A 72089-nucleotide genomic window follows, 5' to 3' on the forward strand; every position below is an offset into this window, starting at 1 on the left:
TAAAGATAAGGTACTCCGCTATACAGCCGGTATATCTAATATTAAAAAGGCTGAGGCTAGGTAAACCTTTAATACTAATAACTCTAAGTAAATCCTACTTTGCACCTTTGCATTAATTAGGCTGTCTATTAACCTATAGCGCGCAAATTATACTATTATGGTTAAGCTAAGCCATAAGCTCTTAGAGGTAAAGCAACTATTTACTTAAATAGATTAATAAGGATAGACTAAGCCTGTCTGCTATAGTACTATTATAGCTAATTGGAAGTTAAGTATTAAGTAGAGGATATTAAAGTTAACTAAATTTACGTTGTTACTATATAAGTTGGTATACAAGGAGAAGGCCGATTTAAGCTTAAAAGTAGGCTAAGGTAAAAAGGAAGACACCAAGACTATCTAATGCTAGTAATAATTATAAGAGTATAATATAACTATAGATAGTTCTAAACACTATATATAGCCGCTATATAGCGAAACCTATTATAATTATATAGTGGCGTATATGTAGGCCAAGGGACATATCTTTTAGTAACTTATAAGTAGTAGCGTAGCGTATATAGTAAACTTAGTTAACTAAAATATTTCTAGTATTATTATTTCTAAGAGAGCATTAAGCTGTAGCTTACAGCACTTTTATTATTAAGGCGGCGTTTAGCCGCAAATTACAGCATTATTATTAGCGGTATAGTATATAGCCGCAAAATGCAACTAAATGCGGCTAAATGCTGAAATTACTTAATTAGCATAAACCTAATTTAAGATACTAGTAAATTTTTTTATAATACCGCCCCACCCCCTATGCTTACTAATATTAATAAAATATATATAAAATATAAAATATTAAAATTTTATTAATAATATTAAATTTATAAAAATTATACATTTTTATATGCTTAGTAATATTAATAAAGCGTATATAAAATATTAAATTTATAAAAATTATACATTTATATATGCTTAGTAATATTAATAAAGTGTATATAAAATATGAAAATTATAAAAATTATACTTTTATATATACTTAGTAATCTTATAGTTAGCACTTAGTAGCTAAATACTAACACTTAATTATAAATGCGGCATTTAGCAGCTAAATGCTAACACTTAATTCTAAATGCGGCATTTGGCAGCTAAATGCTAACACTTAATTCTAAATGCCGCATTTAGCAGCTAAATGCTAGGAAATGCTAGAAATGCTAAAAAATGCTAAAATGGCAGAAAAGTAAAATTAAATGCTGGTAAATTTTTTCCTAACGTATATCCCTATTATATATAGTAGTAGCATTATTTTAGGCGTAGTTTATAGTTATAGAGCCTTACGTTATATATAAGGCCATTTATAATTATTTCTTTTTAGATAAGGAGTTTTTGTATTTTTAGTATATATATGCTAACAATAAGGGAGCTATATATTTAACTAGTGTCTCCCTAATAAGTCTCTAGCAACCCTTATATCCTCTTATTATTTTTATTATTTACTTAGTTTACATTTTCCTATTAAAGCTATTAGATTTAGGTAATTTTAAGGCCTAGTATAAGGCGTTCTATATATTTTACTATCTTCTATATAGTTACTATATTATCCGCCTAGTATTCCTTTTCTACCTTAAAGCTATTACGGAACCCCACCGCAGGGGCCTCCATAGGAGAGCCCCGTGCTCTCGCGTACACCTTACGTACAGCTTATGTCAGCTACGCGTAGGTATATTACCTCCTTACGCCCTCGACCCTTACGATCGATCGCGCAACGTCTTGTAGACTCCTCGAATACATACGCTCTGTAGCCACTGCCTACGTTTCGTGACATTACGTTGCGCCTTTTTACCACCAACGCTTAGCCTACGACCAATTCTATATCTTTATAATACTGTAGGCGCTGCCAGAAGCAGCGTGTCTACGAATTACCTTACTTTATACTTTTAAGGAACCCGTAATAGTAAGACGATATTCCTTACTAGCTACTATATTAAACCTAAAGAACAATCTAATGCCTATACTTAACCTACAACGCCAATCAATCCTAGGAGAATTCGATTTATTAGCTCTAGCCTTAACCCCTAAGGAGATGGACACTAATAATATCTTATCTTTTATTAACTATATAACTACAGATAAGTAAACGAAAGGGCTACTACCTATTAAAATTAAAATACGAGACGCTAAGACGTTTGTAAAAATAGTAGTATAAGACCCTAATAAATACTACCGCCTTCTATAGAACTACTACCTAAAGCTTATACGAGCTAAGATGCGTACTACCTAAGATTATAATATTATTTAAGACCTACAAGCTTATAAGGCGCTCGCCGATAACACATATTAAGAAACTAAAGACGACCTCTGCGTGTCTAAATGCGACGTTTAACAGTTAAAAAAGAATAAGATTGTACTAATTGCTATAGTTATAAAAAAAAGGCATAATTAAATACCTATAATCTTAGCTTAATGAGCACATTTGTAATAACGCTAGATACCTCTCTACTATATATAACGCTACCCAAGTCTCTACGCCCCCGGTAACTTTACCTACTTAACGCTTAATAGAGGGTTAGCGCTAAGCAGCTTTACTTAATAGGAACCCCTACTAAAGCAGCAATAACGAAAGCTAAAATAATTGGACCTAAACTGCTACCGTAGGGTCTAATGCACGCTACTTTAATCCCCTAGTCTTCTAAGGAGACCGTAAGAAATACAGCCACTAGAAGATACAAATCCGTAAGAAACTAACTTAGAGTGCCTACTTTTTTCCTATAGAAGATACTAAGATTAGCTATATTATTGGGCGAATAAAGGGTATACTATTTAATAGACTCTTTGCCTAATAGGAGACTAATAGCCCCTAGAAGTGGCAGTCTTACTAAAAAGTCCTTAATAATCTTAACCTAATATACCGCGACTATAACCTACTGGCCACCAACTAAGCTAAACTACGTACCCTAAAGATAAGCCCTACTAAATTATTTAATAAGTTCTATATTAAATTCTAGGAATATACTAAAGCCCTTACCTAAGACAATACTAAAGACTAGGAGGATCTCCTTAAAAAAGTTACTTATCGCCTTAGTTACGTAGCCGCTAGCTATAACTACAACGATATTTATAAGATAGTAGCAGCCCTATAAAAGATTAAATAACAGCTAAATTAGATTGCTACTGCTAACCCTTACTTAAAGACCTCTTTATAGAAGCCCTCTGGGCCTACTAAACCTATATATACTAAACCACCGACGCCTACTACCTTAAGTACCACTAGAGCTAATATTAATCTCTCTATACCAACCTTTCCGTAAAAACTCCTAGATAGAGAGCGCGAGCTACTTTAGAAACTAGGACGCTGCTATAAATGCCGTTAAGAAGGCTGTTATTGTAATAACCTAAACTGCCTAATAGCTAGGTTTAGTACCCGCCGCCTAATACCTAACCTAATACCCTAAACACTAAATATATTACTATACGCCACTACTATATAAGACAAAGATATAGTAATAGCAGTAGAATCGGATATGGAAACGGAAAACGCTAAGTCCTAGCCCTAAGTCGCGGGTTAGGACGCCCTAACGATAGAGGGATCTATATATTGGCCTACTTAATAAATAACTTAGTAAAGATAAACGGACAGAAATTGTTACGGACGCTTTAAGTACGATGTTACGACTACTTGGAGAAGAGTCAAAAGAAGCTAGTTAGTTAATATAAGCACGGTCCAGAATAGAGCCGGTAGAGCCATATGACGAGGAATAGTAGCTAAGGTTACATGACGTTGTACGCAGTGTACGCAGTGTACGAAGGGAACGTACGTATAACACGTATAATACGTATCTCACGTATAAAGGGGATTTCTTAGAAGTACGGTTATGTATTTAAAGGACTATAGTCCCTACCCAGATAGTTCTCTCCTTAGTAGTAATTCTTAGAATATAATTAGAGTTAATCTATTAGGCAACCACTCCACTAGTTATTATTATATTATTAACTTTAATTTGCATTACCTATACACCTAGCCTATTAACGAGCCTATTATAATACTTACTATAAGGTTCCGTTACACAATCACTACCTAGTTACGGTATTAAATATAAAAAGTTAAACAATATGCCACTAAAAGCAGCCACCACGACGCCATTAACGGCGGTAACTACTTTAAAATTAGGAGGTAACACCAGTATAGCAGATACTAACTTATAGCAACCTATAACGGTCGGATAACTACAAGAGATAGTTAACTAGTTAATAATAAATAATGCGGCGCTAGAAGAAAGGGTTAATAGGATAGGAGCAGCAAAGATTAAGTTACTATTAATTAAAAGGTACTTAGGGAAAAGATTAAAACTTAAAGGATTCCTTATATAAATATACTTTAAGGTTACGTAAGAAGAAGCAAAGCTGCCTATACCTATAGATCGAATAGTATATGCAGGACTATTCCTATTAGGAAGGGCACTTAAGTAGTTTAAGCCTTACCTTACGGAAATATAAGTAAACGGAATAACGACCACCAATTAGGAGGTATGGTTTATATTCTTAAGCTAGGAAGGGTTTACGAAGTAACTTATACAAATATTTGGAGACCTAGAGGCAGTAACTACAGCGGAAAGAAAACTCTAAGATATTACGTAATAAACCTTAGCAATTAAGTATACAACATAGTTCTAGACGCTAGTTACGTAAGTTAAGTGGAATAATAAGGCGCTTATAGCATAGTATAAGTAAGGACTTAAGGCTAAAGTCTAAGATATAATTATCCTAATAGAAGATACGGACACCTTATAGGAACTAATAGATTAAGTAATTAAGATCGATAATTAGATTTACTAAAGGGAGTAGGTTAAAAGAGGCTAGAATAGAGTTTTATAGTTATATAAGGCGCAAAGCACATAATAACTAAAGCTAAGTTAAAAACTATGGTATGGCGCAAAGCTAATAGACCTAAGTAGTACCAAAGAATCTAAAGGATAGAATAAGAAATTATAGAAACCTAGAAAATAAGAATTAAGTAATTAAAGGTCTAAGGAGCAGAGGCCGAATTAGGGATCTTAATAGTAGAAGACGTTTAGGCGGACTCTATAGCAAGAAAAATGGTTTAAAGAAGGAGCTTATATAAATTACAGAAAATAGGGTTATTACATTAAAGACTGTAGAAGTAGTTAGAGTTACTATATAGTAAAAGGGATAAGACTAGTAGACGATAATATGCTGTAAGGAATAAAAGAATATTTAATTAAAAGTTTTACGTTTTATTATAATAATGTATACTAAATTTATAAGAACGCTAAGTATGGCGCAAGCTATTAGCTATAAGAGCCATATTTAGCAGAATATAAAGGGACTAACGAACCAGTTTATAGACCAGATATTAAGGACGATAACTTTAATATAGGCGAAATATTTTATAATAATAAGGTAATAAAGGCGGTTTACTAGGAATATATAGACCTTAAAGATATTATATAAGAGGTAGAGGATGATTCCACTATAGAATAGGGAATATTAGTAGGGATTAAGACCCCACTAAATACAATGTCTATTGCTTCGTAAGACGCAAGAGAAATAGGACAGTAAATTACTTTGGCACTTAATAAAGGCAAAAGGCTAAAAGCTTAAGATTTTTAAGGCGAGATATAAGATAACTAAGATTTTTAAGACAAGGTAAGGTAAGCTTAAGGACCTATAACGGACGATAACCAATAAAGCAGAGTAATAGCTTAGTTTAGTAATATATAAATAAGCTTAGAACGAAGTTTCCTAAAGGTATAAGATTCTTAAAACGAGATAAGTGAGATTTAAGACTCTCAAGATAAGATAAGAACACTAAGTAAGCCTAATTAGACTAAGGCTAGAGTAAAGCTTAAGATAAAAGCAAGCTTAGAATTAAGAATCTTATAGGACTAAGATTTCTAAATATAAATAAGGACTATTAAAGAATATAATACTAAGATTAAAAAGTAAAAAGACTTTAAGGATCTATCTATAAGACGCAAACTAAAGGAAACTATAGAAGAATTTAGGTAAAGAATTATCGTATAGTAAGAACAGAAACTAGATAAGAGATTTAGTATATTAGGACGTATAAGGGATAGAGCGCTAGTATAAAGAATTACTAATAGGCCTAGGGTAGGCACACTAAGAGCTAAGTGGCTTACCGAACTGGAAAACGAAGAGGATCTAGGGATTCCTACTAGGTTTAAAGAATAATATATAAAGGGCTATTATAATATAGTAATAAGAAGATACTTCCTTACGGACAAGCCGTATATACTCTAATAGCTATACTAAAAGTGGTATAGGCAACGACATAATAATAAGTGGGAAGATTTCTATATGTGGTTGGATAAATGAGTTATCTAAGACCACCCGATTATAGAGAAGGCTATAACTTATATTAAAGGAGCCTTAATTATAACGTTAAAGGATTTAAAGAAATAATTAGAGGACTAGAGAAGCGAAAGGCGTATCTTAGTACCTGTAAATAAAGTTATAACATTTAGATTAACACGGTAAAGGTTTAAACTTAAAGATAAAGACGAATTAAGAGTTAACCTAAAGCACCTAGCACACTATATGCTATTATAAATTGTATATATAAACGATATATATAAAATATATAAGAATCTAAAGAAAAAGAATTAGAAATACCCTATAAGAATATATTAGGCGCTAGATAAGCAATAGTATAGAAATACTACGTATATACACGGCTGGTATCTAACAGAAGTTTAGGAGTTAGGAGACTTAACACTTTAGCTAGAAAGATTCCTTATAGAAGAATACTTAGATAGATAATAGTAGTGGGAATACCTAAAGAATACGTATCTATAGTATATTAAAGATAAAAAGCGAACTAGGTATTAGCTAAAGAGTAAGCCAAGTGTAATAGAATTAAGCAGCTAATAGTTGGGAAAAGTGGAGGCCTATAGGACTAAAGGGAGCTAGTGGTAGAGCCTTAAACCCTTAAAGGAATTTAAGGATAATACCTAAATTTATAAATAAAGTGGTAAGATTAGCAGTTTAAAGCGCTAATAGATAGTAGAGCAACGCGAAACTATATCTTACTAGCAGTAGTTAAGAGAATAGGACTACCTTATAGATAGAAGGAGAAACCTTATCTATTAGTTATAATTTTAGGAGATCTAATAGCCTACGGAGGAGGAATTATTAATCTTAAAATAGGACCTATTTAGATAACCATTAAAGGGAGATAAATTAAGATATCTTTTAATATCCTACTATTAGGACGAGATAAGGTAATATTAGGAATGCCTTAATTATAGGAATACAATCTAAAGATCGATTGGATTATAGGTTAGGTCAATATTAGAGATACTTAACGCTGTAAAATGCAATAGCAAACTAAGTTAGTATAGTACTAAGTTGGAGTAATATATAAAGAGACTAAGCGAGGCTTAAGTTATATATTAAAGAGATACTATAAGTATAGTAAGAAACTATAGAGCCCAGAAAGTAAAAGGCTATTAGAATATACAGTATAGAACTATAAGATAGAGTTAGAACTAGAAACAAGTCTAAGATTTTTTCTAACCTATAAGCTTACTAAAGAAGAATCTAGAGCACTTAAAGAGTTTGTCTAAGAAAACTTATAAAAGGGATATATTAGACCATTACAGTTATTAGCGGGTTATCCAGTACTATTTATACTAAAGAAGAATGGTAAACTAAGGCTATATATTGACTATAGGCAGTTAAATAGCATTACTAGAAAGGATAAGTATCCTTTACCCTTAATTAGCGAAATTTAAGACAGAATAGGCAATATGTAAATCTTTATAAAGATAGATTTAAGATAGGCGTACTATTAGATTAGGATTAAGGAAGGCGATAAATAGAAGGCAGCCTTTAGATTAAAGGAAGGACTATATAAACCATTAGTTATACAATTTGGGCTTATAAACGCACTAGTAACGTTTTAAAATCGTATTAACAACGTATTAAGAGAGCACTTAGATAAATGTATTATAGTATACCTTAACAATATTATTATCTACTTAATAACTAAGGAAGAATATGGGGAACACATTAAATGGGTTTTAAAGAGACTATAAGAAGAATAGATACTAGTAGTAATTAAAAAATGCGAGTTCTTTATAAGGAAGACTAATTTCGTTAGATTTATTATTAAACTAGGCCAATTTAGTATAGATCTAAAGAAAATTAAGGCTATAGTGAATTAGCAAGAACTAGAGAACGTTATATAGTTAAGATTATTTCTAGGGTTCTGTAATTACTATAGGAGGTTTATAGCGCAGTGGTTAAAAGATATTAAATTATTTATACGATTAATAAAGAAAGAAGAACTATAGATATGGGGAAAGGAATAGTAAGAATTATTTAAAAAAAGTTAAAGAGTTGTTTACCTAAGAACTAGTTCTTAAGATCTATTAACTAGGACTAGAGACAGTTGTAGAAACGGATATATTAGACTTTATACTAGGGGCATGCTTTATATAGAAATATTAAAATAGATAGCACCTAGTAATATACTATAGTCGGAAGATAACACTACTAGAGTTAAACTATAACATCTATAATAAGGAGTTATTAGGTATAGTTACAGTATTAAAGGAATAGAAAGCATTCTTATAAGGTATAGAGAAACTATTTATAGTTAAAACGGATTATAAGAACCTAATAGGATTCCTAATAATAAAGGAACTTAACTAAAGATAGGTTAGATAGGCAGAGATGCTTATAAAATACTATTTTAAAATCCAGTATACTAAAGGCACGGACAACACATAAGCAGACGCTTTAAGTTAAAAGGCTAAACTATAGAATAATGAAAAGCTATTAGGGGCTTTACTACAAAAAGATATAGATGGATTAATTAGGTACAATTATCTAAAAATTATAGTAACTTAAAAAGATAACAAACTAGGAAAAGTCTATAAGATATTAGAAAGCTTTTAGGTATAAAGGATATTTAAAGTATAGCTAGAGGAACAGTTAGAACATCTAGGAGAAGAAATATTGTATAAGTACTAAGAAGCAAAGTATATTCTAAGAAGTATAGCAGAATACTTTATGGAAGATTTCTATAAGGGAATGACTTAAGGATATAATAAAGCAATAGGCTTAGTGTTAAGACTCTAGGAGGAGTATATTATTAACGGGATCTAGGGCTTAGTATAAAAAGTTATAAAAGAGTATTTAGATTGCTAAAGGAATAAACTAATAAGGTATAAGCTATATGGAGGGCTATAACCTATTAAAATACCAGAAAGACTATGGGAGGTTATATTATAGGACTTTATTATTAAGTTACTAAAGTTAAGAGATCCTATTACCAGATAAGATTATAACGCGATTTTAGTAATAGTAGATAAGCTTATAAAGTAGGGATACTTTATAGTATATATAAAAGAAATATTAGCAGAAGATGTCGCTAGAATCTATATTAAAGAAATATTTATAAGATATAGAGCACTAAGTAAGATTATATTAGATAGAGATTTAAGATTTATAATAGCATTCTAGGAGGTATTCTTAGCGGAGTAAGGAGTTTAAGCAGTAACTTCTACCACATATTATCCGCAGACAGACGGTTAAATAGAAAGGTTAAATTAAACACTAGAGCAGTATCTAAGGTATTATATTAATTATGCATAAAACAATTAGGTATCGCTATTACTAGTTATATAGTTTATATATAATACAACACTATAAGAAGGAATAGGTATATTACTATTTAAGGCAAATTACGGGTACGAGCTAAGAACATTGTTGTCACTATAATAAGTAAAGAAAATAAATAGCACAGCTAAAGAAAGAATAAAGATACTAATAAATCTTTATATAGACCTTATGGAATTAGTAAAGAAGGTATAAAAGAGAATAAAAAAGTACTATAATACTAAGAGATCTAAGGGACTAGATCTTAAGGAGGGAGATAAAGTATAGCTACTATATAAAATTTTTAAGAGTTAACGACTAAGTAAGAAGTTAGACTACGTTAAACTAGGACCCTTTAAAATTATATAGAGGATTTCACCGGTTATATTTAAGTTAGACCTACCAGCTAAGATAAAGATTTACCCTATATAGTATATTATAATACTAGAGCTAGTATACAGGAATATTAAGCTACTAATTTACGAAGCAAATATGTATAGAGGGCAAGAAGAGAACAAATAGCAAGTTTTAAAGATCGTTAGTTATAAGGATATTAACAACAAAATATAGTATAAGGTTAAGTAAATAGGCTATAATAAGACTACCTAAAAACTACTAGAAAATTTAAAGAATACTATAAGAAAGGTATAGGAGTATTAGAAGAGATTAGGTTAGGTAGTATTAATAAAAAAGGATCGCTAAAGAATAAGTTACCTAAGGGGGACCCAAGAAGAGTAGTTGCTAAACTACTTAGATCTGTTTCCTTCTCTGTTAGAAAAAAATCTATTTTTTTATTACTAAGTTCCTACAAACCTTATTTTATAAGCTTCTACTCCTTAAAACAGACCTTTTTATAACCCTTTTTAAGATGAAGTAATTAAGCGGACGCCGTAATATAGGCTTTAAAAGCCTTCTACTCTACGTTATAAGAACGTTCTAGCTTAGTAAGAGCCTAAGATAGTTTACTATCTAGCCGTGTAGTAGTAGATTAAATATAAGACCCTAAGACAAATTAATTAAGGAACTAGACGACTATTAAGAGTAATAGGTTATATATATTTAGCATTAGAGATAGAGTAAACGTTATAGAATAAACAAATATTTACTTTAGTGCACTTTAAATAAGAGGACGGTTATTATAAAGATAGGTTTACTAACGTAATATAAACTAACCCCTTTTTTAAACAGCAAGAATATGGAGATAGTATAATCTTACTAAGAAATAATATTGCAGCAACAGTATAAGCACGACGTTGCGCCTGCGAGGAAGAAGGAGCTTTAGGTATAATAAGTAACAATATTAACCAAATTAATTAGACGGATATTATACCTCTAGTAAATAACTTAAAGATGTTTAGGATCTTTAAGGATAAAGATAAAAAGGAGGGAGATAATGTTATGGACGCTTTAAGTATAATATTATAACTACTTAGAGAAGAGTTAAAAGAAGCTAGTTAGTTAATATAAGTATAGTCTAGAATAGAGCTAGTAAAGCTATATAATAAGGAATAGTAGCTAAGGTTATATAACGTTATACGCAGTATACGTAGTATACGAAGGGAATATATATATAATACGTATAATACGTATCTTATATATAAAGGGGATTTCTTAGGAGTACGGTTGTATATTTAAAGGACCACAGTCCCTACCCAGATAGTTCTCTCCTTTATAGTGATTCTTAGAATACAATTAAAGTTAATCTATTAGGCAACCACTCCACTAGTTATTATTATATTATTAACTTTAATTTGTATTACTTATACACCTAGCCCATTAATAAGCCTATTATAGTACTTACTATAAGGTTCCGTTACAGAAATAGATAGTTTTACCTATAATAGGAACTACTGCTATAAAATAATATAAAAGCCGTTTTATAATTAACTGCAGAACTACTAACTAATTTATAGATACCTAACTTATATATACTTATAACCTACCTACCTTACCCCTTACTAAAGCCTGCGCCCTATAACTTGCTAACAGTAGTTATACTATATAGAAGATTACCTATATAGTATAACTCTACTTAAATATAAACGGGCACTAGGAAGAGCTTTAGGCCTATATTATACTACTTACTAACTACCCTATTATCCTTAGAATAAGCTAGCTTAAATAATATAACCCCACTATTAACTAGAAAAAGAGAGAAGCAACCTTTAACTTTAAATACTGTAGAGAGACTTACCTAGGATATAGCCTAGCCGCCTCTATTTACTTACCAGGATATTAACCTAAGAAACCCCTTATTATCCCACCTATAACTAACTGCCACTATATAAATGCCGCGGCCTTTTACCGTATAGCACGTAGGAAAGGCTAGACCGTTACTACAGCTTCCTAATTATAACTATATAAGCTTAATAAAGAATAAAACTACGTCCTCTATAGTAATAGGATAGATATAGTTAACCTTTTAGAAGACGACGCCCCTGCGGAACTCTATGGACTTTTACCTTTAAACTTTAAGAAGTTTATAAAACTTAAAAAAGGACTTACTAATAAAGAACTCCGTAAGCTCCTCCCTAAGAGGTACTATAACTTTATTAACATATACTTATAAAAGGGCGTAGATATACTCTCCCTATATTAACCTAATAATTATACCATTAATATTAAATAAGGAAAAACGCCACCTTATAAGAGACCCTACCTAATATTAAAAGATAAACTTCTAGTTATAAGAAAGTATATTAACAAGCACCTTAATAAAGGGTTTATTCGTCCTAGTATATTACTAGCAGTCGCCCCTATCCTTCTTACTAAGAAGCTAGGAGGAGGTATCTAATTCTACGTTAATTATAGAGGATTTAACGCTATTACGATTAAAAACTAATACCTAGTACTGCTTATACGGGAGACCTTTAAGCGGCTTAGCTAAGCTAAAATCTATACTAAGCTCAATATTATTACCGCCTTTAACTATCTCTAAATACGGGAAGGTAACGAATAGAAAACCGTATTTATATCGCGCTTCGGCCAATTTGAATATACCGTTATGCCCTTTAGTGTATATAACGGCCTAGGCACCTTTTAAAGCTATATTAATAATGCCTTACGGGACTACCTTAATGACTTCTGCTCTGCGTACCTAGACGATATACTTATTTATAGTAATAACCCTTCTAAGTATACCAAACACGTTTAAAAGGTCCTATAGCGCCTTAGGGACGTAGGACTTTATATTAATTTAAAGAAATGTAAATTCTTAGTCATAGAAGTAAAATACCTTAGACTAATTATTACTACTAAGGGTATCTATATAGACCCCGAGAAGGTACGCATAATTACTAAATAGTAAGCCCTTAACTGCATTAAGGACGTATAAGCCTTCCTTAGTTTCGCCAACTTTTATTAGAAATTTATATATAACTTCTTAGGCGTAATAGCACTACTTATAGCAATAATATAAACAAAGGGCCTTTTTATAAAAGGAAGAAAAATATACCTACGCTTTACCTAGACGCTTAAATACGAAAAGGCGTTTTAAGACCTTAAAAATGCCTTTACTAAAGCACCTATCCTAGCTCACTTTATACTAGGACGATAACTCTATCTTAAAACCAACTTCTTAGACTACGTTAACGTAGGCATCCTCTCCTAAATAGGTGACGATGGTTTCCTTTACCTAGTCGTATTTTACTCGTCTAAGCTTATACTATAAAAGTATAACTATAAAATCTATAATAAAGCACTCCTTATAATTTAGTGAGGTTTTTAATAAGCGAAAATCCAGCCAATAAAATATTGGCATTTGCCAATATTTGCAGTGTTAATATTAGAATATTGGCAATTTTTAGATAAAATTATTATAATAGAAATATACTTATTTTAAAAATAAATATTATATAAATTATTGGCATAGATTAGCAGTTTTATAATATAATTATGTAACTTAAGCTACGTAATCTAGTTATATAATAGCGCGCCTTTATATAATTTTTTAACATTAACCCTTTACTTTAACTTTAACTTTACCTTACTAATAATAGCAATAATAATATACGTATATCCTCTAGATAGATCGTATAAAGCTAATATTAACTTAGGGCTCTTATCCTCTATAATGCTGCCGCCGCCGCTACTACCCTTACTAGCGCCAACGCTAACCCCGTCCTCATTATAGGATAGTAGTAGTTAGCTCCCTAGTATTACAGTCCGCAGAGCTATATATTGCTAGCCCTTCCAGAGCAGGATATGGAGTTCATATAAGGCGCAATCTCTCCTTATTAAATAGCCTCGCACCGGCCTTTATATATTAACGCCATCCTTATATAATCTTAGGGTTGGGTAGTAGGTAACCCATATACTGCGTGCCTTAGCGCTCGCCTAGGCTACCGCCCGTTTCTATTATATTATTAGGTACCTAGGCACTTTAGCGGAGTATATAGGAATTATAAATAGCGTAACTATATATCCCGCTGCTCCGTATGAGATAAAAATAGAGGTAATAACGGTAGACCTCTACGCTTGCTATAAGCAGGGCTTAGTAGCAATAGTGGGGACGGCACAGCAGCGGCACCGTTATTAATTAATAACGAGCCTAGGGCTACAGCCTAAAACGTAATTATTCTTGCATAAGGTACGTATAAACTTTTATTTAGCATATATTAGCACATATCTAGCTGTTAGAATTATTAGCAGCACTTATACAAAATCTGTGGCTTAACGTGCCGTATAAGCTAAGTAGTTATCTTATACGATAAAACCAAAACAGATTAGCATATATATAGATAATTAAGATAGATACTATTAAATTAAAAGCTTTATACAAAAAATAAGTTAAACTACCTTAAGTAAGAGCTTAGTTTGCTGCTATTATTTTAAACATTCTACTCTTTTAAGACTCTCAACACCCATTTACATCCTCTCCCATAAGATTATATAACGCCCTCCTAAAAAGGATCGTTCTGGTTTATCACTTATTGCTAGAATTAATAGAATAGTAATAGCCAGTAGCGATAGTCGTGGCTATTATACACGCTGTTGCTCTTAGCACCACTATTTAAGGGCAGAAAGCTTTCTAATTTAACTTAAAGGATTAGCAATATAGTCGTTATACTCATCTTGGCTTTAAGGTTAAGAAAACTTATTAAAATCCTTAATAATCTAATTATACAAATCTAATTCTTATTTAGTAGAGGCTTACCTATATAGTAAAACTAATGGCTAGGTAGAAAGAGTCTTAGGCCTAAGAGCTTACGATCGGTAATCCTTCTAGAGTCTTTTAACTTTTTTAAATGCAGCTTTCTGCTATTTCTTTTTCTAATTTGCTTGGATATATTTTGTATAATATTTAGGATAAAGGATAATTGCCGCAGCGTATAATAGGGATTTATTAAACTTTAGATAGTATTTATTAAACACCTTCCATCCAATTTAAATCCTTTAGCTAAAGTAGCTATTATCCTTATAGTGTTCCTATCGTACAACGTTAGAAAAACTCTTAAAAGTAAAGAGAATTCTTATAAGACTCTACTTAAAATGCCTCACAAGAATATCTATTAAAAAGAGAATATTTAAGATCGTTGCATTATATCCCTAAGTTTTTAACGTTACCCTTTTAAAGATCTAGAGGAAGTTGTGTATTATATAAAGCGAAGTCTAATCCTATAAAGTTAAGAAATCTTCGCCTAAGGTCTTAGCATGCTTCTTTATATAAAGATTAATTACTAACTTATGCTTTAAGGCAACCTAAAGTATCTAATACTAGCTATTCCATCTCGTACAATTATCTAATGGAATTCTTCTTTAAGCAAGAGTAAAGAAGTCTTTTGTACGGCTAGGTAAGCTTTAAGTATATATAATAATATTATAGAGTTTGCCTAGTGCACTAAGAGCTTAAAATTGGCTACTTTTAGAGTTTAGGTTAACTCTAAGTCCTCTCTCCTCTTTAATATTATATAATATTAGCTCATTTTCTTAAATTAAGTCTTTAAAGAGGAAGGCCTTAACAGTAAGGTGGATAATATGGCTATTATACCAGATTCGTTGGTATATGGGTTTCCACTCCATATTATATTCTTCTTAAAGATACTTCTAAATCGTACGATATAGGACATTATTTATAGATATATTATTAGCGATAATAGCACCAAGTCTCTATACGATACTATAGTCCTAAAGTATTAGAAGCAGCATTTAGAACTAATCCTCTCCGCTATATAATAGAGTCGTATAAAGCGTAAGAAGGCCTCTTTTTAATCTTTTATTTTGATCTATAAAGTGTGCGCAAACCCTAAGCAAAAGATGTCGATTTGGGGACGTCTAGATATCCAGTAAGAGATAAACCTTAAATATTACTAATTAAAGCTTCTTTTGTACGATGTCCTTCTGCACTATAAATATATTCTAGATTATACTATTAACCGTAAAGTAAGCCGTTGTAATATAACCCTTAACCTCTAGATTAAGGACCCTATAAAATACGTAAAACTCTAGCCATTTAACTATTCTAAATAGGAGTCTTTGTATAGTAATTAAGGAAATAAGCGCTATAGTAATAGCTTCCCAATTTAGGGTGTTTTAAAGGGCAAGCGTATTAATATTATTTAACTGCTTTGTATCGCGGAGCTATATATAGAGATATTAAAGTTAATTGCGGGTTTTCGTATAAATAGGGCCCTCTTACTTTTCTAAGTGGATATTATACTTAGTTCTTAGGTAATTTTAAAAGTTTGTGGTAGATTTTAAGTAATATACTATTGTTATATAATATTTGCAGTATATAAGCCTTATTCTCTTATAGTATATATCCTTATCTTTATCCGGAGCCTAAGTATATGTCTATAGGTTGGAAGTCTTCTTTTACTAGCGGTTTAACAACTCCTCTATATTAAAGGAGTCTAATATAGGTGTAAAAAGTAATAAGTCTGCTTCAGAAGCCATAATATTTAATAATCTATCCGTACAATGTTAGGGTTAAAAAAATTTTAAGGGGTGCTAAGAAGATCTGTAAATATTGCAAATATGGCTAATACTCGCCAATACTCGCCAATATTGATTAGTAACAATATTGATCAATCTAATTGGCAGTATTGATATTAAAAACCTTACTATTACAATTATATAAGTGTTTAAAGAATTTTAACTAGAACTCTCCTTAGTAGAGCCTAACTAGCTAACTAAAGTCCTTACGGACCATTGCAACCTTAAGTACTTTATAACTACGAAGTAGCTAAACCGACGCTAAGTATATTAGAATAAGTTCCTCTCTAGTTTTAACTTTAAAATTATATATAAACTAGAAGTATAAGGTACTAAACCTAATAGCCTAATACGCCGCTTATAAGACCTTCCTTAGTCTAAAGATAACCCCTATAATTAGTTCTAACAACAAACAATTCTAAAAGCACGAAATTTAGCCCTAGGTATACTACCTACGATAAAGCTAACTATACCTTAGCTTTATACCACAGAACTAAAGTTACCTCCTAAAATTAATAAGCTTATTACTACGGCATATAACACCTCTGTTAACCCATTACTATATTAACTTATTGCCGTAAAGACCGCTAGCGCCTATACACTGCCCACTAACCTCTAAAGCTTAGGCTAAATTAATATAGCAGCCTTAGAAGTAAAAGAGAATAGGCTCTATTATAAAGGTCGCCTATTTATCCCTAACTTAGAAAATCTACAACAGCAACTAATCTAAATAGCCTATAACCTCTAATTAAGCGGCTACCTAGGCAAAGGAGGAACCTATAAGCTTCTTAGCCGATACTACTTCTGGCCAAAAATAATAGACTTAGTTAAACGCTTTATAGGCGCCTACTATAGTTATAAGCGCACTAAGGCCTTTAATACAAAGTACTAAGGACTACTATACCCTCTACTAGTACCTATATAACGATGGGTAGATATCGCTATAGATTTCATTGTTAACCTACTACCCTATAAATGACACGGCCGTACCTATAAGAATATCCTTATAATAATATACCGACTTATAAAAGAGCGCCACTACGTCCCAACTAAAGGCGTAGCTATTAGCGACGTTACTAACGCCTTCCTTTGCGAAGTTTACTAACTATATAGGTTATCTAACTTAATTATATCCGACTAAGGTATATAATTTAACTCTAATATATAAAGACGAATCTACTAACACCTTAGCATCTCCGTTAAGATGTCTATATCCTTTTACTATAAAACTACTAGGTAACCAGAAAACACTAATACCAGTATAAAAGCGTACCTATAACAGGTAGTCGCCTATAGTTAAGATAACTAGGTAGATTACCTCCTACTAGGTAAATTCGTAGCGAATAACTACGTCTTAACCACTATAGGACTTACCCCGTTCTTCGCGAATAGGGGTTATTACCCCTAATCTAGTATAGAGCCACCAGAACCTATTAATAAGAAACTACTATATAAAAAACGCCTTAAGATACTACTTACTAACTAGCATATAGACCGTATAAAAAATCTACTTAACTACTACAAGGGAGAAATGGCCTGGGCTTAAGCAAAGTAGGCCTACTTCGCCGACTACTATAGAACGCCACTACCGGAAATGCGTGTTGGCAACTAGGTATGGCTAAATATATATAATATCTCTACATAGAGGCCTATAAAGTTACTTAATTATAAGAACCTTAGCCTCTACCTAATTAAACGAGTTATTAATAGGGGAGCCGTATATAAGCTAGAACTCCCACCTACCCTAGCTACCCGCGGGATATGGCCTATATTTTACCTATAGCTACTATACCTCTATTAGCCTAACCCCTTACTAGGGCAGATATAGCTTAAACCCCTACTAGTACTAATCTAAGATAAGAACGAAGACGAGAACCATAAGGAGTGGACTATTAAACGAATTATTAACTTTAAATACTTTGGCAAAGGTAAAGGACGACGGCTTTACTACAGAGCTATATATATAGGATTCGATATAGATTAGCCAGAATAGCAACTATAGGAAGACTTTAAAAATGCAAAGGATCTAATTAGCGACTTTTACTACGTAAACCTATGGAAACCGGGCCTAAGTAGAGATTTTATACCTAATCCTCTATAGGAGCCCTTATAGAGTTAAACCATTATATATTACCACGTAAGGGCAAATTACTATTAGATTGCGGCAAAGTATAATCATATAACCGGAATATCGTTAAGATATCTAGGAACTTTAACCAGCGGTTAAAGTTATCTAATTGGTTGGATTCTTAGATGCCAAGCCTTATTATATAACGTTATTTTAAACCTTTAGCAATACCCCCCTTTCTTCTTTTCTATACCTTAAGTGTCCCTTCTATATATATATAGTAACCATAGCGTCGCTAGAGCTCCGCCTCTATAGGAGGGGGGGTAGTATTACGGAACCCCACCGCAGGGGCCTCCATAGGAGAGCCCCGTGCTCTCGCGTACACCTTACGTACAGCTTATGTCAGCTACGCGTAGGTATATCACCTCCTTATGCCCTCGACCCTTACAATCGATCGCGTAACGTCTTATAGACTCCTCGAATATATACGCTCTGTAGCCACTACTTACGTTCTGTGACATAAAGCTTATAGAAACCGCTAGGACTTTAACTAGGTAGTCTTTATAAAGCACTTTTATACTAATACGTTCTCCTAGCCTATCCCCTACCCTTATAGCTCGTTTCTTTACCTATTAGTCCTTTAAAGTAACTCTAATATTTCCGCTCCTAAGGTATTGGACTATAACTACGTTATAGACCTCTTTATAAATCTCTATAAGAACTTCTGTTTCTAATTATCCCCTAAACCCCTTTACTTTTTCTATATTTAGTTATATTATAATTATATACCCAGTTATTATCTTAAGGGGGGTAGGTTTTTTATGCTATAGAAGTATAGCTACGGCGGCCCAGGTACGGTTTACCGGTAAAGGGGGATTTTATTTATTTTTAATTTTGCTTAGCCGTTAGAGGATTTAATTAAGGGTTTACTAGAGGGGCGCCTAAGGTTTACTAGATTAGTAGAGCTATTCTACTAGCTGTATTAGTTTATTATAGCTAATAATTACTCCCCCACAATTCTAGATACTAAACGCGTCTAGTAGGCTTTATATTTTATTAGATGCCTTCTTAATAGAGGTATTTCCGCTTTATGGTATAGTATTCGCCCGTCTTTATTATAGAGGGCCGTTATTAGGCGTGGATCTGGCGGTTGCGCGCGAGTGCAAGCCACCGTCGGTCGACGTGTGCCTCCCCTGCGATGCATGCATCTCAGGGGGATTCTCTGGGTGTTTTTCAGGGTTCTTTTTGGTTAGTTTTGGTCTTTTTGGGCCGGGTGCAGCAAGAGCTCCTTTTTTAGCTGGATGGATATAATATAAAGGTAAACGACTACTATTTAATATAAATACACCTTATAAATAATATATCATATATATACTATGAAATTTAGTCTCTGTATTTCGTATTTAATTGCCTTATATTATAGAATTTTTAAAGAAAAGGTTAGCCTATAAAGTTCTAGGTGGATAGAAGAGAGCTAATAGAGCTAACTTCCGTAGATAATACTTAGAGTCTAGAGAATTCGACCTACTTCTACCTATTGAAAACTCTACTTACCTACTAAAACACTGCAGGTAGTATCTTGTATACGTTAAAATTAGGTCGTTATCTCTTATTTAAAAGGAGCTAATAATTCGTTGGTGCTTAGAACTTATTTAAAGAGGTACGTAAGTTAGTTAAACTAGAATTATATACCCTAGAATAAGACCGATAGGACAAGTATCATTTATTTTCATCTACTCCATAATCTCACCAACTTAATCTTAAACACTACCGTCTCTAAGTTCCGGTGTAAAACAATCCCACTATGCACAAAGCTAAAACAGGCGGACCTTAGTACAAGTCAACCACAAACCCCAAACCCGCCTCCCACCAGGTATCAGAAGGAAAGAGAAAAACACCACAATACCAAAATGCTAACATGCTAGAATGCTCAAAACGCTAAATGGCAGTGCCGAGCCACTTACGGCTTACTCAACTGCTCCTTCCTAAAAAACGCAAAGAACCCCACACAAATCCCCATCTGCAGCACCAGCGCAACCCAGAACCAGCCCTTCCCCAGCCCCTCCAGCACGCCGGCCGAGAAATCCGGGAACACATCCCCAGGGCCAACTTTATTCGGCGCCGTCGCACGCGCCAGGATAGTCGCGATGGAGCCGAGGACCTGCGCCGCGATGAGCGTAAACGCGACGTGGATACGCGTCAGCGTCTGCAGCAGGATCATGCCGAAGCCGACGCCTTGCACGGTATCGAGGAGGCCGAGCCACAGCCACAGCGAGCGGCCGAGCAGCGCGGACGAGATGGGCCCCCCGGCCCACGGGAGATAGAGCCCGATGGACGACGTGCCCCACAGCATCTGGCACCAGCGCGGCGCGCCGAGGCCGATGGCGAAGATGGGCAGGATCCACGAGTGCGACTTGCTGAGCGCCGCGAACACCCACAGGATGGCGGCCCAGGCGAAGACGAAGAAGATGAGGACGAGTAGGAAGACGGCCCAGGCGGGCGCCACGCGCGAGCTCCATAGGTATCCCCAGTTGCGGCCGTAGGGCGCGGAGAGGAAGTAGTTCTGGATGAAGATGGCGATGAAGAACCAGGTTATTATTTTGCGGCGGGCGAGCGAGCGGTAGAAGGATGGGACGGCGCCGGGGGCTTGGCGGTAGAAATCGGGGAGGCCGATGAAGAGGACTAGGCCGATGACCCACATGAGGACGGCGATGGGCGCGGCAATGGCTGTCATGATCCAGGAGGATGTAATGGCGTTGTGTGTCGTTACGCCGCTGGCAGTCGCGGTGGTCAGTTTGCTGCCCCAGTACCAGAGAGCGACGACGTAGATTTGCTGCGTGCCTTGGATGATGCACGCGCGGTAAACCCAATCTTTGACGGGGCTGCCACCCTCGTCACCGAAGTTGAGGGCGAAGAAAATAGAGCCACTTGAGGATGCCGTAGCGTAAAATCCAGTAGCTACGTTTTGCATCCATCCGGTGCCAGCTTCAGTCTTGAGAAGAGGCGCTAGGCCAATGAGAAGGAAAGCTAACCCGTAGAAAATGAATGGCACAGAGAGAACATAGATCGATTTGAATTGGCGGAACACCATCCACCAAAGAATGGATGTGACAAGGTAGATTGTCGCAATAATATAAAGCTTTTCTGCAGCCTGACCAACTTCGCCCGTGAGAAGGGTGATTTGGTATGAGTTTGCTGCGATGATTTGTCCAAATGCTAGAAGGAAGGTATATGCTGGCCAGTCGCCGACCTTGACTTGGAGATATCTAAGAATAAGGTTAGCTGCACCCGACGTGTTTGACTGCCAAGGGACCGTACTTTTTCAGCCCTGTCGGCGGCTTGTAGTCTCTGCCAAGCAAGAACTCATCATCCTCCTCATCAAACATCTCTTTAACGTCCCCATTGGTTGGTGAACTATCTCTGTTCATACGGAAAACCGACGGAGCGGGACTCGATGTTGCCATTTTACCCAACCTAGCGTCTCGGAATCGGTCGAACCATTGCTTCTCGCTCTTGATGAGATAGTCCTCGATGCACAGCTCGCTCTCCGATGTTTTGCCATCAAGTTTATCCAGTCGCTTCGAGAACGCATCATAGAACTCTCCGGTAGTATCCGTAAAGAATGGATCTACCTTCTGGAGCTTGAAGTCTTTCCGCTCTCCAACAACAGAGTCAAGGCTGAGTGCAGAAGAGTTCCCTTGCCCTAGCGTATAGAATGGCGCTGGAGGAAGAAGCGAGTCTTGGACATTTGGACTGTTAGGAGTAGCCGGTGTATTTAGTGAAGGTGATTGCGATGGAATAAGCGATCGACCGCCAGCAAATTGCGGTATTGGCGGTGTATTCAGTGTATGTGATTCACCGCCCCTAAGCCTGCGGGCCTGTTCCATCTCCTCTTCAGTTAGTGTGTACTCATTAACGAACCTTCCAGTCACATCTTCATCATCCGTCTCGTATTCGGATACGGAAGCAATGGTAGAGGCCATAGAAATTCCCCGTCGGTTATTTCGCCTCATTGATGGGTTCATGTGGCTTGACGCATGCCCAGGGCCGGATTTCACGCCTAGGGAAAGAGTGCGCTTCAGTCCTGGCCCAACTGGGGGACCTACACGAGGCGTTGATGGGCGAGATGTATCGAGACCACCGAATCCTGACGGAGGGCCTTCACGGGGTGTGGATGGGCGAGCAAACTCGGCGCCGTGTCCCAAGGGTATTGGAGAGCCGAAGCTTGAATTGCGGGAGTGAATCTCGAAAGGTGTATTACTACCGCTAGGCGTGTCGAAGCGCCCTGGGATAAATGTGGGAGTTGGAGAAGAGGGTCTTCCTGGAGTTCGTGATCCTTTGCTTGCCTCCCTTTCGTGGACCTTGATGGCTGTGGTTTGTAAAATCTCAAGGTCTTCTTTCCATTGCGCGACGGGGAAACGTTGCTTTGCGGATCGAGCTCGCATCATTGCTCGCACCTCTGTCTTAGAGGCCAATGCGGAATCGATGGCCATTTTAAATTGATGAAGCAGATGGACTGTCGTAGTGGACTCGACTGTATACCACCATCCAGGCATCTGGCCAAGACCACCAACTCTCGCACCCACACCAAGAGCACCCTTTCGACCGAACTCGACAGCTACAAGTCCAAACGGTTCGTCTCGCGATGGAATCAGAGCGAATTCGGCACCGCTGAAGATGTAGGGTGGAAGAGCAGTGAATTCGGGCTTCGAGAAGACACGGCCAGGGTACTTCTCCATCATCTTTCCCAGTTTTAGCGCAGCAAATTTTCCGTAGAGATCGATGACAGGCCCAATGCAAACTAATTGAACTTTAGGGTGTTCTTCAAGAACTTTGGGGAAAATATCGGCGATAAGGTCGACTCCTTTTTGGAGTGACCAACGACCGACAAAGACGAAGAGTTCAGCGTCGGCTCTTTGCTCGAGACCAGCCCATTCTTGTGCTTGACGCTTTAGCTCAGCCCGGCCGGCTTCAAACTCTGGATCTACTTTGATTTCATCGTCTGTGGGCAACTTCTTGTCCCATTCCGCAATATCTGAGGGGTCGGGATTTGGTAGTTTGCCCACCTTGGTTAAGCCCCAGAAGATTGGGTAACGAGCGAATGATCTCTTGCCGTACTTTTTCGACACACCAACCGCGCCGAAGCCCTTTTGATGTACACGAAGGTAGCTTGCGCCAGCGTGGAGAAGGTTGAACACGGAGCCGAATTGAATATATTCCTGGACAACGGCTTGGTCAAGGTTGAAGACTTCACAGACTTCTTTACGCTCTTTCGGTGTACGCATTGGCCAAAGACCTTGGAACTCGGCATTATGCAAAGATAGACAGCACGGAATAGTATCAGGTAATAAGTATAATGGAGCAGCAGCTCCGTGGTAATCGTTGATGTGATAGAGATCAACCGGAAAGCGTTTGATCGTCTCAGCGATGCACGCGTTCCAAGCTGAGTAGTAGATGGCACTGTCGAGATCATCCATTCGAGGCGGATAAGGTTCCGACTTCGTCTGTTTCCTAAACACAGGTGCGTCTAGGAGAACGTAGGTAATGTTCTTGAGAATGTGATACTGAACTTGAACCTCGTAGGCATTCCCTAAGATAGTGACAGTCATAGGCTCGGCAGGCTGATCGGTAGGATAATCAACGCCTCCAACGCACGGTACAACCCAGATGAGATCTTGATGTTGCAGATTTTTCCCCATCAACTGGGCCATAACACCGAGGCCGCCAATTTTTATCTTGATACCCCAGTCCTCGATGTCATATTCCATCGTGGCGATTAAGACACACCGTCTAGCGGTGGCACCATTTCCTGGAAGCACGTTTCCAAACGATGAAGATCTAGACCTGGTGGAGAGAACCATGCTCGCACCTCGGCTCTTGGTGAAATGATCGCGAGCCCGTCGCAAAGCGAGAGGGATGAAAGAAACTTTCTCGGAAATGCCAACCTCGTTGAACTTTACTCCGTAAAAGGATTGCATGAACACCCAAGCGCCGAGTGCGCCAGTGAAAACTGGTAATAACCAAAGCAGAAGATAAAGAGCTAACTGTTGCCACTGGTTACCCACAGGGACAAGATCGAAACGGTAGCTACCATCATCCAGCGATAGTTGGTAAGCGAGATATGGGGAAGGTGGTGGTTCAGTGAAATTAATAGCCACTTTAGCAAGTGTATTTGGCGGCATGCGGTCAATCACAAAATCATTATCAACATCACCAAATAAGCCAGTGTGATCAGGCTGACCATCTGGATTCATGCCCCATGTATTGAGCTGGAAGTTGTCGGGCCATTCGCTCATGAAATGGAACTTCCACCTGCCATCATTGTCGAGCTCTAGTTTATTCTTTAGCCCGGCATCGAAGCCAAACTGATTGAACGGGCCATGGGCAAAGAGGTGAGGGAAACGACGTGCCGGCTCATTAAGGCGGTTGAGGTCTGCATGTTGTATCACAGAACTACTGCCGATTAACTTGCTCCAATATTGAACCATAATATGCTTATCGTCCCATTCTTGTTCTTTTGTGCCAGTCCAGTTTTGCGCTGGAAGAGTGTTGTTTCCACCAGTGTAATTGGACCAGTCGCTCCAGGTAGAACCCCAGTTAAGGGAGTGTCGCCATTTATCTGCTCCAGCAGCCTTGTGTGAAATGTAAAGCGTATTATTCTCGGGGAATTCGTGAAGCAGTGCTCGAGTGTAATTGGCGACCCGCGGGAAAACAACTGGATTGTCCCACTGACCAATGCGAAGGAGGAAGTGATCGACAGAGTTGGTGAAATATCCATCCGTCGAGGTAGCGTTATTGACCGTCACCATATGTATGCCATTAGATACCTTATCAAGGGTGCCTTTCCAAGTCCAGACAGTAGGCAAACTACCAATGAATTGAGAAGAGTTCATTGCGGCTATGGTCGAGCAGTTGACACTATTCACATCAAGCTGTGGAACAGTATGATCTTCGGTGGTGGAGTTGAACTCCAGAGACGCTGTCACCTTGTCGCAATCCATTTGCTTCGAAAAATGGATTTCTATTTCAAGGGACTCCTGTTTGCCGGGTGCGACCGTGGAAGGAACACGGAAATCGTGGCCCGGGAAAAACTGGGTGATCATTGGTGGAGGTGTAAGGTGTTGATTCTTTGGAACATAGGCCTTAAACTCATAGGCTTGCATCTCCAGCTGTCCCACGCATCCGTTTGAGTTTGTGGAACCATTAATTCCTAACTTCGTACTCGATTCTCCAAGGACAAGCTCATCGTATGGGTAGAACAAGTTCTTCACGGTTGTGCCCGCATCAAATGGGGAGATTAAAGAGTTGTTCGTGTTTTTGCAATCGAATTTATAGGTGACCGTGGTGTTATCATTATGATAGACAAGCCAGACCGTTTGGTTGCCTTTACCCACACCGGAAAGATCTTGGAAATCCGGAAATACGGATCTCATAACACTCCACAAGCCAGTCTCCGTTGCAGTTCCGTTACTTCCTGGGTAAAAGATTTGTCGCGTCTGGTTGGAGAGCCCTTGAAGGTAGAAACCATCATTGAAAACTGGATATGCTTCTCGCAGGAAGTACATCGCCTTAATAATATTCCTGACTGGGTGTGCGGGGTCCCGATGATCCAAGCTGACACTATCGTCGTTACACCCATTCAAGGCAGCTTCCAGAGGCATCTGATAATATTGAGCACTCCCAATCCGATAGCAGCCGTGCGTTTGCCATGCTAAGGAGGAAGAGATAGGCTGACGTCCATAGATATAATTGCTCGCGGTATTGTCCAGAATGTAGAATGCTTGTTCCTCCCCCCAACCCAGTAAAGGTATACCCGGCATGTGCAACGTAGTGATGAAAAGCCCCAGTAACATTCTCTCGGTTCCATTCCTGATTGATGGCCAGCGAAACAGGTCTTGATTGGAAACACCATACATGTGTCTTGGGTCAAAAACGCCTGTACTTGGGTTAATGAGATCGTTACTCAGTACGATTGTGTTCCAAGCTTCGACCCAATCTATGGGCGCGTCGTAACCAGCGGCAAGATTGCCGTCCATGCCCAGAAACCGAGTAAGAGAACGGTATATCGTATAATGGAAAGCTGCGGCGTCTAAAGCATTCTTGCCAAGATCGCGGATAAAGTTGCTTGAATCTGACTTGTTGGTCATGGTCACAGCTGTCTTAAGATCTTTCGCGTATTGTTCAGGCTGTTTTCCCCGTCCCAAATAGATCGAACCAAAGCTGTTGCCACCAGTGATTTCACCGGGCATGAAGAAGTTTTTTTTCCCGAGTTCTTGGACGCATTCCCGCATGTAGTCGCCAAATTCTCCTTGCGCATCTACAGTAACTTGGGTTGCCTTATCGAAACGGAAGCTATTATAAATCAGCAAGGTCTCTCTAGTGTAAAGTAGAAAGACCAATTATACCCGTCAATGTCAAGCATATTAACCGCGATACATGAGAAGTGAGATATCTTCTCTCGCACTGATGGCACCCACTCACGTAGACCTAGCCAACCATTAACAAATGTTGTGTAACGCAAAATATGGGCAACTTACGATCTTGGACGGAGGCGAATTTTGACAGCTGACGTTGCCAATCCGGGAAGACGCCGAAAGCTTCAGTATCACCGTACTTTTAGAAGTTATTAGATATGTCAGAAACCTTTGCGTGAAAGGGAAACATACTTGGTCAAACTCGCTGTCGTAACAACCCACCATCTGGTCAGTCACATCAGGACCCACTGGTTCTCCGGTCTCTAACCAGAACCTAGGATATTTACAAGTCTGGTTATAATTATTGGAGAATGAAAAGTCGAGATATGTTCGGTCAGATTTCCATTCAGCTTTATGCTCCTTGAGACTGAAAGGCGTCGAAGTATTGAGGAACCCTGTCAATCCGATGAGGTCGCCCATACTGCATCGACGGTTAGTCTTGACCATGAGGAAAAACGGCCGTTTAGAGGTTCCTACGTTGCCATGGTATTATCTAGCACAATATACATCCCCCGCCTATGGATCTCGTCAATCACTGTTCGCCAGTCCTCAATCGTTCCGAAATGCGGGTCAAGAAGAGAAAAGTCCACCGGCTGTCTTGGAGTTAGCCCGCTCGGTATGCATGGAGTCCATCCTGAACACCTACTGAATATGAATCGGCCTGCCATGGCTGGTTGATAAAAGGGGAACCGGCAACGTAGATGGCCTTGATACCCATACCCTGAAGATAATCCAAGGAATCCATCACTCCTAGTATATCTCCGCCATGGCGCAATTGTGTTGACATGATATCTTGTTCGAAAGTGGTTCCATTGGAATTGTCGTTCGTAGGATCGGCATTCACAAACCGATCGAGAAAAAGCGTATAGAAAGGAAACCGCCAATTTTCAGGCGATGGATGGAAGGCATGGTTGTCCCACTTGCCCCAATAGTCGAGTGGGTTGACTGCAGCTTGGTTTTGATTTAGATTATAATCGACATATTGCGGATCGTATCGTAAGGCGGTTACGCTGGCCGTGAATAGGGCCAGCAGGCAAAAGAATTGGCACGTCATCTCGTCAGAATGAGTGTAGGAGGTTATCAAAACTCCATTAAGGCTATGCAGTAGTGTATAGTGAACGTGAGAGTAAAAACGAGTGTTCGTAATGTGCTCTATTGGAATCTAACAAGGATAAAGGAATGTGATTTGGTATCAACAGGAAAGGAAACTCTGAAGAGAGTGACAAAGATCTGAAAAGACGTTGAAAGAGCGGAGAGAGCGGCTGGGCAGGAAAAGATTTGTGGTGGCTAGTATTTTGCATCAGTTTCCCCTGAGATGAGCCCCATTCTCCACAGACGAACATGCCATCCCTCTCTAGTATGCTCCCAACCCCAAGATCCTGTTCCACAAGTAGGCAAATCGGTTAGCATCAGCCATAGTCCGTATTCATCAAGGAGAAGTTACTCATTTCGAGCGTTTCCTAGATGGGCTATGTTCATACGAGCTGACATGGTCTAACATGGTAGGCGCTTTCGTGTGAAGCTTGTCCTGCGAGCTGCAGGCCTAATTCGTGTATGCCGGGTGCCAGCCGCCATGTTTCCGAGTGGAACACGGTGCGTTGCAAAGACAGGGAAAATAAAAAAGAGGCTTCGAATCGAGCTGCAAGCAATGACAAGAACTTGGGACGTGCATGTCTGGGACGATCATGTCAATTTCTGGCTTCCTGAGTGGTGGGAAAGATACCGGGAGCAGCGGAAGGCGGCCACGGTCATTGACAGAAGCGCGGGACCTGCATTTGCGGATGCACGTTGAAGCCTCGCAGCCACTAACATGGATGAGCATTTTGTTGTAACGTCGGTGATAGGATTATGACGGTGATAGGGTTATGGGGAGTCAAGCATGCGCGACAGGTCGAAACGCCAAGATCTGATGTCGTGGGGGCCACAGATGCTCTCAGCCTCGTGGTTGAAGATGGTCTTTGCGCTCAGTCAACCGCATGGCGCTTCTAGTCAGGTGGTCCGATTGGCAGCAACTTCAGTAGTCTTTCGATCGGCGGAAAGCTAGCGATAAGGCGTAAGGATCAATGCAAGCCTTAACTTACTATGTCCTAACGCCCATCTTTGGCCTGTAAACTATGAGCTTCCAGTGAGCAGAAAACAGCTTAAACTATGACTAGGAGAAGAGTGGGATAGGAAAATTCTCTAAGAGGAGCAGACATCTGAAACACGAGCGTTGCAGCCTGAGAGATCGCGTAATAGCTCCAAGAAGGGAAATGTTTGGTGTCTAAGAGGAGGTGAGATTCAGCCTTGCGGGGGCTAATCTTTTCGTGCCAGACTGTCGGAAGAATCTGTGACGATTTCCTTTCGCCAGTGATAAATTTAGACTGTGGAAGCGCCAACTGCAGGGGGTAGGGGAGCCTTTCGATTTTTTAGCGTGGTGGGCGGTTTGATTATTTCGTTAACGCTCCTTGGTCTTCGTGTTCGGGCAGTGGCGTTGCGTCTGCACCAATTCAAACGGTCAATTTCAGCCACAAATTATGCGCCAAGATATTTTCTTTTGCGCCTCGCCCACAAAACCCCAAGGTGTATCTTCGACCTTCGCAGCCAGACATAGCGTATCCGTTGGCCTGCATGCAATACCGCCTTCGGCTGGCCAGTTACGGTCAGCTTCGGAGCGACTTCCGCCGCTTTTGTGGTTTGGAACAGTGTTGAACCTCTCTTTTTGGCGGAGTGCCTCAATCTTGGTCGCCCTCATACGAGTCAGAAACTCTTCCAGCATGTCGTGTTCTTGCACGACGATCAGTGTATTACTCCGAGATACAAAAATCGTAAATTGAAATTGTGATGGAAAATCCCGTAATCGGTTACCTGGAAGCCGTTGAATCTCGTATCCGTCCGAACAGCCGTGCAACACTTGGTGATCGTTCCTTCCTGTGGTAATTTTGTAGACAACCAGGTGGCTCAGCCTCAGGTCCCACACTTGGCCGTACATTGTCTTGGCAGCATCTGCAACTGAGACGTGTCGTCCCAAGAGATAGAGAAATGGCCAATAGGAGAAGATTAATAAGCCCATGGACCCTGTTTTTTCTGTCGACCAGATAAGCGATTTTGGGGCCCAGCAGGACCTTTATCATATGAGTGCGTCCAGTATTACGGCAGAAGGCGGTAACAAGGCTTTTGCTGTTGGGGTGTGACCGCTGTATATTTGTGTGACCAACTCCCACTGTGGATTCCTGGGAACGTTCCGGATGCTCGCGGTTTTCAGGCCATTCGCGACCGAAATAAATCAAACCCTGGATGTCCATGAGTGCTCTCGATACAGAACGACACTGCACGATGGCGCTCTTATGATAAGGATAAGTATTTTTGCTTCAACGGACATGATCTAGGGCCAAAATCTCAAGCGATTACTTCTGCCTCTCACTTGTTTGTCGAATGTCTTACCCCAAACGCAGTGGATCCCTCAGCCACGTCTACTGCGAGCAGGATTTCCGAGACGGCGGCTGAATCACCTCCAGTCCAAGTCATTCCTTGCAAAACCTGACTCTCATGAAAACAGGGCCAGATTTCTAGGATCATGGCTTTCGGGGCTAATGTTCCGCCAGCAAAATGGCTTGAAAAGTGTGCAAGTTGCCAGCCAAGTGAAGTAAGGAAGTTCCGCTTTCCCGGAAACGGAGAGAAAGGGCCTGAAGAGAAGTCATGAAAATCTTAGGAGTCCCACATTGGCTATGAGTTCAACAATGCCAGGCCTTCGTGACAGGCTCACAGGTACGTCCACTGAGAAGCGGTTAACCCTTAGCCAGAAACTATCTTCAGTCATGATAATGCTTGCGTGGGTGGTAGTTTTAGAATCGTACAAACCAATCCACTTTACCACCCGTCGTAGGTCAAATCAGGCGCAACCAAACAAGGCGATGCTGTGCAGTCGCTGCCACGGGTTTCTAGATGAGCACCAAAGCCCCTTCAAGAAGTGTTGCGAAGGCGTAATCGGGAATCACATCGAGTGAAGGGTTTGACAACGGGCGGGATTAGGTCACGACACCAACAAGTGCCGCTGGACGGAACGCGATCGGTTTGCCACAATGTCGGCCTTCGTTCATTCCAGTATCTCTGAGATCAGCAGCCTGTCACAGAACTTTGCAAGCTGGCAGGTTAATCTGACCTATAAAAATAGGCCGAAAAGCTGTCGTCTCAAGAGTTCCAGCGATCAGCGTGCTGATACCGTCGTGATTAAAGCGAGCTTTGGAGTTGGAAAGCTCCACTACGGTACCAAGCCAAGTTTAAGAAATGTCATTCGGCAGGAAATTCCGGGAGATTTCCAGTAGACCTCTGCATGAGGACAACTGACAGGGAGCGTACCCCTCCAGAGAACTGTATTCCTTCGCCAACTCGCCCTTATAAGCTGTAGAGTCCATGATAGGAGCCCATCGTATCCAGAAGGATACCAGGTCAGAGAGCGGATTGGGTTATGGTTCGCATGGAAGGACGTTATAGGGCACGGCATTCGAGTTGGTCCTGAGTGGGTGAGGAGCTTATCTGGAGCGGAATCAGAGTTTCTAGGTGGCTTCAGAGGCTCGACCGGAGAGTCCATGGTTGTTGATCATGTAGCGAAGGGTTGAAATCGGCGTGAAGTTGTTCCAGAGTACACTGGGTGTCGTCATTATCAGGGGGAAGAATGGCGGCGGATCACGCACGCGACGCTTCGAAGTTGCCGAGGCTCGTAGAAAAGAAAAAATGTATTCCATGTATTTAAGATGTATTTAGGGCATTTCCCATATTATGAATGAACGTAAATTTTCAGCCCAGGCAGACCTCAGCTGAACATTTCAGTTTCTACCCAACGAGGGCTGAGATAGATGCTGACACCCATAGCTGGATACCAATAGCGCCAAGATTTTACTCCAGCAAAGGACCAATTGTCACGCTCCGCATTCATTTGGCGTGCTTCTCTTCAGCTGGGAATGGTCTCTAATTTGGCATTGATCACATACTCTTCATCTACGCGGTGACAGAATTTCATAATGCTGACTTCCAACGATGCCCGTGTTGGGCGGTGGCGGAAGAAGTCTAACGTGCCTGATGACAATGCTGAAGATCTGATCGAGATAATCTGGATACCCTTGATTGTCAGTAGAGCCTTGGGCTTGCCTCTAACCTGCCCAACCAGCAGCAGCCTAATATTGCTGACTTTCTCGCCCAAAGCTTCCTGCGGGAGATTTCGGTGTTGTCGGGGGCATTTCAACATCATGCTCGCACGACTGTGGCCTGACTGCAGGCACTCGGAGCCCGTTGTGAGCCATAACGAGCAATTGTTCCCCACACCAACAAATTCACGCTCTTTACTTAAACCTACCTGTGAATGCTCTCTTCTTCCGCCTGCCTTCTATCTTTTATCTTCACTCTCCACTCTCCACTATACAGCACCCGAAAGGCCACGCACGCGGACACCCTGAAACGAACACGGCCAGTCCCGGCTTTTCTTCGTAGCGGCAAAACTGCATCATCTGGTCAAGGTCAGTCCCCCGCCGCAAGCCCTTTTCGGCTCCCGCCCACGCAGCAAGTCTTCGCGAGGCGGGAGGCTGCCAAACGGCGCAGTCACAGCAAAGCATAGCCACATTAACATTTCCACTTGCCAATTCTAACCGTGATTATATATGTGCAGCCTCCGCAACCCCGCCAGCGTGCTTTACAAATCCCAACTCCTACCACAGACTGAAAGCCCCCCTCCACGCCTCACTATCTGCATTCCCTCCCCGCTCTGAACAACACCAGGCGACAGCAATGGCCCTCTCCACATACATCCTCCCACAGATTCGCCGCTACTCACAGCAAATCCCCCGCGACCCACACTATCGCCTAAAAGCCTCGCTCATGACTGGCTACCTAGTCGGCGCCTTTACGCTGCCCTTCGTGCCGCCGCTGCTTGAGTCGCGGAGGACAAAAGCAGACGGTTCTTATCTAACGCGGTAAGAAGCCCCCCAACCCTCCAATGCACAAGTCAGCTTTACCCAGGAACTCCCCTAACATCACCGAATACACGCTCTCTTCCCACGCTTTCTCTACCGCTCCACACTATCGCATCCAATCGGACCAAAGGCCCAGCCAAACCTCCTACTAACCCCTCACAGTCCACGCATAGAATTTAACCCCAGCCCGAAATTCTAGCCTCGTCCTTCTTATACATAAGCACTCTCTACAACGGCTCTTTTCTTTACTCAACCACACCGCGTAGATTTCATGCATTGGGCAGACCCCTCTGGGTTTCGCCACGACATCAGAGCACAGCCGGCGTATGGATATTAATGGGCGTATTTCATTATGTGGCATCATTATGTTTTCGCGGCTGCAGTGTCTATGGACGCGGCCTGGCGTTTGGCTGGAATAGTACGGGCGTTATACTTGGTAGAAGTACAGTAAATACTCCCAGGAAGACCAGTATCAAGATTGTAGGCTAGTTCTGCAGAGAGAGCTTTTATTGAAAGTATGCTGTTTTATGCTTAATCGAAGCTTCTTTAGGGATTGCTTGTGAAAGTACCTCATGCCAAAACCCGTTCTTGGCAACCCCAGGAACCTCTAAGTCTATGAAGCCAATTAGAGCTCTCCGTTGTCATCACTACCTTATACTTACTCTTGACTCTGATTCAAGGAAGCTATACACAAGCATAGACCTCACAGTATTCACTAGTCTCACTCTCATTCATCTTTCTCAGACCTAAAACCCAGAAATTTATCTATTACAACCACTAATGTCATACTGTATCACGCACCCGCGATCCCAATCTTAGCCCAGAAGCAAATTAATCACATACTCCACCAAAAATGCATTGACCAGCCAAAAGAATGAATCTCGCCATCCAATACACGCCCCGCCCATCGTTTACAACACAAGCCATCCCCGCAGCACCCTTACAACGCAATCGCAACCCCCAACACCGCCGCTCCAACCGCCAAGCCAGCTCCCAACGTCTTGCCCACCGCACCGCCCGTCGCAGACGCAGACGCCGACGCCGCAGTCGCCGAGTCGCCAGCCGCCGAGGTCTCGCTGCCCGTCGCCTGCGCAACCTTGATGCCAAACTCCGTCGTCGTAATCGTGGACCCGTTAACAATCGTAGTCACCACGCTCGTCGCCGTCGTAGTCGCCGCACACCCGGTCCACGTCGTCCACGGCGCAGCCGTGCTCCACGGCCCGTCGGTCCACCCGGTCCATGTCGAATCGGGACACGCGCTGGTGCCCCACCACTTGTTCCAGGCCCCGCTCATCCAGGCGCCGGAGCTGGTCCACTGGCCCCAGGCGTGGTTCGGCCCGAACGGCCATCCGCCGGCCCACGGCCCGCCGGGTCCCCCGGTTGTCGGCCATGCCGTCTGAGTCGTCCAGTCGGAGTTTGAGCCCCACGGCCCCATGCTGCTCCAGTCTGAGGGCCAGGCGCTGCCGCCGGAGGTTACGGAGAAGGTCGCTTCGGGGGCGACGGTGATGGAGCTACCCATTGCGGCAGAGGCAAACAGGGTAGCTGCAGCTACCGTGGTGAATTGAGATTTCATGTTGTGGAGTTTGGCGACGTGTCGGGACTGATAAGAATATAGGCAGAAGAAGAGTCAGATGAGAATAAGGTTGAAATTCTGGTCAAGGTCCTGCGGTGCTGCTTCTTGATATGGACAAAGTGGAGCAACGCAGCTCGATATATATTGCTCAAGATGTTGCGCGGCCCCATGCATCATTGGCCGCAGCCCCCAACAGTGTCATCAGCACACAGCTCGAGCCCGGAGGGGTCCCGTGAGGCTGAGGGCACATCTTTTCTTTCCTCAGGAAAAACCCGGGGAAAGGCAAGGCGCTGACGCGTCAGAACAGTTGTGGGTTGCGGCAGCAGCGCGCCGTGGCAGCGCACAACCGCGCTAGCTCGCACCGCAGCTCTGAAATCAACCGCAGGATCTTCAGCCTTACAGTGGCTTAGGAACTATGCGCCAATCGGTAGCAGTGGGGCGGTCGGCACTTGGCACGCCTGAATCAGCTGCCAGAGACAACTTTCGGAGAATAGAGTGGGGAGAAAAGGCGGAGGGTTTGCTGACCGCCTGTGTGCATGCGTCATCCTTTTTTAGCCTCTCAGCGAATCCGAGAGCTCGTATGGAATGTCTGCTAGACGATTCACATCTGCTGGGTTAATTGCGTAAAAGATCTAGAGAATTATTTCAGTCTAGAGGTAAGCTGAGGTTGACGGATGATCAAAGCGGGGGCCGAGCCGAACGACGATCATCTTAGTAGGAAACGAAATTGAAACCTCTGCACTCACGCCGTATCAATCACCTCCCAATTATGACTAACGTTGAGACTAGGAACTATCCGTGATACAGTTAATCACCGCGCGTCAATGCTTGTCTATGAAATCACTTATCATAACTATTAACATCAACAATGTCATAACCTCTGATGGAGGCTCATTCCGACTTCGAGAATGAGCATCTCCAATGAGGATTACGCCAATATGAACTATCTAATCGCTGCGATCTGACATCTCTGCTAACCGAAAGGCGGATCTCTAACCAACTCACAAAAATCAGCTTAGTGGCCTAACGTGGGTCACCAGGTTATGACGGACCACCTAGTTATGACGGAAATCTGACCGCCTTTCTAATTAGGAAAAGCGGTCTCCACTGCAAATCGGCATTTGGCAGTATTTTGGTGTTCGCGTCATAACTAGGTGGTCTGTCATAACCCGCTGACCCACGTTACCATTATTGGAGCGCGTTTCATTCATCAGTCAGCTTAGTCGGCTGCTATTAGTGGAGCGCCAAGCTTGGGCACAGAAGACAGGCGTATTAGGCGTGTCATACAGGACGCGTAACTCATCTATAAGGCGCCGAATATGTATGCCAATGTTGTCTTTTCTTCTTGGCCACTACTAGTTGCACACTCCCCACTAAACAGGCTTAGATTCTTCCTCCTCAGGTTAGAACGTCACGTGTGTTTGACTTGTTTATCTGCATCTGTGTCTTTTTTTAGGCCCAAACCCTTTTGGAGACTACAGCTAAAAGCGACTTCACAATGTTTTTCAAAGAATTACGATTAAGTTGTACCGAGGCTTTGGTGACGACTACAAAATCTTGAGAATAGCATAGCCTTAGACTCTTACCTCTTCGGTGCTAAGCCTGCTGGCTCTGCGGTCGGTCGCACATTCGTGCTTTTTTCTATTTCCATATTGACAGGTCATTTCGAAATCAGTCACGGCCACGTCACCTGCTTCATCTTGCGCGCTCTCTTCACATAGGACACCATCTCATGGCAAATCAAACTACACAATGGAATTACCGGGCATTAAGGCCTCTTCAAGGTTGCTGATTCTAGAACTCATTTTTCAATAAAATCCAACCATCCGTATGGCACTCTTCGGGCTCGCTGACCCAGTGCCGAGGTAGTATTTTTTCGGGGTATCAATTTTCGTTTTTCCACCTGCAGGTTTGAATTCCCAAACGGTTAATATGCCTGAGATGAATATCAGGACCTCCCTCTCTGCGAAGAGCCTGCCCTTGCATATTGATTGGCCGCCGCCAAAAGCATTTAGATGACGCGGATCAGCACGTATCTGCGTCTCATTCTCGCCATCTGGAACAAGAAAGCGACTCGAATCGAAATTCTCCGGATTTGACCACAAACGAGGATCCATCTGCATTGTGCCGTGCGGACTGTTTTTCATGTCAGTACAGACCGCAATAGTTGAGCTGCAGGGCCAACTTACATAGCGAGGAAAGTTCCGGCTTTGATATGATATGTCTGTGGCTTTGGCTTCCCAAGCGTCTCAGCATCCTCTGGACTTTCGGTAAGTGTTAAGTCTTGACAGACGTTCTTATACGAAGTGCCAGCCGTGTAGAGTCGCATCGTCTCAAAGAACGTCGCTTTTAGTAGCGGACATTTCTGTATCAAGCCATCAACATCCAACGCCAGCCTACTCTGCTCATCAACTCCACGACGCGCATACGGCCCGATCTCTTTCCTGACATTCTCAAGAAGCTCAGGGTCCGAGATTATGTGTAGCAGCATCCAAAACGTGATTTTATTTGCATTAACCATCAAGCCCCAATAGGTCGCGAGAGTCGATACGGACGCAAAAATATCCTCCGAGTTAGTGTCCCGCAGCGCTTTAACGCGCAATCTCATCGCTTCAGGCACATCTGACAGGTCGTCCCATTTAGGTCCAGGATCTCTCTCTTCCAGCATTGCCGTAACCGCATCATTCCATTCTTTGACAGCAGCCTGCAGGCGAGTGCGCGCCGCTCTCGCCCTAGCCATCTTCGGCATCAGGCTTGGCAAGCCCGTCAGCAGTGCGCTAAAGCTGCTGTCAAAAGCCCACAGATCCTCGAGGATGCCGGGGTTGTTCTCCACAAAGGCGTGGCCCATAAGGGCTACACCCGCGCTGCTGGCAACAAAGTCCATGATGAGCGGATACAGGTCAGCTTCCGCGCTTTTCTCGCCCACCAGCGCGACATTCGCGGACCGCTCCCAAACACTCTGCTTCCCGGCGTCCGAGGACAGGCGGATCAGGCTCGTCGCCCGCTCCTCGACAAGGGACCGCGTGGTCGCTGTCGCGGTGGACAGGAATGGCTCGCGCATGAACATACCCTGGGAGCCGTGCACCTTGTGGAAATCGTGCTCAGGCATCCTCTTTGATGCGCCACTATCTCCGAAATACTTGTCGTAGATCCAGTGCAGGAAACTGTCGCTTGATATCACGGACGGGCGCTGCACGAAGAACTGCTTCACGAGCGATGGCATGAGCACGATGTAGTGCTTGTTGCCCATCATGTGCAGTCCGAAGATTCCATCTTTGGTGTTGTCGCTGCTCGAGTATTAGCGCGGATAAAGGGTGCGAGGTGCGAGTGAGGAGGGCGTAGCGACGCACCGTGCTTTTGCAAGCAGATCATCGAAGGACCAGCCGAATTCGAGCGCGTGGCCTAGATAGGGAAGCCAGTATGGCAGTGTCGGGATTGGTTTGGTGGACAGCGAGACTTGTCGCTCGATTCTGGATTTTTGGTACCCAGTGCTGAGGCGTGTGAAGAGACAGAGCAGTGCACATAGGAGGAAGAAAGTCGTATACGGCGATGACTTCACCAATGAAATACCATCATGTATGAATGTCGTCGCCATGACTTGAATCCACCGGAGCACTTATTTACCTATTTTTGTCGCGTGGAGTTTGAGGCTGCGCTTCGAAAACTGCAGAATGCAGACAGACAATATGCCGCGCGGCCGCTATTTTATATATATAAACGCTTGTAATCTTGATAAGATCTTACATCGATCGGCTTCGTTAACTTCCCTAGTTTATATTAGGGGGCCTGCAACAGAAAATGTCTCAATATTGACGCTACAGCCTCCCTCTGGTGTGCGCCCACATCCAATTTCACTAAATTAGTACGTGGAGCTAGCAGGAAGGAGTGTAGTGGCCGCAGAGGCCACAAGGATCTTGCCCACCTCGAATTTGAAGCTGTTCTTAACGCCCCTTCCTCTCAGAAGTCGTGATATCTGTGCCAAATCGTGGTGTTTCAAAGCCTCCCTCTCTTATTAGTATGGCTCTAAATATGGGCGATTAGTAGAACGCCTTTATTAAAGCCCTTTTCACCGCCAGTGCAAGTAAACGTATGTGCCCTTTAAGCCAATTGCTCTACTAAGGCGATATAATATATTTAGAAGAAGATAAGGCTTTATGTTACGGACCTAAACCTATCCCTTAACCCGCCAAAATTCACAAAGCAAGTGGTCCGTGCGGAACACCAAGATCAGAACAACATGTATAGGCTTAATAAATTTAATCAATGCAAACCATCAACTTCGCCTTCCAATTGTACCTCCAATGGCATAGATCTTGTTCAGCTGACTCAATATAACGTTCAGCTAAATCATGTTTCAAAAAAAGCCTCCCCCGGAGCCTTGGCCGTTGCCCGATTTTGAATCTCTCCACATCAGCTGTATATTCCTGATGGCCGGCGATTTTAATGCATTGATTTGATTGGTGAATCTTTATCGATAACGCGTGGACGAATTTTGGCGGGTTAAGGGATAGCTTCTCTCCTAGTAAATCTTAGTCTTACTATTAGATAAACTAAATAATTTAATATTATAATCTATATACTTTTAATATACTTATTGTTATTCATTCATTGCTTAACATCTAATACGGATCCTGGCTCAGCCCACGCAGATTACTCCGCATATAGGGGTAACTTGTGTATTTACAGGAAGAGAACCCTTAATATGCTGGGGGGGGAAAAACCCTATAAGCTACCTTAGTAGGATAAAAAACCCCGATTTGTTATTTCTGCACGTAGCTACGGCCCCGTTAGATATTAGATCTCCTTAGTAACCACTATATCCTTCTTCCAGCTTCCGCAGCTAGGGTTTACTGCGTCCTACCTAGGCCTGCTATTAATTGTTAACTTAGCTATCTCTTAACCTGCCGAATGCGTCCTACCGTTATCGATAAGGACTAGCCAATCAGATCAACCAAATCGAATCGTCGTAGGAGTAAAATCGGGCAGCGGCCATGGCTTTAGTAGTGGCTTTTAGCATATCAATTTGGCTAAACGTTATACTAAATCGGTTGGACAAGGCCTATATCATTAGGAGTACGATTAGAAGGCATTATTAATAGTAATTAGCTATACATGTTATTTTCATTCTAGTATTCAAGCACGGACCAGCTTCCGGTAGGACGCCGGCGGGTTAAGGGATATACTAGTAGTTTCCCATATCTTAACCGTCTCCTATACACTATCTCTTATAGACTATTGCTATATACGCCCTAATCCCCCCTCTAAAGCTCTTAAAGGCGTAAGGGGGATTTATTTATTCTAACTACCGCTTTAATACTAAAAGGTGAGCGAGATATATATATATATATATACTCTAGATTCAACAGAGCCTACACCTATTAGCGACTCAGTCAATCAAGACATAAGCACGGCAAAAGGGTCGCGCAAGCCTGTACGATTGGATTGTCTATAAACGAGAATCTAAAGCTAGGGAAAGGAAAGGAGAAGAAGAGTAGCGCCGTTCGGTATTTTATAAGATCTTTACGTTATATAATCGCAATATGCGGCAATCTATGGCAATCTGTGGCAACTTGCCGGTGCGAAGTTCTGCCAAGTTCTGCTAAGTTCTTCTTCTCGGATGGTAACCGTCCAGGCGCGGACGGTCGGGGCGCCAGGCCCAAAACGGCCTAGTTTACACCGTCGTCGGCCGTGCAGATATGGCCTATGCGCGACCTCAAGAACATCAAAACCTCCATCATAATGTGAACAATTCTATTAACACCCTATATATCTTTAACACTATGGTAAGAAATAGGCTTTTAATAACGAGGCTTAATTCTACTAACTATATATCTAAACTAGCTAGCTAGTTTAAAGAAAAAAGCCCCCTTAGCCTAGGCGCTCTACTTAATTTCATACCTCTATATATTAATAATAATAACGAATATAGACGCCTAAAATCTTTTATATATCGTTAATCTAGGCAATACATATAGTAATAGTTTAAGCTATTTCTTTACTAATAAGCTACTTAATAAACTAGTAAACTTTAACTAAACCTATATATGTAGGCTGTATTTAACACTAGAGGATAAATAGCTAAAGGGACGCCTTATAATATATAGAAGTTAATATATAAGCTAGAGCTTTATGCATACTTTTATAGTGCTAATCTATATATAGGATTATATTAATTAAACTAACTATTAAAAGACTATTAGCGATAGAACTTTCGGCGTAAGAACGATTATATATATATAATATCGGCGAATATATTTTCTATACGAGATAGGCAGCATATAACCGCTATTTCTACTATACTATATCTTAAAAAGATCGTAATAAGGCCTTCTATAGTCACCTTTAAACGTATTTGGACCTTAGTAAGATATATAAACTTACTATTATTAATATTATTACCCTAGAGTCTATTCTTACTATTAATAAGACAACTAACCCGTTTACTAATAGCTAAGTATTTAAAATAGTTATATTCTAATAAAGCTAATAATAGTAGGTTATAAGATATGGTCCTAGTATATTAAGGTTACCTTCTTAACTTATTCTTATACGGTCCTATACTTAGTCTTTCTATGATAAAACCAATAATTTAGGTATAAAAAACTTTAAGGGAGACGTGAGTAGTAATACAGCATATACCCCTCTAAGTTATTACGCCTATACTATATTTAATAGGAGGAAAAATACTATTAGGTTAACTGCTTTTAAGACTAATAGTCCCTAATAGCCTATCTTACCCTATCTACCCTTTATACTATATACTTCTATATTATTATAGATTGCTATTAGATATCGTTTGCCTATCCCTAACCTCTTACTACCCTATATACGTATATACGCCTACCTACTATCCTCCTATAACCCTCCCTAAGGTAGTTTAACCTACCTCCTATCTCATCCTTTATTCTAATAGCTTACTTAATCTAGTATTATACTAGCAATAGAATGGTTATACTAGGCCAAACCTATAATTAATTATCTCTATTAACATACTATATAATTAACGAATAAATTAGGGGGTTATAGTAGAGTAATACCTACTATAAGATCCGGTTAAGATATATACCTCTACCTATTAGAATATTATGGGATTAGTTTTTTTAAGCGCGTATAGAGTTAGCCGTATAGTACTATCTTTGCGCTATACCATTTACTTATCTGATGCGATAGGTGATCAGTTCCTAATAAGATAGTATTATGCCTAGTCCGGTTTAAGTATACTAGACGTATACGTAAAGACGTAATAGTTTATATTCGTAAGCCTCCGTGTAGGGCTTACCCTCACTAGTAAGAGAAATTCTAGGCACTTCTACCACGTCGCAGCACTAGCGCTGCGCTGTTATACGTATATCTCTACGTTTACTCCTAGTAGTCTATTAGTATAATCCTAATAAATATACTAATTGTTAGCTGCTAGTTCCTAGGCTCTACCGCGTAGAGGTATAGAGGCTAATTTTATACCAGCTCTAATTAGATATATTATATGAGGGGTAAGAAGAAGAGTTCCTTTAAGCTAGATAAGTATTAATAGAAAGAGGAAGGATTTACTAAATGTAATTAGTAGTACTTAATTTACTAATATAGGTAGAGAAGAATTTTAAAAAGCGCCTTTACTCTCTAAATAAGTATATAGTTTAGCTAGATAACCTCTTTACCTTTATTAGACTTTTTTTAAAACCTTAAAAAAAAGGGATTAGTAGTGCTAGAATAGTTAGAATAATAAAAATAAAGTATAAAGAGTAGGAGGAAAGCGACGGGCTATATAATAAGGTATATCTATAAGAGTGGGACTATATCAGGAAATAGAGGTTTCCTTTATGGGCAACGCGCCCTCGCTTACTAGCCCGCCGCTTTATCCTAGCCCGTGCTTCGACCTCTTTATATAAAAGCGTCCTCTACTCGCCATTTTACTCTCCCTTCTCTATCTTCTCTTTCCTCCCTAACGCCGCGCACCCCCCTTATTAGATATCATCGCCCTGGCCGAGCTTCCTTACTCCGCCCCTAAGCCATTTTACTCCCCTATTGGCGTCCGCGCATATATAAGCCCTACTACTTCCCTTAATTTCCGTGTCTCGGACTAATAGTAGCGTAGCGCCTCTTAGGCTCTCTAACGACTTCCTCCCTTATACTCTCTTTATAGTAATAAATAAAACGGCTCTTTCTATTCTCGCCACTAGAGTAGTAATAGCTATTTGTCCTTCTATAGCCCAACCTTAAAAGACTTGTCCTACTTACGCATATAGGCATTTATAATATTTAAAGCTTTCCCCCCTTCTATTTAGGTTATTCCTTCGCCTCTAGGGAGCTACTACCTACAGCTGCCAATTAACGGGATCTGTAGGAATTACCACGTTAGTAATACTGCCTACTTTATTTTTCTAGGAGAGTCCTTCCTAGAGCAACAGCGCCTAGTCCCTTGCCGCTATAAGCTCCCTTATATTATTAAACAGCTCCTAGTTACCTTACGTCTTATTTTATTTTAGCTAGCGACCCTACTTAATTATACGGACATCCTCTCCCCGAAATGGGCTATATGCTATTAGCCCTAAGTACCTTAAGTTATAGAATTTATAACTTAATCCCTATTGGTATAGCTATAAATAGCTATAGGATTATGCTAAGAACCGCCTAGCCATAGATTATACGGGTTATAGCTACTATAAGCTGCGGATATATTAGGCAGTGTTATATTATAGTGTTATAATAAAGGCAAAGCCGGACGCTGAAGTGGGTCCTTAGCGAAACAACTATAGGTTAATACTAATCACTTAGCTTAGTTAAAGCTGCGCTACTAAAAGCTAAAAGCCTTTGCTTTCCTTAGCGCCTTCTCTACCTAAACTTAGATCTTACTTTTGCCTAATAATTAGAGGATTAAATTGCAATCGGATAAGCCGCCAGGCTTTAGTCTAATTTAGTCCCCTATTTAGCTAAGGAGACACGGGTTATATAAAAACATTCCTTATATAGACCTAAGACTTATAAGGCGGAATCTAGAGGTAAACGGCCTATCTAGTAGCACAGCCTGGCGTTTAGTAGAGTTAGCGTTATAATCTTGCTCTTAGCTAATAAATACTAGAGGAAAATTTGCGCATTTAATCTCCTAATGGAGACGGACTTTATACAGTGGCTGCATTAGCTAAAAGGGCGCAGTAAGATGGATATGGGTGTAATTGCCTAATCTACTCGCGCTATCTGCCCCCTTATATCGTTTATAATATCCGGTTATAGAAAAAGGTAAAAGCAAGGCTTTTACGCATATTTAGGAGGTTAAGGAGCGGCTGTAAGCTCCGCACTATAACTAAGGATCCTAGGGAGAGATCTAAGGATGCCCTTATTACTTAAAGTGTCTTTTAATACTTACAACAAAATTATAGCACGCCTCCCACCTGTTTAACCCTAAAAACTATAGTCTCGTAGAGGATCTAGCACGGAAGATCCAGTTTGCCGATATAATTGGGTTAGAAAACGGATATATTAGCGCTAGCCCTAACTCTAAGGAATAAGGGTAGAGGAGGCACTTCGCCACTAACCTCCTTAATAAGGAGGCTTGGTACAATGCCCCTGTTAAAGGCTGAATATACCAGCTTAGTTAGTTAGGTCTTAATCGCAGTTTCCTAATAGGCGTTAATCTTATAATAGATTTTAAGCCTATATAAACCTTTATATGTTATAAATGGTAATTATTAATAGAGCGTAGATTACACATTTTAATTCGCTATTAAGCTAGTGGGGTTATTTTAGTATAGATGCTGCGAATATAAGCTAGTAATAAAGAGGGGACTAGCTTAGACTTAAAAGCCCAGCATAACCCGTCCTTTAGAGCTATTGGAAAAATATAAGGTAATAATAACTCTAATAATAATAGCGGCAGTAACTGTGGCATCTTTTTAACCCCTTCGTTTTTATTTAGAAATTTTACTTAATAATATTAATTTCTATACTATACCCCCTAAAAAACCGAAGGCTTCTTAGTATTATACGATTACAGCTTTTAAGGCAAATATAAGTAACACACCTAAAAAGAGAACGAAAAAGGGGAGAGTACCTTACTTCCCTTTAAGAGATAATCCTATAAAATATTTGGGCTGGTTGCGCTTAGGCAAGTTATTCTACATTACCTTTTTTAAATAATCCACCTAATAAGGCACCCGTAGATTCTAAAGCTTTTAATAAGTATAAAAATATTTATAAGAATAAAAGTAACAGCTAAGACGCTAGAGGAAGCAATTAAGGTAATTTAGTAATTATCCCCTTCTTTTTTTCCTAACAACTATAAATATATCTAACGGCCAGTAGCGAATCTAATATTTATTAAAGATAATATAGCTAACCTAGACTTGAAACCTAAAGCCAAAGGCAATAAAGCTAATAAAGCCGGCGATTAACTAGCATCTTATAAGTTAGGTATACACTTCCCCCCTATATGTTAGCGACTCAGTCAATCGAGACATAAGTACGGCAAAATGGTCGCGCAAGCCTATACGATTGGATTATCTATAAACGAGAATCTAAAGCTAAAGAAAGGAAAGGAGAAGAAGGGGAGCGCCGCTCGAAGCTATATACGATCTTCGCGTCACGTGACCGCAATATGCGGCAATCTATGGCAACTTGCCGGTGCGTAGTTCTGCCAAGTTCTGCCAGTGCCGTAACACTATATAACGGCCTTACTTAACAATTATTAGGTAACGGAAATAACCGCAGCGATAAGGACGGCGAGGATGAGGAGCTACCTTCTTTAGAGGAGCTAGAAGATCTCTTTAGCGCATCTATATATAACCATCTTAATCCCACAGCAGAAGACGTTAATAAAATAAATAGCCTAGCTAAGGGAATTGATATTACGGCTGTTTCCTAGGCTATACAGAAGTTAGAGACTTACGTAGTAACTAACTAACACTTAATAGCCAATAATGCGGATAATATTGGTAAGTTATAAATATTAAAAATATTATTACTATAACCTAATAACTATAATACATAGACAATCCGCTTATTAGAAAGGAGGGCAATTATAAAAAAAAAAGCATAAAAGGCGAATTATTCTTAATACTAAGGAAGCGGAAGCTTAATCAGCTTAAGCAGGACGGCGTTATTAATTATAATTCTAATAACTCTGCTAAAAATAGTAGTGGGGGTAGTAAGGGCGGCAAGGGTAGTAATAGTCCACGTCCCTAAAAGCAATAAAGGCTACTTACCTCTCGCGAAGACTTGCCTTCTAGTCCTCCTATCCCTATCCTTAACCTTAACTCTTAATGCCCGCAAGTTAACTAGCAAGTAGTATCTACTCTACGGCCTACTAGCCCTTTACTTTAAAAGTCTACCCTTCTCCACGGTATTAAACCACCGTATAACGAGGCTAGTAGTTATATTTATAATAAGGACAAAAATAGTAATAATAATGGCGTCGCTAATAACTAGAGCGACGTTTTAAACCCAGAGCCTACTATAAAGCGCCGTATCTAGGCTAAAAAAGATAAAATTAATAAAATGAACTTAGGTAATAAATAGGAGATTAACGATATTTTAAGGGAAAGAATAACTAAGTTAGGGCGCAAATATAAGGTGGCTTAGAAGCCCACCTAGGTTTATAAAGGCGGGCTTTTAAATTCTAAAGATGCCCTTAAGTCTTACTAAAGACGCGTCCGGCATACTAAGGTTAGATTACTGTAGGTATACTCTATAAAAGTAAAGGGCAGAGCTGCCATACGCAAGGGACGGAGGTAATAGTTTAGGATATCCTTGTTCTTAAATAGTAGTGCTCTTTTTAGCTTAAAGGTCTATTTCTAGTTCAGTATTCTTATCCTTAGCGCATTTAGTAGAAGCATTTTATAATTTCCAGTCTAATAGATTTAAATTCTTTATACGCTCCACATAATATACGGTAGTAAAACTCTAATTACCGCCCCACGTAAGCCATATTCTCGCTTAGCTAATTATATTATACTACGTTTCTATAGTCTTAATACCGCTCTAATTAAGAACACTTTAGTATCCTAGCTTATCTCCCTTAGCGGCTTACACGGATCACTTTATATCCTACCTTTTACTTATCCTACGTTACTAGTGCGCCGAAAAATAACTACTATAAGCCCTACTAAAGGACTAATAAAATGTACCTCTTAGCCTAAGAGAATTCTAACTAATTTCCAACCAATTTCCACTTAAATCCCTCCTTTACTATTTAACTTAGAATCTTTTTAGGATAACCTCCTTCTCTCCTTAATAAACCTAATACTATAGTATTAATCCAGGCATTATAACGAAATTAGCACTAATTATTACTAATTAATAGCGCTATAACTAAACTCCTTATAACCGCTAAGATAATTAAACTCTGGGAAGGCGTAAAGCCTTATAAGCGTAAACGTATCTAAGAAGCCTTTAATATACTTATAAAGCTAACAGAGCCTCTTAGCTTAAAAATAGGTAAGAGGTAGGAGAGCTTCCGGCATTTCCTAAAGAGGATTAACAATAACTATAGTCCTTAAATAGTAATAATTAGTGCTATTAGGCTTAGGTAATTAACTATTATAAATATAAGGGAGTATAATAGACTCCGCCTCCCTTTAGAAATTAAGGAAAATAAAAAAGCCTTAAAATCCCTAATTCTTTAAACGTTGGCAGAGGAATATACTATAAAAGGTTAAAAAGTCCCGCTTTAATAATACCCAACAGCTAACCAAACTAGTCCTATTAAGTATGCACGGTACTATAGAAAACTAAACAGCTATTACTATATGGGCGTTTTAACAGACCGCGGATACTTTACTGCTATAGCCTATGAAATCGGATTGGTTAGCCGCGCTAAAGCTAAGCTCTCTAGACACACGTAAGTAACCTTATACTAAGTATTTAGAGGCCTCTAATCCTATACCTTTATTAGGCGTCACTAAATCTAAGAAAGGATATAAAGAATAATAGCTTTAGGGCGAGCAGTTAAGTATATAAGATATTCCTTATTAGGCAAATATTTGCTACTAACTAATATTTACCTTAGACTTATTTTCTAGGCGGGTCTTCCAGCTAATATTATAAGACGTTTAAGCTATTATTATATTTAACTAAGTCTGGGGTAAAGTGTGGTTAATAGAACCATACTAAAACCACTTATTCCCATTTATAACGATAGCTATCTCAAAGGCAATATATAACTACTTTAGTGAATAATATTACCGTCTTATATAAGGTATCTATATGCGAATATAAAATTAGCCTATTTCTTTACGGCATATTTAATTTTGATGGCCCTAAGGGAACAGTAGTACTATTTAGCTTCCTACAACAATATTACCAATCTATTACCATTCTTACTATCTTCTATCCTAACTATACCAATAAAAATATTTCCCTATTTGTTATCCGATTTCTAATAGATATTAAGAGAGCCACTAACGCTAGAGATATTAATAATAACGGCTATAGTGTTTTTAGGTGGGGAGGTCTAATATATAGTTTTGGTAAAGGGGCCAGACTTAATTCAGCACTTATTATAATTTAGCTACTTAAAAATTAGTCTATAATACAATTATTCCTAACTAGACTATAAAGAGAAACCTACCTCTATCTTGCATATTTTTATAAGTTCGCTATCTATTAAAGACTTTAATACCTTAATTATACGCACTATATCCTAGTTAGTAATGCGCTCTACGCTTCCTAGTCAGCTAAAAGTAATTAAGTGCCCTTAGGGATATCACAGCACGGGAGTTAGAGATATGGCCGAATATCCGAAATATAGAAGGTAAGGATATTTAAGGAGTTTAGATCTTGTGTAAGAATAAGAGCTCTATAGATATAAGTATATAAAATGTCGTAAATTTTCCGTAGCCCTAATATGCTCCGAATTTACTAGATAGTATATAGCTGCGTCTACGACTACGCCTAGATTTACTAGCCCTCGGTACTATTCTACAAAGGGATATATATATTATGTTAGTGAAAATTATAGCAATGCTGCCCAATAACTGGTAAGATTGTCTTACGCCCGCCTAATTGCGGTATAGTGGGGCATTGGCTTATATATATGTGATATAGAAAGTTGCCTACCTAAACTAAGCACGGTTACTAAGCCACACTCTAGGTACATAAGACTCCGCCTATTAGTTAGGCACTTATTAGAAGGAAGATTATAATTTAAATACGCATATATAAGCAAAAAAGAGGATTAACCACTTTACTCTCCTTAAGAAATAGTTTCTTAGATACAGTCGCTTATAAAACTAGCTTTACCTCTAATTACGTAGCTAAGACTTTAGCCCGCCTCGCTTAGGAGTTACTTTACCTAACTAAGTTAAGCGAATGCTCTTACCCTTATATAATTACTCTATTAGTTATAGGGCCTGCTATTAATACTATAGTTAGGGGCCAGTCTTAGCACTTAGGCGTTTCGCCTACTAAAATAGAATACCTAAATTAGTAAGGGGTAGGTTTTGGTTGCTCTTTAAAGGAGGGTTTTCTAGCTATAAAAAACAAGTATTTAAAGTAATAATGTTACGGCATACCTAGTAATAATACCCCTTTGAATAAATTAAATAAAAGTTATATTGCGCATTTAGCTGTAATAGGGGGGATGATCTATTAAGCACCGCTATGCTATTACTAAGTTATATTTAGGAGCTTCTTAAGGCCTATAGTATATCCAAATTTTATATCTTAATATCTCCTATCCTTCCTATAATATTTTCTCGGTAAATATCTCTTAGTAGGTCTTACCCTAATTAAGGTTAAGTAGCATCTCCTTTAAATATTAAACTTTCTCTAGATCGTTATAAGCGTTATAGTAATTAATGAGGTTTTAGAGAGCCTTATCTTCTTTATTGTCCGTTATTAACCTATGGTCTTTAAAATAAGAGTAAATAATATCGCGTTATCTCTCGAATTCCTTCTTTTAGTCATTACTAATTTCACTCTATTTTAGCGTTAGAAGCTAGATTAGTTGTAATATATAAAGCTATAAAAACTTATATATAAAGGCTGGCAATTATTTTATATATTATACACGGAACATATTACTAGGGATATGATTTCGTAGATATTAGAAACGCTAGGGGAGTATTCTTAAAGCCGAGCGTATAACTGTCTTTAATTAACCGTATACTATATCCTTGACCTTAACTTAGACAAATTAAAAGACTAAAAATATTAAAGAGTGAAGAGATTTATACGAAAGTATGCGTAGGTCTAAAATTGGAGGCTTTAAATAACCTAGAAAATGAGAATGGAACACTAATTACCTATAAAAAAATTCATTAGCGGGCTATTGCAGGCATAGAGGCGTTCGGATAGCTAAGCTAGTAAGTACTAGAGTGCTAGGGAGACAAATCGGCCGCTTATTTAATGCTTTTTTAGTAGGGATCTAGCTAGAGGTATAGAGAGGCGGTAATTGCATTGTATATATATATGCATAGCCATCTATTATACTCCGCCTTACCTTTGGCATTTAGGAACCGTTAGAGAACTATTAGAAAACTATTAGAAAACCACTAGAATAATACTAAAATTGAGTTAGAAGGCCATTAGTAGTTAAAGCGACTACTTAAACCTATCTCTTTGCAACAGCGCCTTATATTAATTATGCCTTCTATAATTAGATTAGGCGATGTCTTTTTTTTAAGCTCACTCTAGTGCCGGAGCTGAGATCCTATATATAAGCTAATAAGCATATACACTATAGCTTTATTTACTATAACGGAGATGATATTAATATATATTAACTAAAGCCTACTAGGATTAATTAGGGAAGGTAGCCTATTACTAGAAGAAAGGTGTAGACATACCTATGGCACAGCTTATATTATATAAGAAAATGGCAGATTTAGCCTAAAAAATAATACTATCCAGCTCCTCTTTCTACTTAGCTCTTTTTTTAGATTAGTATTATGTTACTAAAGCTTTATAGAGTAACAATGCCAGTTATATCTAAGCCCGTTACGCTAGCGCCTTTACTACCTTATAATAGTATAAACACCCCCCTTAATAGCCTAAGCCGAATGCATCTATATTATAAGCAGTTAGCGCAGTATATAATTAAAATGTTTGCGGCTATATTAAAGATAGTTTAAGCAACTTAACCTTCTCTACCTCCTCTACCTCCTCTACCTCCTCCACCTCCTCTACCTCCTCTACCTCCCCTACCTTCCCCTACGAGTTTAGGGGTTAAAGAGATACCCGAAGTAAGGGGTTCTAAGGTTAAAGTTAAGGTGTTAAATAAGATATATGCTTACGAAATCCTTAAAACACACTTAGAAATATACTAATATAGCGTCTACTATAGCTAGGATAAATAAAGCTGCTAGTATAAGACTATAGAGACTTCGCTAGATACGTTAGGTAAGCGTAATATATATAACTAGTATATTTATATCCTTCGGAAGAAATTTGGTCTATTTCTTAGGTGCCTTTAAACATATCCACTTAAATACTAACTCTAAGCTAGAAAAGGATAAGAAAGACTATAGCATATACCTAGGCATAAATTTAGGAGAAGTAAGAGACGCCTTATAGGTAGTGCTAAACGGCGTATAAGCTATCTCCCTTTAAGAAGATAAGCCTATAGTAAGCGGACCTTTTTATAGATATAGCTTATTCTAATTTAACTTCTAGATTCCTATAAATATTATATTTAATTTTCTACCCCAGTTAAAAATATACTAGAAAAGTCTTTCTCCTAACTTAATTAGCGCTAAGCACCTTTAGGGGTTACTAAGATTCCTTAAAGACCATTTCGCGCCTATAACTAATAGTCTCCTGCCGCTTCTAGACTATGGCGAAATTAACTTTAATCTCCTTTAGGCCTTGTTTAAACCAAATACGCATATCCTTATGATTTGCGAAGGCTCGGATTAACTAAGATGCCTTATATATAATTTAGGTAACTTTAAAACCTCACTTTATAGTAAAAAGAGCTTTGAACTTAACTATTACTATTTTGGCTATAATAGGAAGGCGTTTAGCGAGGTAAAAACCACCCTCTTTATTCCGGAATTCCGTTTAACTATAAAAATTACGTCTCTTAAGGTATTTCCGCTAGAGCGTTATAAGAGACAAGCCGAGATAAAGCAGGATCTTATTAGTAATGGCTGGAAGTTCGTGTCTTTAAGAGGTATTAACCACCGTAAATATAAAGGGATCGCCTTTTTCTGGACTAAAGATAGCCCGTTAAGATTTTCTATAAGCGGTCGTATTATAGCGGACGCAATAGCATTTTATTATTAGAATCCTAACTATAGTAAGCAGTTAATTGTTATAAATATATACGGAATCGGCGTGTATAATTAAGGGACTAATTAGTAAGGCGATATAAAGAATTAGGGTTTAGTTTCTAAGGAGATAGGAGATAATAAGTACCTAATCTGTCCACTAATAGCTCTGGCCTTTAGTTTGGCGGATAAAAAATAGGGTTAGGCTTTCTATGCACTCTTTTTCTGGAGCTAGCGAATTATATATACTAATATAAGCACTAATAGGTGAATTTGCCGTCGTTAATATTAAGGACATTAAATAGAATCCCTTGGCATTTAAGTCACTCGCAATTAAGGAGGATAAGAAAATAGTACTTTAAGGACTTATAAAGAGCTACTAATCTAGGTCTAGGAAATCAAAGTTTAATAATATAATTAAAGGGAAGGGGAAAGGCCTAGTTTTCTTACTATAGTAAGTTTTCTAGTAAGGCACTGGCTGTTTTAAAGGCTAACCGTTTCAGTGGCCTACCTAGGGTAGGAAAGACATTAATAGCTAAAGCGCTTGCTAAATCTTAGAGGAGACCCCTCTATATAGTTTGTTCCCTTTTATAAGTATATTTATATACTAGTTTAATTATAAGAAGGCTTATACGGGAGACCTTAATATAGATCTAGCCCGTTTAAAACAAAACCTAGCCCTAATAATTAAAAACGTTTACTACTAGAACGCTGTCCTTCTTATAAATAAGGCTAATATCTTTCTTGCTAAAAGAACTTTAAATAATATTCAACGTAATAGCCTAGTATCTATCTTCCTGCAATAGATAGAGTATTCCTAAGGCATTATATTTCTTACAATAAATAGGATTACTATATTTAATGCAGCTATATAGAGTAGAATATATCTTATACTTAGATATAACGAGCTAAAGAAACTAGCAAGAGAGTAGGTGTAGAAGACCTTTTTAGAGCGAGCCGATGCTTTTAATATCTCTAGAAAAGATATAGAGCGGCTTTTAGACTATAAATTAAACGGAAGACAGGTAAGGTAATATTTGAGCGAAAGTTATAAGCCTAGCGCTAATATATACTGTATTAGATTAAGAACACTATATAGACTAGTTACGGCTTAGCTAAAAGTAAGGAAGAGAAACTTATATATAAGCATTTAAGAATAGCTTTTACGTTAAACTAGGATTTTAAAAGTAACTTTAAAGGCGTAGGATTAGTTAAGAATTTGAACTTGTATACGTAGATTCGCTTATATATATATAGTATTAGTAAATACATTTTGTAGAACTTATAGCTAGTAGTATTAGTATTTATTACTTTCTTAAAATTATAATTATAGATAGCTTCTATTCCTATAAGGACATAAGCCCATATACTTATTTACTCCTATAATAATAAGGCCTATATAGTAGGCTATAATGTAGGTAAATTGCTTATAGATTTAGGAACGGGAGAATAGAAGTTATAGGGGATTAGTTCCCGTAGGGGAGCAGTAGACGTGGCTAATAGCCCCTATAGGGGAGTAAAAGCCGTATAGGAATATAAGCCGTAGGGGATTGGTTCCTATAGGGCGGCGGAATATATAGGTATTGGCACCTGTAGGGGATTTATTAGAGTAAGGGATTTATTAGAGTAGGGGGTTTATTAGAGTAGGGGATTTGTTAGCATAGGGGATTTGTTAGCGTAGGGGATTTGTTAGAATAGGGGACTAGATTCTATAGGGGATTTGTTAAAGTAGGGGACTAATTCCTATAGGGCGGCGAAATATGTAGGCATTGGCTTCTATAGGGGATTTGTTTAAGTAGGGGACTTATTTAAGTAGGGGATTAGTTAGAGTAGGGGATTAATTCTTCTATAGCCTCTATTTAGGCGGCATAAGGCTGCTTCTAATAGGCTAGGGAGTAGATTACGTGTTTTATAGAAATATAAAGCCTATATAGGATAGTGGGGTATAGGGACCTAATGATCTGGTAGAAGATTAGGTTATCCACTTTCCCGGGTTTATTTAGCCTAGGCGACTTACCCTACGCTATTTTATATACGTTTCAACTAAGGCTATTACTTAGCCTTAGCCGCCCAAATCTTCGTAAAACTTCACTTATATAGTAGAAAAGTAATAAAATATTATTCTATCTACTCTGCTAGCACCTTTAGATCCTTCCTTGCTTCCTAAAGCACCTCCTTTATTTAAGAAGGAAGTTTTTTATCTTTTCCCTTTCGCCTCCTACTGCCTAAAAAGATTACCTTCCGCAATCTATTAACCTAAGAGATTAGTGGCTAATAGTATAGTAAAAAGTTATCACCTGTAGTCTTAAGAAAATCCTCTTTATTAGCCACTGCCTCTTTTTTTATTTTAGCTAGCTCTTCCATATTTATAAAATTCCACTTATTAAACCTATTAATAATGTTACCTTTTTTATTAGGTCCATTATAGTAAATATATATCTAGAATAGCACCTAAAAGAACGACTTAAAATTATGCCAAGCTAAGTGTATCTCGCTTAGGAGCACTCCAATTGCTATAAACGCTCTTATACCGGTCTTACCCCGCGCTCCTAAGGGCCCTTTCTACTGCTCCTTTATCGTAAGATTAAAGTCAATTAAGAATGCCGGCTAAGAAGGATTATTGTCTTCCTTATTTATTATAAGGTTGCCTATTAAAATGTTATATTAGATAATACTAGCCCGCGTATATAAAGACTCGTATTCTTTAATGCTACCCTTTAATATAGTAAGTATTATAGCCTAAGAGCTTGCCTTGTAAAGAGGCTTTCCGTAGTCCTTAATAATAACGCGTTAATATACTTAATTTAGGGTTATAAGGCGCTTTCCGCCTTTAGGTGGAGAACCTAAACACATACGCTTACTAGGCGGTAATGGGACATTAATATAGCTAGAAGATCTCTTTTTACTAAAACTTCGGCCTTTTCTTATACTAATTTGTACTTTAGCCGGTCTTAAAGGCATTATTAAGCCTTCTAGCTTGTATTTTATTACTTTTATAATATCTAGCCCCTTACGGATATTATAGATATTATCATTTTGTCTATTTATACAAATAGTCTTATAGTAATAGTACCTGGCCACGTTAACCACTCCCTTCTCCGATATCTTATATAGCAGTTTACCTTCTTCCTTGCGCTCTAGGTACTGCTATAAGTCTTTAATAATAAGGGGTTTCTTAGAGGCGTCCCCCTTATAGTGTCCTCTCTAGCAAGTTGTTGTCTAACCCATAATACAGCGTGCCCGCTTAATAACTTTGTTAAGGATAAGACGCTTAGTCTAGCCGTTATATATAATTTCAATATACCGTTTGCCGTCTAATGTTAAAATAGTAGGATTAAACCCGAGCTACTCCTTGTTTATTTAGAGAAATCCTAATATTACTAAGGTAAATTATAGCCCGTCTTTATTAATATTAAATAGTAATAACGCGATGCCTCCTACCTGGTTATATTCCTATAGCCGTATAATAGGTCTATAGAGGGTAAAGCCTAGGATAAAGCGACGAGTGTCCTAAGTGGCAAAGACTTCTCTTATATATTTCCCTAAATCAAACCACGCCTGTAAGGCTATATCGGTATTTAGATTACTTTTTAGCTCTCCTAGTATAAGTATATACGACTAATAGTATTAAGAGCTTTCGCTAGCTATTAGATCATCCACAAAACTAATATTTAGCTTTCGCTTTGCTATAGACCCTTATAAGGGCTGCTCGGTATATATAATAAGCATTTATTACGTCTTTAGGGCGGACCTATACTCCTCTACGAAATCCAAAAATAATTCAATTAGGTTATTAAACCACTTTAGGACATTATCTTGCTTTGCGCTTTTAGGCCAGTTACGCTAGTTACCCTTAGCGTATAGTAGATTGTCCCCTTCCTTACATTTCTTAAAAACGGCGGCGCTTGCCTCTTTAAGACCTTTTACTTCCCTAAAGAATGCTTTATATAAGCCAGGAATTCCTATGTAAAGAGGGCCTAGCTCCTCCTTCAGAATATAATCTACGTATTTCCTATATTCGGATAAGTTAGTAAAGCTGCTTATATTGCGTAGAAGTAGGGTTTAAATATAGAATGGTAGCAGTTGGGGGGAGGACGTGGACTTTATTACGGTGGCGTATACCTTTTCCTAAATAACCTCATTAGGTTTAATTTAAAGGATCGCATTTAGAAGAGGCAGGAATCGTTTAACATCAAAGTCGTCAGAATTAACTACTGAATTAAGTCTTAACAAATCATAAGGAGGTTTTTATTGCCGCTATTAGACGGCAATAAACAAGAAGTATAAAGGCTCTATAGAGCAAGTATTAGATTAAGCAAAATATCCTTTAGTCCTATAGGCGTTAGATAAAAACTAGTAACAGGTCTATTAACAGTTACCTTTATCGCCTATTTAGTGCAACAAGTCTAAAGAGCTAAGGATGCCCAGATCCTAATAAGTTAAGTTAAATAAATTATAAAAGTTATTTAGCCCTTCTCTAATAGGCTTTATTTTTATTATCTCTAATTTAAAGAGATTTGTTATTATGGGCGGGCGCGCTAAGAGTTACATTGGGAGGGCCAACGTAGTAGGCGGGTAGGTAGGCGAGGGGAGATTAAAGAGACTAGTATATAAGGATGGTATAATAGCAGAGAAGTAAATAAGTGTAGGGAGGTTAAATATATGCTAGCGCGTCTTAAAATAAGTAAATAGTAAGAGAGGAAAGTATAAGGGAGGAAGCAAGGTACGAGCGAATGTAAGGATTAAAGATTAGGCGCGGAAAAGTTAAGCTAACCTAATATGGCTTAAACTAAGGCTTCGTAGGGCTTAGTTAAATACTAAGCTATAATGGCCTAAATGTGGGTAGGCAGCGTTTTCTAGTCTATAACTAATTATACTTATTGGTTTTAGTTTATTCCGTAACGCGTAAGGCTCTAATATAGTGGGGCTCTTATATAGCGAGGCTAAAGAGCATTAGGTGGAGTTACTCCTATAAGCGCCTATAAATAATTACGTAGCTAGTTCTAAAATAAGCTAAACCTAATTTAGACGCTGGCGGGTTAAGGGATAGATTAGCCTTTATAGCCTCTAGACCTAGAAACCCTTATAGGCCCCCTTTTCTTCTATTATTCTATAAACTAACTTCTATTTTAAGGACAAATTCTATCCTTTACTAGTAAAGAAGACACTAGTATAGAGCGACTAGACCTAAACACGTAATAGGGGAATATAATTCTACTTGCTTTAAACGCTAAGCTTAGTTAGATCTGCTGGCTTATTGCTAATTAAGTATATAAATATGGTAAATACTTGCTATAAAGGGCAGGGCTAGTCCTAACTTAAATTTAATATATAAATCTCCTTTAATAAGCAAACGATATAATAACTAAAGAGCGTACTATTTAAGCAATAAATTTCCTTCTTAATTCTGGAGACTTCTCTATCCTTAGACTAAGCGTGCCCTTTTCCTCTTAAATGCCGTAATCTTATTTCTAGCCTTTACAACCCATTTATCTCCGTAATTTAAAGTTTTATTACTACCTCTCTTAAAAGTATGGATTTTATTCTAAAACTGCCTAATAGTATCTTTTATTTCTTCCTAGTCACTTCTTAAGCTATTAGTCCGATCGTTAATCTTCCCTAGATAACTTATAATATAGCAGTCATTTTTTTTAAGGCTATTAATTTTCCTATTAAGTTAGCTAAGCCTATAGCTAAGTTAATTAACTAAGCTACCTAGTCTCTCTATTGCCTCTAATAGAGTAAGCTAGGGGTTAATAAGCTTTATTAAAAGGAGTTACTAAGCGGACTATATTAAAACAACTTCTTTATCTTATTAGTGCGGGGTGAATATTTCCTTATAGTTCCTTCTGTATCAGCCTTATCGTTCTTTAAATTACTCTTACGTTCTAGTGCTAACTAGATATTCTGCTTATATTAGTAAGCTAGCAAATAAATAAAACTATAGGGAAGTAACTATCGTATACCTACCCTACTATATTAACGGCCTTATCGGAGCCCTTAGGATTAGAAGTAAGCGGTATATCCTAGCTCTATTAGCGGTATCTTATAAAGAATTTAATATTTAGAGCGCACCTTAATCTAATATAATGTGGTATCCACTATTATAGCGTCCAAGTCATCCGAGTCGCTTATTATTAAAGAGATAAGGCAGCTAATAGTTTAAGTATCTTTATAAGAAAGTAAGGAGAGATTTCCTTAAAGGATTTTGTACTTAATATAGGTCTAGTCAAAGGATATAGAGGCCTTTTATATCCTACTCCTCTCTGCTACTTAGTTAATAGGAGAGCTAACGGTGGGCTCCGCTTTAACTATGCCTTAAAAGTTAAGCCAATTTACTAACTTAGGGATACTAGTATAGTATTATAAACGCACTACAATATAGCCACAACAGGAGTATGATCCTTCCCCGTCTATACCCTACTTTACTATGCCTCTATAGGAGGGTTATATTAAACAATAAGGGCTAGCATTAACCCCTTTCTTCTAATCATTTTAAGACGGCGATATTAAGGCAGCCGGTTAAGCGTTGCTTCATATAGCAATGCTTATTTAGTTGCGTGGCTTTACTCAAGCCCTATTATACACCTTAACGCAATTTCCTATCACCTTAATAGCTAACGAGCCTGGCCTAAGGTTAAGATAAGGTAAATAGATAATTTAGCTTTTAGATAGCCCTAATAGTGCAGTGTTTAGAGGCGTTTATATAAAGTTATAAACTAGAACTAGAAGCCAATAATAACCCCCTAATAACGCCTTACCTAGTAGAAATAGCATTATATAATCTACTCCTAACACCCACCCTTTACGGAGCAGGACACTACTTAAGTAGTAGACTTATCTCAGCCAGTTAATCTCGTATATTCACTCCCTATCTGTGGTAAAGGAGCTATTAGTGCGTTATAGGGTAGTTTAATTAGCATTCTAGCTAAGCCCTTTATAAGCGCTCCGCCTTATATAGGCGGTATAATAACTCCTATTAATCTGCCTTACGTTAAGGGAGGACTTATATTTAAGACGCTAAGCAGCCGGTACTTAGAGGCATATAGACTTATACCCTTATTTATACGTTCTACCGCGTCCTTATTTCTATAAGTAGTTAGTTTACTTTTTACTTATTATTTGTCTATTACTCTATCTTCTTCTTTTTTCACTAGCCATTCTATTTAGTTATTAACGTTAATCCTCCTCTTCTCTATAACAACTATTCTAAAATTTGCTTTAGATTCTCACTTATAAAATTAACTAAAAAAAAAAGCTAAACGCACTATTGTGGATTTAAGGCGTTAGTGTTAGCCTAAGTACCATCGGACTTTTTAGTCTTTACTATATATAGGTACCCTCTAGATTACAAAATCGCCCTTCTCTATTGTGTTCTTTCTAAAAACAATTAAAAACCGTGCTTATAATAGCATATTTATATTTAGCAATATTCTTAAAAGCCTGTTAAGCAGCCTAGATAAGGCCTAATAATAAACGATTTAATAAAGAGGCTAGTATAGGCCTATAAAACCCCTTATATCTTAAGCTAATAATTAAGGAAAGGTAGAAAGTAGCTTTAAAGCATAAGATACCTGCCAAGGATTAGGTTCGTGCCGTCTTATTTAACTTATAGATAAATATACTTCTTCTTGCCGTTTCCGTCGGCTTTATAGTTAATTATCTTCACGTTAATAGCATCACTATATTTATTGTTAACTTTATTACTATTATCCCGCTTACTATAATAATTAGTTACGCTACTAAAGAGATTACGCTCCACGCCGGTAATATATTAGGTGGTCTTTTAAACGTAACTTTTAGGTACGTTTCTCCGCTTCTTATTTATTCTAATATTATCTAACATTTAGCGCAAAAACGCTATTAAATTAATTATCTCTATCTTAGCCCTAACTAAGGGCCAGATTACTATTGTCAAAACTTCCTTAATTAGTAGTATGCTTTTAAACTTACTCCTTATCCTTAGCATATGCTTCTTCTTTAGAGGCATTAACTAAATAGAACAACATTTTAATATAATAGTAGCAAATACTACAGCTAGTCTTCTAGCTTTATCCGTCGGCAGTCTAATTATTCTAACCGCCCTCCACTCTACGCTGTTAAGTAAGTTTAATAATAGCTTTAGACCTATAATAGATACTAACCTACGTAGCTATAAGCCTTAATAGCTCTATACTTAATCGGGAGCTTTCTTACAGAATAGCTATTATCCTCTTAATTATATACGCTTGCTACCTTATATTTTAATTAAAGTTATATAATAAAATATATAATGCTTTAAGCTAAAGGGCTCCTAAGTATAAATCCTCCTAAGTTAAGCAGGATTTAAACGCAGAAAAGGAAGATAACGAGATTAAGGTGCCTAAATTAATAATCTGGGGTGCAATTATAACCCTTAGATTCTTTACTACGTTAGTCGCCTTCTATTCTAAGTTTATAGTTAATAGCATTAGTAATATTACGGCAAGCGGCACTATCTCCACCACTTTTATCGGTCTTATCCTACTCCCAATTGTTAGGAACGCTGCTAAGTATATAATAGCGGTCATAGTAGCTTACAAGGATAAAATAAGCCTAGTAATTAATATTGCTATTAAATCTAGCATATAAATCGCCCTTTTAGTTCTCCCCTTTATTATTATACTTAGTTGGACTATAGGCTAGGATTATATAACGCTTTTATTTAATACCTTTCTAATTACTGTTTTATTTATTACCGTGCTTCTAGTAAACTATCTTATCTAAAATAGCAAATCTAGTAAGTTTTCCTTTCTATATAGGTAATCTACTCTAACTAACACTAAAATAGACTGGCTTAAAGGCGTTCTTATTATAGCAATCTATACTATTATTGCAGTTGCTAGCTGGTTTTATCTAAAACAAGTTTTAGATCCTCTTTATCCTACTTAATTTAAGCCTCTAATTACTATCTTACTCCTTTATTAGTGTTAACCAGTTTCCATTACTTAGAGCTAAATATGATTTTTATAAGCTATATGTATAGCTTTCTAGCAAACCTTAGGCTAATCTTCTCGTATCTGTTAAGCCGTCTAGGTTAGCTAGAATGTTACTTTCTTTTATCTTCTCTTAAAAAAAAAATCTTTAAATCGTTGCAAAGTTTATAGGAGTCTTTATATAGGAACTTCTTTAATGTTTCTAGATATAGGACTTATATATTTCTTTTTTTTCTAGTTCTAATATTTTCCTAACATTTACTTCTTACTAATTGCGTACTAGGCGTAAATAGGTGCTAGGCCAAACTACGCAGCTCTAACCTAGCTCGCACTATTACCTAGCTTATACAACTAGGGCTATAATATTAATTGCGCACTAGATATATATACACCCCTTACCTTATTTAGTTTAGATACTTCCTTACTAAGTTTAGACGCTTCCTTACTAAGTTAGAACATTACATACGTTTGACTTGTTTACGCCTATATCGCGAAAATCAAAGTACGCGGCATATAACTTTTATAACCACAACACCATGATTAAGTCTTGATTTTAGTTATAGTACAAGTAGTAGAGTCTAAATTAGATTTAGAACGTGCCAAAGGAGCGATTAATTAAATTGCGTAGTGCTTTATAAGGCGTCGCGTAAACTAATTTAGGTACTACTACCTACCTCTACCGCGCCCACGCCCACGCCTAAGGGGAGTTTTCGCACAGTTGGTGGCACCTACTTGTCGGTTTTTGACCGGAAAACTAATACTATATAGCCCTGCCCTTTGGTAAACTTATAGATATTATTAAGTATAAGCTTTTAAGAGTTGTATAGCTTTAACGGAGGTGGGTTAAGAACTATAGTGCATTTAAATAAGCGCGTACTTTGATTTTCGCGATACAGGCGCAAATAAGTCAAACGTACGTAATGTTCTAACTTAGTAAGGAAGCATCTAAACTAAATAAGGTAGGGGGTATATGTGTATTAATTAGGGGGTGTACGTGTATTATTTAGGGGGTATATAAATAGTGGTAACCTTTCTTTATAGAGGACTAAACGAGTTATGGGACGGCTGGCTCATCGCTACTAAGTATAAAAAGGTGGAGAACTCTCAACTTCAATCTAATATGCAAAAACTTGTCTATACACGTAAACGACAACAAGATATTCTTAACATAAAAGTAACTAGATAGAAATAAAACACTAAGCTAAGGAAATCCTAAATAACGCCTTAATTCTTAATGCCGAAAGACAAGAATATTGCAAAAATCTTCCTTATAAGAAATTTCTTATACCTTAGACCTCTTAGGATCTCTATCTATGGTAGAATCCACCTTTCTCTTACGTACCCTTCTCCTTAATACCTCTTTTGATAAATCTTCTAATGCCTTTCCTAGTTAATCTCCTTGCTTATACGGTTTGTTCCTCTTGGCTATCTCTATTATAACATCTTTAAGTAGTTTATATATCTTAGTATGACGGCAAAAGAGATAGGGATTCTCAGCATAGTATAATATAAGTCTGTTTAGTGGTATGTCTACGGCTAAAACCTAGGTAGGATACTAGTATATTACTGCGATAGGGCCAAACGTAGATACGAATGATTTATGACTAGGGCTTTAAAGACGTCTTAAGTCCTTTATTATAAAACAAGAAGGCAATTATAAGACGAGATACTTTAGTTGTTTACGCGAAATCATGGCATTGGAAATCGTTAATATTTTAGATAGGGGAGATACAACTCTAAGAAACGTCGTAAGATTAGCTAAGCTATTCCCTGCTTACTTATTAGTATTGCTAAATAAATATAGGTGTTTTATAAACATACCTAAAGGTATTAGTAAACCTCTAATATAACCTCTTTTAGTTGAGGTAAGTCTGTTTTAGCCTCGCTATAGCTCTCCATTGGCTTAGGTAAGACTATCTTAGTTTCACTACGGCCTTTTAGGCTCTTAAGGTAATTGGCGTATATTTCCGTATCTTCTTATATATTACCCTCCGTATTGTTATTAATTTTATAAGAGTTAACCTTATTAGGTGTTTGAGTAGGTATATAAGGCATTTATTTCTATATAGGGTCGGAAAGCTATAATTATTTCTTCTCCCTACTGGCAGATGCTATGTCTTTATTACCGATGCGATTCTAGGATAATTTAAGGTTTCCAGTAAGTTGATAAATAGGTATATTATCTTTAGGGAGGTAGCATATAGTAATGTTTCTATAAGCACTAATTAAGGACCTATAGGTTATGTTAATAACGTATCTAAGCTTAGTTAAGGTAACATATATAATATCTAGTATTCTTATAAAGATGGTAAGGGATATATAGTTAAGGGGTCAGATTTAAAGGTAAGTCGAATTAATAGCATATAAGAGCCAGGAGTACGACGTTTATATTCCATTTCTCTCTTAGGGCGGAGTTAGGACAAAAGGTAGAAAGAAAAGGCGGAATACACTAGCCGCTCTTTTCTACTTTATATAGTGTCTATGGTACAATATTTAGTGGCTATAATTACTCTTAGCTTATGTATTGTCTGCGCCCAAGACTATAGGCGCCTAAAGTAATCTATAAGTAAAGCATTAAGTAAAGCATTATTAGGGGTAGCCATTGGCTAAGCTGTTGCTAAATTTAAACGGCTGATAATTCCTAACAGACGCTATATGCCTTAGTAGGGTTTAGAGGCGTTTATATAAAGTTATAAACTAGAATTAGAAGTTAACAATAACCCCTAATAACGCCTCTTTTAGTAGGAATAGCATTATATAATCCACTTCTAACACCTATCCTTCCTGGGGCAAGACACTGCCTAAGCAGTAGACTTATCCTAGCCAGTAAATCTTATATATTAACCCCCTATCTATAGCAAAGGAGCTATTAGTGCCTACGGGGTGGTTTAATTAGCATTTTAGCTAAGCCCTTTATAAGCGCTCCGCCTTATATAAGCGGCAATCAACTCCTATTAATCTGCCATACGTTAGGGGAGATCTTTTACTTAAGGCGCTGAGCAGCTAGTACTTAGAAGTCCACAGGCTTATTTTATATCCCAATAACATTAACCACAATTTATCCTTAAGTGGTATCCCGTAACCCTAAGTACCTATAAATATAGCGTCCCTAAATTATTAGCTAGTGAGTAGGCGTTTATAGATAGAGAAACCGACTTTAGAGATAGCAACGAGGCGTTAACTAGTTAGGAAAGTGGCTTTAGTAATAAGGATTAAGAATAGGACGCAGAGACATTATATGGTGGAGAAAATGGTGTTAGCACTAAAGGTTAAAAAATAGGGGCAGATAGTAATAAAGAGATATTAAGCGACGAGGCTATATAGGCGACGGTTAAATACGGTGGCCTTAGCTTTATAGTCTTAAATCTATAAGTACAGGATATAAATACAAAGAAGATTTCTAATAAAAGCTGGTAAAAGGGTTAAAACTTTAGCCTCTTTTCGTTTAGCCTATCGCGAAACAAAATAATATTTCACTATTCCTACTAGAGTCTCTACCCGCTTAACTTATAGCGAGCTATAAAGCATTCGCGATAATCTATACTTCTACTTAGATAAATTTATTTACTACCTTAAAAGCGATAATAGAAGGTAAATCTATACTAACGACCTAGGATTTTTTAAATTTCTTATAGACCTAGGACGTATGCTACCTTAGCAACTATTAGTCGTATTTAAGACTACGGTACTTATAGATTTATATCTTAAGGATATAAACATATTTTTTTATAGTGTTTTCTTTTTGTTTAAATCATTTCTCTGCTTATAGTATATAGCGGTTGTTTATCTATTCTAGTATAGTAGGGAGGGGTAGTTAGGTTACGCGAGGGGGCTTAAACTTATAGCTACGCTTATAGGGTTGTTTATATAGGAACTTCTCTAAGTATATATAAAGGGGCTTAGACTTGTAACTATAGGGCTATTTACGTAGGAACTTCTCTAAGTATATATAAGGGGGCTTTAAGTCGTTATAAAGTTTATAGGGGTCATTATATAGGAACTTCTTCAATGTTTCTAGATCTGATTTTATATATTTCTTTTACTTCTAGTTTTAGGATTTTTGTAATATTTGCTTCTTATTAATTTAGGTTTATATATAATATATAAGGCTTAAATATAGTAAGGCTAAAGAGGATGCTAGTATAAGGTGCAGCTAGCTTCTAAGGGCGTTTTTACTACACAGCGCCCTGAAGATTTTGGCGTTAGGGGCCGGAATAGGCTGCTACGATGCCTAGATTGGGTATCGCTAGTATAAGGAATGTTAGTATAAAGATAAGGCTGGCGTTAGAAAGGGAGCTGTTCTAAAACCTTATATATAAAATAGGCTTACCGGTGCTCCTACTATAACTATATATCTGCTTAATATATACGCCCGTCTAAAAGCAGAATAGGATAAATATTTAAGTGCATTTTCCTTAAAGCAATGCTGTATACAGCCGTTTCTATCTAACTTATACGGTCTAGTATATCTAATATCTTATTTATCGCAGCCTTGTTAAGCTAGTAGAAACAATATAAATAGTGTATACACTTACTATAACCTAAGCTATCGAAATTTGCACCTTTACTAGGTACTCCCTACTCCTTATAATTTTAAGAGTATAGCCCTTTAACTTAAAAAGATATCCTAGAGGCGTTCTAAACTTTATCTACTCTTATTAGCTATATTTAGCAACTTCTCCTATATATATTAGTAGGTTAGACTTTCTAGGAATATTACTTAAGTTAAAAACCTAATTCTAATTGTTATTTAGTAGTACGTTATTATATACGAAATATTAATAGATTAGTGGACTTAATGTAGATGCGTTAATTATAAAGTTCCTAAAAAGTGTTGGAATAACGTTAAGGATCTATACCGTTGCCTGGATAGGGTGTAGGTATTAAAAACCCTATTACTTAGGTATTACGGTTACTTAGTTACTACCCTATTAAGCTTTTCCGCAAGCGATAATTAGGGGATTATATATACTACACCTAAACCTATATATATAGTGTTTTAGTAGATAGAGTATAATAGGCTTAGGTCTTTATAAAGAAAAAGCTATATATAAAAATGCTATAAACTATTCGCATTTAGAAACTATACGTATATTTTAGATTTATATTATAAATGCGCTAAAGCATATTGTTTCCTTTAAACGTCTAATTGATTTAAAAAACTAAGGCCATATTTAAGATTATCCTTTCCTTACCGATCTACAGTTTTATTTACTTTTGGCTATATTAGCGGATAGGAAAGTTAACTAGCTAAAATTAAATCGCCAACTTTAACGTTAAACGCTACAACCTAAGGATAACACTCGTTTGTAAGTACACTATAATTAAAGATAATATCTACTTATTCTGATGTCCTCTAGTCTAATATCCTTATAATTAGGTGGTATAGCTCTATAGTATCGGCGCTATTAAACTGCTGAACCTAAAATCTTTTAATTAACTTGGTATTGGCCTACTTAATAGAAGTATAGACCTTTTTAAGTTAGGCTAGGCGCGTTTGGATAAGGACCCGTACTAGGCGTACTAGAAGCTTAATTAAAAGCGACGCTATAAGCGTCTCCTGTTTAATAATATTAAGCGTTTATTAGCTAAAAGGTTATGCGAGCTAGGTAATTATATAAGCTAGGGGTTATACGGGCTATAGGATCTTATGAGCTGGAGATCGTGGGAGCTAGGAACTTGTAGGAGCTAGGAACTTATAGGAGCTAGAAACTCGTAAGAACTAGGAAATTATACGAGTTAGAAAATCGTGCGATTTAGGTAATTTAAGCTAGGAGGGTTGTATAAACTAGGTAATTGTACGAGTTTAGGGGTCGTGCGAGCTCTCAGATCTTGCAAGCTAGAGGTCATAGGAGCTAGGTAATCATAGGAGCCGGGAGATCGTAGGAGCTAGGAGACCGTACGAGCTAGGTGACTTTATAAGCTAGAGATCTTACAAGCTAGGTAATTATACGAGCTAGAAAATCGTGCGCGTTAGGTAATCGTGCGACTAAGGTAATCATGCGACTAAGGTAATTATGCAACCGAGGGGTTCTGAAAGTAAGGCGCTTAGAAGTCACATTAGTCCTTAGTTAAGCGACTAACGTTTAAAGCTCTAACTAATTAACTAATTCTATCGCAGATTAGACGAAGCTAATAACTACTTCTTAATATATATATAGAGGCTCTAGAGCTATGTTTAATAAAGCAGAGTTCTTATTCTTAATCGTCCTGTTTAATACTAAATTACTCCCTTAAATATTGCTTAAAACGCAGTTAAAACTAGAACTAGAAAAGAAAACTAATAAAATATATTATCTAAAAGTATTCCGCTTATCTTAGCGTAGCTTATAGATAGCAAGAAATATAGCAACTTAAAACTTATATACCAGGGGCTGGAGTTTAAAGTCTATAAAGCGATTATATGTACTAAATCTCCTATGCTTATAGCTGCCTATAATAGGGGCTTTTAGGTAAAAGCTAACTAAACGTCTAGTGGAATTAACCCTAACTAGGAACTAACTAACGGGTAGGAGGTAGCGACTAATATTATAAATATTAACGAGTTCAATTCTGGCACCGTTAAAAGAATAATCTAATTTATATATAAGAGGGACTATAATAATGGCGAGGAGGAGTAAGAATCTAATATTACAAGTATAGAAACGCTCGGCTAAGGTAAGGGATATATTTATATGCTAATCCAATTTATCTATACTCAAACTTTAATCTATAGAATTAGAGGTAGCGTAACTTAATAATGCTAATGCCTTATCGCCATTTAAACTAGATAATAGCGGTGGCGATAATAAAGATATAACGACACGGCCAATAACAGCCAATATTATACTTCGCCACGTCTATATTAATATAATTGCCAATTATTATAATATACTATAGCTAAAAGAGCTTATAAATATAAAAATTTAATATATTTTAGAAACTAGCTAGTCTACAAACAGGTTTCCTAATATTATTAAGGATATCTTCAGCCTAATAGGCGACTTAGTATTATATAATATAATTACCTTAATAGCGGCTAAGTATATTAAAAAGCTTATTAAACTTAAGGACTTTATAAAGCTGGACGTTATAAGTAATTTTACTATCGGCATTATATAGACGGCGATTACCATATTTAAGAATATAGAGGAAAATTTTATACAGAAACTTTAAGCTGTTTAATCTCAGCTATAATAAACAAAGTTACTACTTTAATCCGCTAAGGCGAGGTACGCCGCGGCTAAGAGTAAAAGCGAAAACATTAATAACTATCTTAATACTCTCTGCGGGACTGGGACCTATTATAATATTAGTTGCGGCGCCAAGTTTATATACTATATTAAGGACAGCAGTTATCTACTTAACCCTAATCACCCTTATATACTTCGTTGCTTAAAATACTAGCGTATAATTTAGATAATTTAAGAGCCTATAGCCATCCTATAAAATAGCAGGTAGGATAGATAGGTTACTTTAAGCAAGTATATTGCATACATAGGAAGAACCTTTTACTGCCATTTCTATAATCTAAGCTAGCTTCCCTAGTCGCCTCTATAAGCTTCTACATTACGAGAGCCCTTTTTAAAATAACAAGGTAGTCTCTAACTACTTAAACTAAATTCTCCCCAGTAGCTTTCCCGGGGCTAAACTTCCTATTAAGACCCTATAGCTCCTCTATATTTAAACCTAGCTAACTTAATAGCTATAAGATAGGTTTTACAGCCTATTGTAATATTTTGGCTAACCATTCTAACGTACATAGTTTATCCTAACCAACTATAACGCAAGGAGCGCCTTTAGTCTCTTTTATTTTAACCGCGATCTTATACATTTTGCCATTACCCTATTTATAACTAATAATTTGGACCTATTACATTATTTAAAGAGCTTACTTAATCTTATTACGGTTAAACTAATAGTGGGCGAATATCTAATCTATTCTAAGATAAGTTTGTCTCTAGCTATACTAAATGCGAATTACATTAGCCGATTATATTTAGTCTAAACCTAATTATTACGGTTTAGTGCCGTCTACTTTAGTAAGGGGTTATAAATTAACTCTATAATCTGTTTAGTAAGCGGATTAGATATAATATACCTTTAAGAGTATAAAAAGGTTAAAAAAGTTAAATATAAGGGGGTTGACTTATTAGAAATTTAACCCTAGGCGGTAGCCTATTTATATATCAATTACTAAAGCCCTAGTATCTAGCTAGTCTTATATCCTCACATTTATTAGCTGGAATAGGGAAGGGCGTATATATCTACGTGTGGAAATATAGGTTAATTATTAGGTGACGAAAGCTGCTAGAATGTTTAGGTGTGGTATTTTAGAGTACTTAGTTAAATAAAAATAATAGGGCAAATGGGTTAGCCTCTAATGCGCGCGATATCTGTCTTATATATTAAGGCTTATATATATACTAAGTATTTTCCTACTACCCCTCCATTTAGATAAAGCTAGTTATATAACTAAAAAACCCTACTTATTCTAATTTACTAAAAAGTATTATCCGCGCTTTTTATTAACTACTTAACGGTAACTAGGCCGCATAAAGCGGTAAGTAAGACCTTCGCTAGAATCTTATTAATACCAATACTAAAAAGTGCCCTTCCTTAAATGTAGTTTCTATACGGTCGATCCCATATCTTCCTAATACGGCAAAATCCCTTATCTTTTTTGTTGGAACCCTTCCGCTCTTATAGATATTACTTATACCTAAATATTTATATTAGATTGAACTAGATACTAGCGATACAATAAGGAACATCTATAAGGTGCTAAAGAAGTAGGAAACTACTTTTATACTATCTTTAGAGCCGGGTATAGACAAATACATATTAAAGGAAGTGGATTAGAAAACTACTTTTACACTATCCTTAAAGCCAGGTATAGAGAAATGCACGTTAAAGGAAATAGATTAGGAAACTACTTTTATACTATTCTCGGAACCGGGTATAGAGAAATGCATATTAAAGGAAGTAGATTAGGAAGCTTTGCACCTTTATAAAGTAGCTTAACCAAAGTTATTTATAAAGGTAGGTAGTAAGCTATTAAATTATATATAATCTGCTAATAATTTAGCAACCTCTATAACGCTAGGTTATTTTTTAATCTATAAAAGAGGATATATATATAGGAACTTAAAGAGACCAGTTTATCATTCCTATCTAGATCTTAAAGGCGCCTATATATATTACTAATAAAAGTACTAAACAGCAAGTAGAGCTGGCTTGCGGGTGTGCTGTCCTTTATGCTGCCGGTAAGCCAGCCGCTATTAGCAATAGGGTAGTGTTTTTTATTCTGTCGCTATAGCCGGTCTAAAAGAAAAGCCTAGTAGGCGGCTTATAGTTCTATATTAAGATTTGTTAAGTTAAATGCTTTAAAGAAGTTATATTATAGTTTAAAGGATATAAGGAAATTATTAAAGAGGTTATATTATGGTTTAAAGTCTATAAGGATCCCTAGCGTAGAAGGGACTTTATTTTACGTTAGAGTTAATAATTCTCTACTTATTCTATTATCTAGTATTACTAAATAGTTTTTAGCGTCTGTTAGCGGAGTAAATAGATTTAATAAGAAGCTCTTAGGTCTATTCTTAGTATTAAATAAGACTATTATACCTTTATAACGTGCCTCCTGCTATATAGGGTTTATTAGGACCCCTAGATTACTATAAGTTATTCCCATCTAAATTTATAACTAGTTCTTGCTAAATAGTCCGTTTGGCCTAGATGCCTAGGCCTGCTTAAATACGTCTTCCTTAAGGTTAGGTACCAGTTATAAAACGTATTTATAACAGCACTTACTATACGGTATACCTCTTTTATTATTTATTAAATATAATATATTAAATAGCTAAGCTCTATTATCTCTATAGCCTAATAATAGATTATATAAATTGTTTTTAGGGTTTCCTAATAAGAAGTTAGAATTTTCTTAAGCACTTAGTTCTATTTACTTTTACCCATATCGTTTCTAGTGGCATATCTATATACCTCCTATACGTGCGGTATCGGAGCGGCCTATTAGAACGTAGTAATGGGATTTACTACGTTATATTAGTCTTACCTTATAGTGCTAGCACTCTACTCTACCAAAAGTAAGTTCCCCTCTCTTTAGACCCTAAGTCGCTTACTGTCTAGTTATTTAACAGTTTCTGATCTTCTCTTTAGAGCTTCCGGAATCTAATTAATCGCTTTATATATAATAGCCGTAGTAGCACCTAGTAAAGTTAGTATTTATACTAAATTATAAGGATTTTAACCATACTAATGCCTTCTCTAATTAAGCTTTTGGTAAGTATATGGTATTTTTTTAACGTATCTAAGATGCCCGCATCTTTAAGGGCTTAGATTAATTCGTTATGGTTAGAACCCGCCTTTAGGAACTTCTTTTCCCATCTAAGATTATAGTTAGTATATAAATAACCACTATTTACTACTAAACTTACACTCTATCTTCTATTTCTAAAGGAAAAAAGAATAAGACACCGGGCCCTCCTAGCACCTTACTAATTAGGCAGTACTTGCTTCTACTAGTAAAGAAATCTTCTATCTCTTTAGTAAAGTCTTTAAGCGGGATTTTGGTGTTTAAGCTAATTCTATAAAAGTCTTTAGCTATTAAGCTTGCCATATATCTATTTTTTAAGAGCTTTTATAGAACTACTTAACCAAATCTATAAAGGAGTTAGTAGTATACCTTCTTTATTTTAAGAACTAAGTAGATAAAAACAGTATAATTAAGCGAATTCTTAAGAAAGCTCTTTTAATCGTCTGTATAGGTTTTCTAAACTTAAGGGTTTTAGAAAGCTGTCTTTCCGGCCTAAACTTTAGTAAGAAATGTCGCAACCCTAGGGTTAGGCTTAGAACTGCGTATCTTTAATAAACTTAATTACAAAATACTAGTTTCTTTAGAATTAACCCTAAAAGTTATTTTTTTTGCGAAAGATTTTAACTTCAACTTAGCTTTATAAACTAACTTAAGGACTTTATTTACGTTTCAGAGTAACTATAAAAAAGTTTAGTAAAGAGGTAGTATCTATAGAATAGGTGAACTTACGCTCGGCTCTAGAAGCGCTAGCTCTTCTTATACTAGAGCAGCTCTAAGTTTTATAGTAATATTAGTTATTTTATAGGTGTTATAAAAAGTCCTAACAGCAAATAGCAGGCAAAACCCTTTACTTTAAGCAATGGTAAGCTAGTATAGATTTAGGGCACTAAAAAACCTATAGGTTTTTTAGTGCCCTAAATCTATACTAGTGTAAACCAACTCCTTTTATATACTAGCCTCCTTAGTAACGCGTCCCTAAAGAGTTAAATTAATTACTTAAACTAG

General features: G+C 37.9%; 6 protein-coding genes across 6 annotated transcripts; 2 read left to right on the top strand and 4 right to left on the bottom strand.

Annotated features, from left to right (window-relative positions):
- Positions 1 to 20326: 20326 nt before the first annotated feature.
- Positions 20327 to 28153, bottom strand: K441DRAFT_618527 (glycosyltransferase family 5 protein; the record flags this gene model as incomplete). Its single annotated transcript, XM_067645839.1, has 7 exons — positions 20327 to 21891; positions 21944 to 26977; positions 27031 to 27112; positions 27163 to 27238; positions 27292 to 27520; positions 27577 to 27692; positions 27746 to 28153. The coding sequence occupies 7 exons, from the start codon at positions 28151 to 28153 to the stop codon at positions 20586 to 20588; spliced, it is 7251 nt and encodes a 2416-aa protein (XP_067499608.1). The 3' UTR covers positions 20327 to 20585.
- A 1108-nt stretch (positions 28154 to 29261) lies between these two features.
- On the bottom strand, positions 29262 to 30478 carry K441DRAFT_263065 (uncharacterized protein). The gene has a single exon (XM_067640828.1). It carries the CDS (start codon positions 30149 to 30151, stop codon positions 29603 to 29605), a length of 549 nt encoding a protein of 182 aa, XP_067499609.1. The 5' UTR covers positions 30152 to 30478; the 3' UTR covers positions 29262 to 29602.
- A 2264-nt stretch (positions 30479 to 32742) lies between these two features.
- Positions 32743 to 33449, top strand: K441DRAFT_666798 (uncharacterized protein). Its single transcript, XM_067649713.1, has 2 exons — positions 32743 to 33044; positions 33207 to 33449. The coding sequence occupies exons 1-2, from the start codon at positions 32860 to 32862 to the stop codon at positions 33241 to 33243; spliced, it is 222 nt and encodes a 73-aa protein (XP_067499610.1). The 5' UTR covers positions 32743 to 32859; the 3' UTR covers positions 33244 to 33449.
- A 417-nt stretch (positions 33450 to 33866) lies between these two features.
- On the bottom strand, positions 33867 to 35031 carry K441DRAFT_666800 (uncharacterized protein). Its single transcript, XM_067649714.1, has one exon. It carries the CDS (start codon positions 34615 to 34617, stop codon positions 33985 to 33987), a length of 633 nt encoding a protein of 210 aa, XP_067499611.1. The 5' UTR covers positions 34618 to 35031; the 3' UTR covers positions 33867 to 33984.
- A 1130-nt stretch (positions 35032 to 36161) lies between these two features.
- On the bottom strand, positions 36162 to 38405 carry K441DRAFT_618533 (putative cytochrome P450). The gene is made up of 3 exons (XM_067645840.1): positions 37968 to 38405; positions 36807 to 37904; positions 36162 to 36753 (listed from the first exon to the last, which is right to left on the bottom strand). The coding sequence occupies exons 1-3, from the start codon at positions 38210 to 38212 to the stop codon at positions 36426 to 36428; spliced, it is 1671 nt and encodes a 556-aa protein (XP_067499612.1). The 5' UTR covers positions 38213 to 38405; the 3' UTR covers positions 36162 to 36425.
- Positions 38406 to 51465: 13060 nt separating this feature from the next.
- K441DRAFT_580995 (uncharacterized protein) lies at positions 51466 to 51831 on the top strand (the record flags this gene model as incomplete). Its single annotated transcript, XM_067644397.1, has 1 exon — positions 51466 to 51831. A coding segment is annotated over one exon (366 nt), but the record flags the coding sequence as incomplete, so codon positions are not given.
- Positions 51832 to 72089: the final 20258 nt, after the last annotated feature.

Source organism: Cenococcum geophilum, assembly GCF_001692895.1.
Source record: "Cenococcum geophilum 1.58 unplaced genomic scaffold K441scaffold_50, whole genome shotgun sequence".
Taxonomy (NCBI): Eukaryota; Fungi; Ascomycota; class Dothideomycetes; order Gloniales; family Gloniaceae; genus Cenococcum; species Cenococcum geophilum.

Excerpts from the sequence above, each read along its gene's own strand:
- K441DRAFT_263065 (XM_067640828.1), bottom strand. The coding sequence starts at position 30,151 with ATGGGCTTATTAATCTTCTCCTATTGGCCATTTCTCTATCTCTTGGGA.
- K441DRAFT_666798 (XM_067649713.1), top strand. The coding sequence starts at position 32,860 with ATGGCCCTCTCCACATACATCCTCCCACAGATTCGCCGCTACTCACAG. Across the intron at positions 33,045-33,206 it reads GACGGTTCTTATCTAACGCG|TCCACGCATAGAATTTAACC; the intron begins GTAAGAAGCCCC and ends AACCCCTCACAG.
- K441DRAFT_666800 (XM_067649714.1), bottom strand. The coding sequence starts at position 34,617 with ATGAAATCTCAATTCACCACGGTAGCTGCAGCTACCCTGTTTGCCTCT.
- K441DRAFT_618533 (XM_067645840.1), bottom strand. The coding sequence starts at position 38,212 with ATGGCGACGACATTCATACATGATGGTATTTCATTGGTGAAGTCATCG. Across the intron at positions 37,905-37,967 it reads GATCTGCTTGCAAAAGCACG|CGACAACACCAAAGATGGAA; the intron begins GTGCGTCGCTAC and ends ATACTCGAGCAG. Across the intron at positions 36,754-36,806 it reads GCCGGAACTTTCCTCGCTAT|TCCGCACGGCACAATGCAGA; the intron begins GTAAGTTGGCCC and ends CATGAAAAACAG.